The sequence below is a fragment of the Myxine glutinosa genome, chromosome 1 (genome assembly GCF_964187855.1).
Source record: "Myxine glutinosa chromosome 1, kmMyxGlut1.1, whole genome shotgun sequence".
In the NCBI taxonomy this organism is placed as follows: domain Eukaryota; kingdom Metazoa; phylum Chordata; class Myxini; order Myxiniformes; family Myxinidae; genus Myxine; species Myxine glutinosa.
In genome coordinates this window covers 259789906-259861994 of record NC_136261.1, presented here as the reverse complement: position 1 = coordinate 259861994, position 72089 = coordinate 259789906, and positions in this window count along the sequence as shown.

Here is a 72089-nt window from a genome sequence, read left to right as displayed (position 1 = left end):
TGGCTTTGCCAACGCCTCATCAAGGGGCGGGATTGGTGAGCCCTCGCGACCAATCAAGGACGAGGCGAGCTCACCGATGGGCATTTCCAAAAGGCCGGCGGTTTGATCGCCACGCGCCTCAAAAAAGGAGGTTGAGAGGGACTGCTTCAAGAGAGGTGTGAAGGACGAGAGAATTGAAGGAGCCCGAATCGAGAGTCCTGTCAAGAGAGACGCGCAACCTGCAGGAGTACGAGTTTAAGGGAGACGCCGTTCCAACCAGCCTTGCCATGACAAGCTCCGACGCGCTGCTGCGAACATCCCGGCGGTGTGGACCCGGGGGTGGAGAGTCGGCAGCTGCTCGCTCCCGGCCCGGCCGCTCTGCAGTCCCACCTGAACCTTCCTCCCCTTCCAGCCATTCGTTCCTGCCTTCATTCCCCATTCGTGTAAGTCTGCCTGTTGTCTCTCTGTCTGTGTTGTCTGGGGTTTAAGTTAAGCTTGTTATAAGAATTGCACTGTGTCTTCTTCTTCTTCTGTAAGTTACTTTCGTTTCTTTCCTTCTCCCTTGGTTTCTTTGGTTTTGTACAATAATTAGTAATAAATACCTGTGTTCTTCCTACCTTTGCCTTCTTTCCTTCACATCCGTTCGTTTTAGAGGTTTCCACATTGAGTTCCTGTGGTGCGATTTCGGCCAATGCTCAGGATCGGGTTTAGTCTTTGTTAATGGTTCGAACTGCGGGCTGCTAAAACCGCTCGGCAAAATACCATCTTGACCGCGGTTTCGAGCGGAGTTACCCACCTGCCTTGTGGAGGGATTGCCGGAGGTGTACGGGAATCCCTTGACCAATCACTTCGGGCAATCCCGAAGGTAGCTTCAGGATCGGAGACGGCCAGTGCAAATAGAAGGGGGATTAACCCCCCCCCCCCCCCCCCGCTAAGGGGAGCGCCGTACTTCGTTTCTGTAACAATATACATATATATATATATATATATATACCCGTGTATATATATATATATATACACAGACTTGGCATTTAATATGGAATATTTTTTTTGTGGGGGTGAACTTACTTTTCAAGATGACTTAGAACCAAAAGTTCATTGGAATTATGTTGAAATTATTCTAGATTTTGTTAATGTGACCTTTAAAAGAAACAAAAACCACATTTGACATTTCGAAGCAAATAAATTGATCCTTGAAAGTGATGTAAACTGATATCGAACTCAATTCACGGACAGTACTGTGTTAAACTTCTGTTCGTTTTCCAGACGTATCTCTTTATTTTGCACATTGGCCAAAAAAAATTTCAACAAAAACAAAAGCTAAATTATGACTGGGATTACGGACAGTAAAATTACAGTTCAGTACTTCGTGTAACCCCCAAGAGCATTCAGGAGAGCACGTACACGTCGAGGCATGCTGTTCACGAGATTTGCCAAGGTTTGGACAGGAATCGCTTGCCATGCAGTGACAATAGTCTGCTGCAATTCACGCACAGAGGTAGGCTGCTGGTCCAAGTTGTCGATTTGATGCGTTAATTCTGCCCACAAGTTCTCTATCGGATTCATATACGGGGACATGGCAGGCCACTCCATATGCTCTACACCATGGTCAGCAAGAAAGTGTTGGATCATGAGAGCACGATGAGGCCGTGCATTGTCATCTTGGAAGACAAAGTTTCCTCGAAAGGCTGCATGAGCAAATGGAAGCAATGTTTCTTCCAGAATGACCCTGTACTTGAACTGGTTCAGGTTTCCATTCCAAACAACCAGGTCAGTTTTGCCCCCTGCATGAAAAGCAGCCCAAACGCTCACCCCACCACCTCCAGCTTGGACTCTTGGCACTATACAATCTTTGTTGTAGGCTTCATGCACTTGTCTGCACACTCGGACGCGGCCATCTTGACGATAGACCAGAAATCTAGACTCGTCACTGAAGGTCAAGTGATTCCAGTGTCCTGGCTGCCATTGACGGTGCTCTCTGGCCCACTGCAATCGGCGCTGGCTGTGTTGTCTGGTCAGGCGTGGCTTTTTCAGGGGACGCCTAGCACGATAGCCTGCTTGAACCAGTCATTGGTCGACTAACCTTCTGGATACAGGCACATTTGTCAGTTGCTGCTACTCAGCCCTAAGCCGATTAGCTGACTTGGTACGGCCATTGCAGACTAACCGGTGCAGCTGGTGATCATCTCTCCTTGTGGTTCTGCGTGGACGTCCTGGCCTCGGTATTGGAGTAGGGACACCCCTCTGAGCATTTCGTTTCAGGATCTTTGAAACCTGACCTTGAGTGATGCCATACTGCCGAGCAATAGCACGCTGTTTCATGCCGTAGTTTCGTAAAGCCACCACTCCATGACAAACAGCATTGTCAAGTTGACGGACCATCTCCAGAGGAAGCGGCAATAACTTTTGTAGACGTGCAGCAGTTGTTTTCCTCTAATACAGAACGCAACAACCCTTATATACCCGATTGTGAAGCCAATCGTCAAATGTACCTGTCCTTACATTTTGTCACGCCACCTGTGATATAATCCTGTTATTGACTTCTTGCTGCGAAAGACAATCAGTGACATGGTTCTTTCAACAAAGACATCACCGAAGGATAAAATAAACTCACCAGATTGATATACTGAGTTCATAGAGTAAACCCAAGTCAAGAAAAAAAAAATATTCCATATTAAATGCCAAGTCTGTATATATATATATATATACAGTCATGTGAAAAAGTAAGTACACCCCATGTAAAGTTTTGATTTTTCAACATATTTCAACATACAGCTATTTGATCTTCATTTCAACAATATTGATTGATAAAGGTGATATAACAAATACCATGAAACATTTACATTTTGTAGTCCATTGTATAATTTAAATAAACATAAATGCAAATTTCGCATGTGGAAAAAGTAAGTACACCCCTACATTTATCACTACTTCAAATACCTAAAATTAGAATCAGGTGCACCAGCTCAGGTGCAAATGATCAGAACATCTATAGAGAGGATCTTGGAGGAACCTGTCTTATTTAAACCTCAGACATTTCGTTTGGTTTGCTCTTTGTTGTTGAAGTGTGCGGAGTCACCATGCCTAGATCAAAAGAGCTCTCTGAGGCCTTCAGAAAGAAGGTTATAGATGCCTACGAGTCTGGAAAGGGATTTAAAAAGATCTCCAAACAATTTGAAATCAATCGTTTCACTGCCGGAAGATCATCTCCAAGTGGAGACGATTCCAAACAACTGCCAACTTGTTCAGGCCAGGCCGCCCCAGCAAGTTCCGCCCCAGAGCAGACCGCAAGATGCTGGAAGAAGTTTCGAAAAACCCCAGAAAGTCCTCACGGGACCTACAGGTACCTCTTTCCACTGTTGATGTCAAAGTGCACGAGTCTACCATTAGAAAGAGGCTGCACAAATTTGATCTACATGGGAGGTGTGCCAGGAGGAAACCTTTGCTGTCCAGAAAGAACATCAGGGCAAGACTAAAGTTTGCCAATGAACACCTAGGCAAAGACCAGCACTTCTGGAGCAATGTGCTCTGGACAGATGTCAAAGGTAGAGCTATTTGGCCACAGTAGCAGAAGACATGTTTGGTGAAAACCAAAGAAAGTATTTGACCACAAGAACCTGATACCAACTGTAAAGCATGGTGGTGGAAATATTATGGTTTGGGGCAGCTTTGCTGCATCAGGGCCTGGGCAGCTCACCATCATAGAATCCACTATGAATTCTTCATTGTACCAGAGCGTGCTTGAGGATAATGTGAGGCCATCTGTCAGAAAGTTGAAGCTCAACCAAAGGTGGACCTTGCAACATGACAATGACCCTAAACATACCAGTAAATCCACCAAGGAATGGCTGAAAAGAAAGAAATGGATGGTTCTGGAATGGCCAAGTCAAAGCCCGGATCTAAATCCCATCGAGATGTTGTGGGGGGATTTGAAACGAGCTTTCCATGCAAGAAACCCCTCAAACATCGCACAGCTGAAAGAATTCTGCATGGAGGAGAGGGCAAAAATTTCTCCCAGTCGATGTCAGACTGGTAGACAGTTATAAGAAACGCCCACTTGAGGTTGTTTCTGCCAACGGGGGCAATACCACCTATTAGAGTCAAGGGTGTACTTACTTTTTCCACATGCGAAATTTGCATTTATGTTTATTTAAATTATACAATGGACTACAAAATGTAAATGTTTCATGATATTTGTTATATTATATCACCTTATCTTTCAATATTGTTGAAATGAAGATCAAATACCCTCCCTGTATGTTGAAATATGTTGAAAAAGTCAAAACTTTACATGGGGTGTACTTACTTTTTCACTTGACTGTATATATAGCCATGAATGAGAGCTTCCTCCACCTCTCTACTGGCAGTTTGGCCCACTCTTCTTGTGCAAACTGCTCCAGTTCTCCCAGATTTGAAGGGTGCCTTCTCCCAAATGCTGTTTTCAGATCTCCCCACAGGTGTTCAATGGGATTTAGATCTGGACCCATTGCTGGCCACTTCAGAACAGTCCAGCGTTTGGTCTTGAACCATTCCTGGGAGCTTTTTCAAGTGTGATTGGGGTCATTGTCCTGCAGCAAGACCCATGACCTTTGACGGAGACCCAGCTTTCTGATACTGGGTTGAACATTGCGCTCCAAAATGCCTTGGTAATCTCCTGATTTCATGATGCCATGCACATTCAAGGCACCCAGTGCCAGAGGCAGCACAGCAACCCCAAAACATCACTGAACCTCCTCCATGTTTGACTGTAGGGAAGGTGTTCTTTTCTTTGAAGGCTTCATTTTGTTTTCTGTAAACATCGAGATGATGTGCTTTTCAAAAAGCTGTAATTTGGTCTCATCTGTCGAAAGGACATTCTCCCAGAAGGATTTTGATGTCTTGTGAAATTGGTAAAGAGAATGAAAGAGGATAGAAAGGGGGAGAAGAAAAGTCAGTCATCATCTGCTTTGTCGTGCCAGTGTTCGACACAGATCAATTGTGTTTTATCTTTTAAATAAACGCAAGTGTGGACTTGCTTGTCTGCCAATTGGATATAGATCTGTTGATGAACTTTGGGATTTTATTACAGTCATCTCCAGCCTCGGCCTGTGCCCAACTACTAACTTCAGTTTAACATTTGTTTGTTAAATATCTAGATATAAATAATGGTTAGATCTAATAATGTTCTTGAAAATTTGATGCTAGACTTCTTTTATAGGCCTTGACCTCCACCAGTGAGGCAATTATAGGCCTATAAGCCGTTCTAATAAACACATAGTTGTGAAGTTATTGTCTGCATACAGAATACTGCTTATTTCCACACTTGAATGTAATACAAGCATTAAATAAAAGCTTGTTACAGAGCTCAATCACTGTTGTCACTATTTCTGCTAGTTTGAAGATATTTAGCTAATTTGAGATTCAATTATTTTATCAATTGTCACCACCGTACTTAAATGTAAAACACAATAGATTGACATACCACTATTCGTGAGCTCGCTCTGTACTGCAGCATTTGGAACACTTCCATCCACACAAGTTCGAATATAAAACTAGAAATCATCTGAAAATGCAAATCCCATCTGTGTCCGTTTGTATTTAGACGTCTTCGGCTTCTTCCATATGCTCAAAATAACGAAAACAGTTTAAGAAAATACTAAAATGAAAATTGATGATTTTATGCAGCCTTGACCTTTGAGCTTTAGATCTAAAAAATAATCAGCTTGTGGCTTTTGATTGTTGAACCAATTCTGTGACCTGGAAATTATTAAAATTTCAGGTAAATTGGATGGAAACTGGCAATTTTACACAACCTTGACCTTTGACTTGTTGATCTAAAAAGCAATTGGCTTCTCGCATTTGATTGGTGAACCAACTTATAGACCCAATATGCAAATTCTTTAAATTTCAGTTCAATCGGGTGAAAATTGGCAATTTTATGCAACCTTGACCTTTGACCTAAAAAAAACTATGACTTTCTAGATTTTGATTGGTAAACAAATTCAGTGACCCAATATGCAAATTCTAAAAATTCCAGGTCAATCTGATGAAAATTGACGATTTTATGTGACGCTGACATTTTGACCAAATTATTAATTTGCCTTTTCCGTATTATCATGATAAAGCTTTGGTGAATATTTTTAAAAAACAAAATTTTCTTTGGTGAAACAAAAAAAAATTGAGGACAATATCTCAGATGGTAAAAAAAAGTTACTGCCTGCACACACGCGCATGCACGCGCACACAAAACCTCATCTGTGCCGTGCAGGGGATGGACTAACCAGACAAATACAGAAGTAGGCTGGTATGAGTGGCAGATGAATTAGATACCCAATTGATTATGATAATTCTCTCTAACAAGGGGTTGAGTGTCATACCATTAAGATGTTACAAGCAGACATTGACGCAAGGACGGCATTCTGCCTTTGGGTCAGCACAATTGAAACGTGACAACTGGCGTCCTTCCACATAGTTTGGAGGCTTTGATTTCACCTTGGTTCTTTATCAAAGCTGACGGTCGTTATTGTGAAACCACTTTGTCAGTGACCTTGGTTAGTACACCCGATGATGGCATACAACAGCAGCATTTTCAAAAGCACAAAAGAACCTGTGTGTCGTCGAATGTGGATGGGGAACTTGAAGTTTAACGGTCTCATCTGAAAAGCATCTATTTGAAAGAAAGTCGGCCATCTAGTCTGCGATGTCTACTTTTGTTTTATTAGTTGGTAAAGTTTGTATATGGCATCAGTGCAGACATAACTAAAACGGCACTCGGTAGAGCGCATACCTCTGCCAGGCTGAACAGTTTACGTTTTGTATCCCACTGATAGGCCGGATCTGGATCCTGATCTGAACCAAAATCTAATCGGCTTGTTCTTGTCACCTAACCAACTCATCCGGCAAGTTTTGTCATAATCCATCCACAACTTTTTGAAATACCACTTGATATATCGTTTTTGGTCTTATCACTCAATGGTGAAAAAACCACCGAATTTTTTAAAATTTAATCTCGTTACCAGATCCGTATTCAGATATTCACCAAAATCGATTAAATATTCCTTCTCACACACCCAAATTGACCACCAAGTTTCGTCCGAATCCATTCATCACTTTTTGAAATATCGTGCTCTATATATCGGTTTTAGCCCTATCTCTAAATGGTGAAGAATCACTTAAATAATTATACAATCTGGTTCCGGATATGGATCTTCACCAAAACCTAATAATTTCGTCCTTGTCAAATGCCCACCTACTCTGCCAACTTTCGGCCAAATCCATCCACAACTTTTTGAGATATGCTGTTCACAAACAAGACAGACAAACAAACAGGGATGAAAACATAACCTCTGTTCACCATCGTTAGCAGAGGTAATTACAATGTGGACATAATAACATTGCAGACATAATTACTGTCATGTCGCCAGTGATTAAGATCATGGGCGGCAGATAGCCGAACAGTTTGCTTTAACTCCGAGGGGAATAAGCCGAAAATTGGCGGTAAAAATTTTTTGGCACGTGCAGGACGGGACCAAGGTTCTTTCTTACCTGCAAGAACGGCTGCCACCCAGGTTTATTCCTCGAACCCACAAACACAGAAATGAGACAAGGAAAATCAACAATACAACAAATGAAATGCAATAAATAATGGTTTAATGAAAATAAATGCAATACGATAAAAATGGTGAAGTAAAAACTAATATCCTAACTTGAGACGTCTCCATTAGACACAAAAACAGACAGGGGAATGATCAACAACAAAAAAATCCCCCCTTTTAATTTCCGGGACTCAGCTTTGGTCTCAACGAAGTGGTTGAATAACACCGGCAGTCCGATGTGGCCCGCAGCCGCCCACGCCAGAACCGCACAAGATGGCGCGAAGTTCCTCCTCACTGTGCCACAAACGTGAGGCAATTTGTGTGGCTGGTCCTGCCTCACTCTCCACTCCCTCCGAAACGCAACGCGGCTCAAGCTCAAAGGAGAAACACCACAGTTCACCAACACCCCTTCCTTCACGATGAGAGAGCTCCCAAACCTTCGCAGAGTTCTCCTCACGAGCCACCCGAGAGACAAAGGACAAAGCGTGACCGCCTGATCCAACCGCCAGCACCAAAGAGAGAGAGAGAGTGACAGACTCTACTTCCTCCTCTCCACAATTGCACACGAGCCAGGAACACCCAAGCCAGGGACAAAAAGGCGTCCGCCCGCCACAAAGCCAAATCGCACCAGCACGAACAAAGGAAAAATGGCGCCTTCCTTGTTCATGCCAAGAGGCCGAGAGAGAAACCGAGATGGATTCTTCCTCTTTTTCAGCCCAAGCAAGCTTGCTCTGAGGTCACCCCTGGCCAATCGCCTGAGCTCTGTCCCTCACCCCATGTCTCCTCAGCTAATGACGAAGCTCATGATCCATCTCTCCATTACGATCCATCGGGGGGGGTGAAGTTTTGTCTTTTCGAGAATGTTCGCATTATGTCGGCGGTCGTTGGCGGGGTTTAGCCCGATTAGGAATGTGCTGGGTTTCTGTCGGGCTTGTAGGTTTTTTTTGGTTAATGGGGCCAATTGCATGGCTGGCCAAGTGAATGTAAAAACATAAGGGAAAATCACAGAAGGCAATTACATACTGGGAATTATCCTTAAGCCTGGTGTGTGTACCCTGTCCAGTTGTGTACCCTGGTCAGAGTAGGTACACCATATCCCTGCGTGTCGTAAGAGGTGACGAAGAGGGTTGGCGACAGGAAGGGCATCCGGCCATAAAAAACATTGCCTCAAAAAGAGAACCATGACAATTACAACTACATATGGGCAGGGTACAGCCCAAAGTGGAGATCGGTTTCTGAGATTTGGGACATGGAATGTAGGGACAATGACAGGGAGATCAGGAGAAGTGTTGGAAGTTTTGGTCAGAAGAAGAGTGGACATATGTTGTGTGCAAGAGACGAGATGGAAGGGAAGTGGTGTGAGAATGGTGAAGGGTAGGCAGGGACAGAAATACAAGTTTGTGTGGCAAGGGTGCCCGGAGGGCGTGAAGGGTGTTGGTGTCCTGTTTTCTGAGGAGTTTATAGACAGTGTGGTGAGGGTGACTAGAGTGAGTGATAGGTTGATGATGGTGAAAATGATGATTGGAAAGCTCTTGGTGAACGTCATCTCGGGATATGCTCCGCAGGTTGGTCGGAGCGATGAAGAGAAGGACAAGTTCTGGTGTGCGATAGAGAAGCTGATGGAAAACGTGAAAGATGAGGAAGTTGTTATGGTCGGAGGAGTCCGAAATGGACATGTGGGAAGGTGTATGGATGGTTTTGAGGGAGTTCATGGGGGTTACGGATATGGTGTGAGAAATGGAGAAGGTGAAAGGATTTTGGAGTTTGCTGATGGAGCTGATTTGTTGATTTGTAATACTCAGTTCCAGAAAGAGGATAATAAGCTTGTTACATACACATCAGGTGGGTCGACGACAACCGTTGACTACCTGATGGTGCATAGGCGAGATAGGGGCCACCTCCGGGACACAATGGTGATCCCAGGGGAGGAGGCTGTTTCACAGCACCACTTGGTTGTCTGCGACATAAGGGCGAAAGGTGCGAGGAGAGCTCGGCGGGTGAAGTACCAACCAAGAATGAAGGTGTGGAGGTTGAAAGAGGTGACAGTAAGGGAGGCATTAAAAGAGAGACTGAGTAGGGTAGAGGATGATGTGGTTGAGATTGAACGTGGTTGGATGTCAATGAAAGATAGTCTGTTGGGAGCCGTTGGTGAGGTATGTGGATGGACAAAAGGACCACCGAGGCACTTGGAAACATGGTGGTGGGATGATGAAGTTGGAAAGAGGATTGACGAGAACAGGAAGAAGTTCAAGGAGTGGCAGAAGGCGAAGGGTACGGGAGCAGAAAAGGCAGAGCATGAAAGTTATAAGGCAGCCAAGAAGGCTGCAAAGAAAGAGGGAGCAAAGGCGCAGGAGGCATGTAGGAAAATGTTCGGAGAACGCTTGGATTCGGAAGAGGGTCAGAGAGCGGTATTCAGGATTGCAAAGCAGATAGCGAAAGAGAGGTGTGATGTGATGGGGGTGAGTTGCTGGAATGATGAAGTGGGACAAATCGTTGTGGACCCAGATGGAATTAAAGGAAGATGGAAGAGATATGTGGAAATGCTGTTGAATGCAGAGAATGAATGGGATGGCAACATAGAGAGTAACCCAGTTTTAGGACCGGCAGAGAAGATAACTGAGAAGGAAGTTGAGGAAGCGATAAAAGCAATGAAGAGTAGAAAAGCGGGAGGGCCGACGGGAGTTGTGGGAGATATGTTGAAGGCAGCAGGAAGTTGGGGTGTGAAGAGAATGACAGAGATCTGTAATCTGGTGGTGAAAGAGGGCCGCATTCCATTGGATTGGGAACTGAGTACCCTCGTCCCTCTATACAAGGGGAAAGGTGACCCTCTGGAGTGTGGCTCGTACAGAGCGATAAAGTTATTGGAGCATCGAATGAAGGTATTGGAAAGGGTGTTGGAGAGGAGGATAAGGAAGAAGGTGAAGATCGACAAAATGCAGGTTGGATTTATGCCAGGAAGAGGAACGGCAGACGCGCTCTTTATTGTGAGGCAGTTGCAGGAGAAGTACATGGAGAAGAGGAAGAAGTTGTTTCTTGGGTTTGTTGATCTGGAGAAAGCATTCGATAGGGTTCCACGCAAAGTATTGACATGGGCATTGAGGAAGTTAGGAGTGGAGGAATGGTTGATCAGAGTAGTGATGGCAATGTACAAAAGAGCACGCACAGCTGTAAGGACGAAGGGCGGGAACAGTGGTGAGTTTGAGGTGAAGGTGGGAGTGCATCAGTGGTCGGTACTAAGTCCACTACTATTTGTAGCTGTGATGGAGATGCTGGCTCAGAACGTAAAAGAGGGTTTACCGTGGGAGTTGTTGTATGCAGATGATCTGGTGTTAATTGTGGAAAGTATGGATGGACTGAAGGAAAAGATGAACAAGTGGAAGGAATGTATGGTCTGATGGAAAGGTCTGATGGTCTGATGGTGAATATAGGAAAGACGAAGGTGATGGCAAGTGGTAAAGCATGTGGTGAGGTGGAAAGAACTGGGAAGTGGCCATGTGCTGTGTGCAGGAAGGGTGTCGGAGTGAACTCCATTCAATGTACAATGTGCGCTGAGTGGGTTCATCAAAAATGTAGTGGTCTGAGAGGGTCATTAACCAGTGTGGCAGCTACATTCAAATGTAAGGTGTGCCCAGAGGGAGCTGCAGATGGAGGAAATGTTGAGTTGGATCTTGGAGATGGCGTGAAGCTGGAAGGTGTGAAAACATTTTGCTACCTCGGAGACATGCTGAATGGAGAAGGTGGATCAGACTCGGCAACGGTTGCTCGAGTGAGATGTGCATGGAAGAAGTTTCGGGAACTGAGTGGCGTGCTGATGGGGAGGGGAGTGTCGTTGAAGCTGAAGGTAAAGGTGTATGCTGCATGTGTGAGAAGTGTTATGATTTATGGGAGCGAGACATGAGTAATAAACGTAGAGCAGCAACGAAGGCTGGAAAGGGTGGAAATGCAAATGGTTCGGTGGACATGTGGAGTATCGTTGAGAGAGAGGAAGACAAATGATGAATTGCGAAAGATGATGGGAATAGAGCCTGTGATTGACGCTGTGAAGAGGACCAGGTTGAGATTGTTTGGTCATGTGTTGAGGAAGGATGAAAGTGACTGGTTGAGAAGAGTGATGGAAATGAATGTAGAAGGAAGTAGAGGACGGGGAAGATTGAGAAAGACTTGGCTAAAGATGGTGGAAGAAGAAATGCGGGCAAAGGGGTTAACAAGGAGAGATGCAGAAAATAGGGCAAAATGGAAAAGATTGTCATGGGGACCGCAAGGCTAACCCCCGCTCTAGCAGGGAAAATGGCCTTAAAATGCATGTTGTTGTTGTTGTTGTTGTTGAATTATCCTTAAGCTCTATTTAACTAACACAAAGCCACCCTCCGTGTGGTGACACATAAACACTCTTGAGCTCACGGTTTCCCTGCTTATATACATCGAAATGGGCTTCCTACTCACATGCAGTCCATGCTAATACTACACAATCCTATCTGTACTAGGGTACGTTATCACCTTCCCCCACAAATGTAACATTACTAAAATGCAAACTTGAAATGACAAACATTTGGGTTTTTCTCTCGTTATAGGTTAGACCACATTATTTAAGCAAATGCAAATTGAATTGGGATTCACTGACAAACTTGACTCAATGGTGTCATCACCACTAATGTGCAACTATATGGCTGATGGAGTGCCCACAATATCCATGCAGTAATTGAGAATTTTTTAAGGGTATTGCCGCACAATGGCCTATTCTTTATGAGAGTTCCATTGGAATGTCTAACATCCACCTGTGAATGCTTGCATAGCTGATAGTTGGTTTTAATGTACCTCCAAAGGACGGTGCACTCATCGATGAAATGACCTGGCTAAAAAGCACCAATCTCAAAGTTTATAGTCAGGTGGTGAATCAAATCCAGACAAAACATTTCAAAGACGAGTGCAATACCTTGCTATCCTGTCTGCCCAATGGGACTATAACACAGATCGACTGCTTCTGAAGAGTGCTGAAATGTTTTGATTGGGAATTGAAATATACACAGTGGGGAATAAAAGTTGTGGTCCAGGAGCAAATTTATTAAATTAGATGTGATAACAAAATAAATCATTTTAATATGAAACCGAAAGCACTTTCTATGGATTTTTATGAACTCTTAAGGATATGGATCATCCTCGTCATTCCATCAGGCACATAAGGCTGCCGAGGCAATTTATTTGGCCTGTGGGCATAATCCTGGATGGCCACGACTCCGACACCATTACTTATCTGCCTCAATAGTAGCTCACAAGCTAACACTAACTTTTCTGACTTTGGAAGGATGACAGCCTGAGTCGACCAGCCTGGTGTTATTTTGGCATGGCTGGGGTTTGAACTCAGGACCTTAAAATTATATGGCAAGTGCATTAGCCAGTAAGCCACCACCAACCTATTCTTAACCATATAGCAACACTTATAGTAATATCACAGTAAAATATGCAATTCGGTGTCTGTCTGCCTGACGATTTTTGACAATGATACATTTGATTGTCACTTATCCAATCTCAACCAAGCTTGACAGGAGGACTAAGAGTCACACAATGAAGGTCGTAGCGATTTAATTCCCCCTCACCCTCCTCTCTCCCTCCCACACCTCCCCCTCCAAGGAGGTTTTCCCCACCAAGGGAGTTGCATGTTGAGGTGTATATCCGTGTTAAGATAGTTTTATCATGGTGCTTTTCCAAGGCCGCTTCTAATAACAAAAGCAACATCACTAAATATAACAGCATAATATTAATGTTATTACAAAACAATATGAATACCAATAATATCTCTCATCGCCAAGAGGTTTTTCCTCCTTAAACAAATGCCATGTTAACGTGTATAAATAGCTTATCATGGCGTTTTCATGGGAGCACCTCCACCAGAAGTAAAAAATATTATAAACTACAAACACGTTTGATTACCTTTTGAAACAGTAGCTATTGCTGTTTAACTTTAAACAGAAAGGGAGGAATCCCAGGTGTTTTCAGTTACCATGCAGCTAGCTCGTACATGCCAAGCCAGCCGTTCCTTCTCAACAGTTTTCAATGAAGTTCTTCCTCAAATGCTTAAACCACTTGTCGAGCCCTCTACAAGAAACTTGGTAAATGAACACACCCCTGATGTTCTTGAGACCTGACACTAGATCTACTGTAATGTATATACCCCAAAGTGGAATGACCCTTCCTGCCACTCCCGTAGGGAATGGCTGTACTAATATTCTGAAAAATCATAATCTGTCTTTACATATTTTCAATAATCATTATGATCCCCTTTTGCTTTAAGAACTGTCTCAACTCTATATTACATTGACTCAGTTACTTCATGGATTATGCACGATTCAATAATTGTTTCCCAACAGTTTTGTAATGCATTCCTGAGCATAATCAGACTGCTCACATTAATATCAACTCTCTCTAAAATGTATTGACCATTCATTTATTCTGGTAAGACAAAGTTTTAGTCAATAATAACTGTAAAAATGAAAGAATCTCAATAAATATCTTTAATATTATGAGAAATTGCAGTTTCAATTTGTATGACAAAATCTTGGCATTAATTGAAGTGGTCTCAGACTTTTGTACCCTAACATGTGTGTCTATTTATATATTACACTACATGACCAAAAGTATGTGGACACCCGAATATCGAACATCTCACTCCAAAATCATGGGCATTCATATGGAGTTAGTCCCACCTGTGCTGCGATAACAGCCTCCACTCTTCTGGGAAGGCTTTCCATTAGACGTTGGAACATTGCTGCTTGGATTTGCTTCCATTCAGCCACAAGAGAATTAGTGAGGTCGGGCACTAATGTTGGGCGATTAGGCCTGGCTCGCAGTCGGAGTTCCATTGTTCATCAGTTCACCATTGTTCACCATTGTTCATCAGTGGTCTTGAAAAACGATGTTGACAATCTGTATGCACGTTCTGCCCAACGTATTAATGGTGCATTTACCTCGTGTACGCCCCTTGGATACAGCTAGACCCACGAGATTGTTATTAATTGCCTGGTGAACAGCTTTTCCACGTGCATTTTAAAGGTTGCTTGGTCGATGCAACGCTGCAAAATAAACTGCTGGGAGGGCACAAGCCCAATGAAATGATGCATAAAAGTATATATCTGATCCGGTGTTAAAGTGCCATTTCCAAAAGCAGATTAGGTGCTGCTAAAGAAGTTTCTTGAAATACCATTTCCTTCCATGCAATCATGTCTGGCACCAGAATGCAGAATTTGGTTATTGTACCAATACGCAAAATGTTCATTGTTGATGCAAACTAAAAAAAAAAAAGTGAATAATTATAAGGTACTTATCTTGCTGGTGAAGGCTGGGGTTGATATGTGTGGGCAGACAGGTAGAAAGATGGAAAGAATCGCCAGAATGTTCCATGAGAATGCTCATCTGCTCTTTTTCTCCGATAAAGCGGAAACACCCGAATCTTCAGCTTCTCCTTTCTTCCCATGGAGGTTGACATACCTCAATCGACGTTCTGTTAATTCCACCCATTAAAAAAGTGTATTATGCTTTATACAAGCATGGTTTCAAATGTCACCCTTGAGTTTGATTCTTATGGAAAACAAGTGGCATGATCAGTCATGTCATCTTATACATGTAAATAATAATAATTGTATTGAGATTAAGCAAAAGCAATGCAGCATCCTTTTGCTGCCCATCCGTTTTGGCTGACACACCAATACCCAACCATAATATCAACAAGAATGACAACAACCATGCAACAAACCCGGGCAGTGCATAATCAGCAGAGGCCAACAGGCCTGATGTATTCGGCTCATCAGAAAATCAAGATGGCGGCCATATAATTTTGTTTGGGTGTCATGGTGGGTGGAGTCAAGCAAGAAATGTGGATGGGGTCTGGCAGATGTCTGACCAATGCGTGCACATTTTGAAAACAAGAATGACCACACTGTGGTCACAACCAGCGACAAAATCTGGTAATGGTCCGATTGGGAAATGCACATTTAATGCACTCTTAAAAGATGAACAGTGTGAATAGAAAACACATTTAATGCGCTATTAAAGGATTAACCCAGCACCTCTCACCATGTCAGCTTCCTCTCTCCATCAGAACGAGCTGATACGTCACACGGTCACAGATTGTTCAACTACAATATTGGGCCGTTCAAAAATTACGTAATGCTACTTTTTAGGGAGGCATGTACCGTGTGTGCTAACAGGCTTCATTAAACTTTACTAATAATAATTTTCATTCGACATATGATTCGATTATTCAGAGGCCCTCATCATGAGTAACACTCGACCCAAATAAAGCCATTGGAAATCTGACGCAACAAACCCGGGCAGTGCATAATCAGCAGAGGCCAACAGGCCTGATGTATTCGGCTCATCAGAAAATCAAGATGGCGGCCATATTATTTTGTTTGGGTGTCATGGTGGGTGAAGTCAAGCAAGAAATGTGGGTGGGGTCTGGCAGCTGTCTGACCAATGCGGGCACATTTCGAAAAATTTAGCCCCAACAGAAACCACAACAACAACCACGCAGAGCTCTTGTTGACCTGCGACACATTGCAGGTAAAAACCATAACTATTTTGCCATTCTCAAATTATTTGTACACTTTTGGATTTTAATTTTAAAATCGTTATGGTGTAGATTAACGATTCTTTCAAAGTCATGGGACACTGTATTTGAATGAATGCAGGGCCATTTATGTCTCAGCACAACCTGGACCCTCATTCGAACATGTGCCACAAATTTTTGATCGACTACAGGTGGTATTACATACCATACCTCACATTGTGTGTCCCCAAGTCCTTTCAGATTTGGTAGTCATTGTTGTTGGAGTCATTCCAATACATCTCATTGATCCTGAATTTTTGTGGCCAGCTTCAATCCTTCAAACATATCCGACATCAATTTGAACAATATGGGCCTGAATTTGTCACTCAACAAAACCTATTTATACAAAGATTGTTCAAAGTTGGCATTGACTTTCTATATCAACTTGAAAAGAAAAGCTGATGAAACTTCACATATTTCTCCAGGTATTCCCCTGTTACATGAACATATTTGTCCCATCCAAGTGGGTAGAACCTTGACAATCCATTTAGCTCTGGTGTTAAATGATGGATCCAAATCTCGTTACATATCACAAACTTCTTCGAGCAAGAATTTTTCCTCCCCCGGGCAGCCTTTCAGGAACTTTTAAAATAGCAACATAGCTTTTCTTTTGATCAAATGTGAGGTCCTTTGGCACCCTCCCTTTACCAACCTTATTAACTTTCACGTGAGAATGAATGATTGTTTCCACACCTCCAACACTAACTTCGATTTCATGTAATTTCACATATAGTAATTCAGCGATTCTTTTCAATTATCTGTTCAACACATTTAATGTCTGCTTGACTGACAGCAGTTGGTGGCACATGAGAATGCTCAAAATAGATAATCAATTCACTGCCATTCTTGAACTCATTGCACCAATTAAACACACAACAATGTGAAAGACAACCATCACCAAATTGTGCAGAAAGTCTCATATGAATTTCTACTGGGATGATGTTGTCATTCACAGTGCACTTAATGATGAATTCCTTTTCAAAAACAAATGTGGCTATGTTGGGCGCCATCTTGGTTTTATCCCAAATGCTTTGACCGCAGGGTTGGCGTCACTTTCTGTATAACTTGCTCCATCTATAGTGTGGCTTGAAAGTTGCTTTATCCCTCTTCAGTAAACTCTTTTAATACTGTATGCTGGTCTTATTGTTCAGTACCGGTAGTTACAATAATTAATCAGCAATTGTATGTAATTGCAGTGTGTGCATGCACATGATGGGTGATGAAGGTTGTGGTCAAGTTTCATGAAAATTATGCGTGGTTTCAGAGAAGAAAGCAAATATATATATTTTGAGGGGGGGGAGGGTGGGGGGGTCAAGCCTGGACACACTTTGACCCCCGGTAAACCCACTTAGAACCCAATTTTTTTCATGCCGTGAACAAACTTGAGTTGCAACATAGTAAATATCATTTGTGCCAAGCTTGGTCACAATCCCATCAGCAGTTTCGGAGAAGAAGTTGCAAGTGTTTCCGGACTGATGGACGGATGACGCGCCATCCAGGTGAGATAAAAAAAACCTGACTATCTCTCAAAGCATGTAGACCATTGTGTGATGGGACTGGCCAAATTCCCAGAACAAGGCTTGAAATATAAAGAAAAGTCAATTATTATTTACTAGCAACGGTACCCGCCCACGGGCGGGGCTTCAATTGGGAGGCCCAAATGAAAAGGCAAAATATCAGAAATTGAAGGCTTTTTTATTTTAAACGATTTATATAAACATCCTGCATTCTCAATGGATGGAATGGAAACATTCTCAATGGAGTACTGCTCTCCCCTCTGGGCTGGTGCTCCTGCCTCACACCTAGCTCGTCTTCACGCTGTTGAAACCAAAGCGTTCAGAATCATTGGAATCTACCACGATGAAGCTATCTCTGAGGGCCTTTCACTCACTCACCGCAGGCAGGTTGGTGGTCTTTCTGTCTTCTACCGACTCCTCTCCGGCCTTGATCCCCAGCTCTCTCTGGGCTCTGTCCCCCAAATATTCCTACAGGTCGCACAAGATCTGCCTGCAACCCTCTTATGGTTAAACTGCCAAAATCAAGACTCTCTGCTCACCTTCACTCCTTCATACCTCTTTTCTCCTGCCTCTGGAACAAACTCCCTCACTCTCTTCAATCCCACTCCTCCCTCCAGGTCTTTAAAACAGCTGTTCACCACCATCTCTTATCTTCCCCCATCCAAAACCTTGATCTCCTCCACTCCCCGCTAATTTCACCCCAAATCCTCTTTTTTGAAATACCAACTTCTTTCCTGGAAGTCCTTGGTGTCCTTGTGTTTTATACATCTCCCAACCCCCCCCCCCCCCCCACCTCCCTTCCCACGCCTCCTCACCCCCAAGCCCTCTCCCTCCCACACATCTCCCGAAGTCCCTGCTCTCAAATGTTGTTTGTGTGCTTCCCCTTTTCTCCCCATCTTGTCTACCGCTCCCCTTTTTATATACCTTGTTTGTCTGTTTGATTTGTTTGTGTGATAAATGTTAGCTCTTTCACGAGCCTAGATTCTGTATCCAAAAAAAAAACAAAAAAAAAAACATTAAATCATATCACACGCAAATCAAAATCTAAACAGTATTTGTAGAATTTCAATAAAAGCCACATCGCTGTTCATATCGGTAAATATTAATCCATCGTGTTTGGAAAAAGTGGAAAATTGGAAAATTGGAAATTGGGGAAAAAAATTTGGAAAAACAATATAGCCTATTTTACTCCACGGGGACCCAGGATTACCCACCCAAAATTTCGTTACGATCGGTTCAGCCGTTTTTGCGGTACCTGGGAACAGACGGACGGACAGACAGACATTTGGTGAATTATAGAAAGATTATGGGGGTTTGGATGCTCGTTAAAGTTTCTTGGTAAGAAATAGGTTCGTACACGAAGAAAGAAGATAAGATTTGGGTTGGCTGCTTTAGCTTCCCCATCAAAAAATCCAAATAATTGGGGGTGGTAATCCATACCGACGCTTGACTTCAGTTGTGGGAAAGGTGTTGAAGAAATTAATAAAGAATGGATAGAAAACCATTTGAATGATTACAATCTAATTAAGGGTAGTCGACACGGATCTACAGGGTATTCCAAAAAGACCCATACAACTTTAGTTGTTAATATATTTAGGACCACAAATGACACAAAGATACCCTTTGGTTTATATGATACAGAAACTCATAATGTTTTGTATACACCATTAATACACTTCAATGTGACATCCGTTCATCATGCGCAGAATATCAAGTCGCGGTGCACGAGTTCTTTCCATGTTCGGCTCAGCATGTTTGCGTCCACCAGTGCACATGCAGCTGTGACCTGAGAACGAAGATCCTGCAAGTTTGCCACCATGGTGTTGTCGACCATCTTTGACAAACGCCCACAAATACAATCAAGGGGGAGTTATGTCTGGTAATCGTGGGAGCTAGGCGGTTGGTCAATCTCAGCCAATCCAGCAACCTGGAAATTTTTCATTCAGGATGGCTCAATTGAATAAGGCCGAATGAGGGAGAGCACCACCCTGTTGAAAAATGATATCGGGTTGTAGGTCTTCAATCTGTGGGAAGGCGAAACCTTCCAACATGTTCATGTAAATTATTGAGGTCAATATATTCTCCGCAAAGAAAAATGGACCCAATCAGTCATGGAGAAGGCCACACCACACATTGACCGTTGGATTGTCGCGTATGTGTTCAATGACCACGTGGGGGTTTTCAGAACCCCAGATCCTCACGTTGTGCCGGTTGACCTTCCCTAATACATGAACGTCTGTGAACATGACCTTATTCAGGTAATCTTTGTCATCCTCGACTGAGCATTTCCAAGTCATAAGCCATGCATTTGGGTCCGTAATTTGGTTTGAGTTCCTGCAGAATCTGCACCTTATGGTATAAAGCTTCAGTCTGTTATACAAAATCCTGTTTATAGTGGTGGGTAGTAGTCCCAGTTCTCTGGATGCACGTCGGGTTTATTTTCTGGGACTTTATTGAAATGATTCACGCACTCGTTCCAACGTCTGGAACGAGTGCGTGAATGAACTAATGTTTTCATGTTTTCCTGGTCACAACCAAATTTATTTTCATGGTCACAAATAAATGAATGTGTGATATGTCGTCCTTGACGAGCCACAAAAAAGGTGAAACCATGGTCCACGACCACACACACGACCACACACACGACCACACACACGACCACACACACGACCACACACACGACCACACACCCGAACACACACACGAACACACACAAAATCGTCCCTCCCACCCCCCCCCCCAACCCCAACAAGGAAAAATCTGTCCATATGTTTGTGTAGGTCTGAAAATCACAGAAAAAATAAAAGCTGGGCCAATTTCCACCAAATTTTGCACCTTTGCTCGGGATACCCAGGCCCCAGGGTCATGTCGTGGGCACAGCCCACCCCCGGCAAGACAAGCATCTGTATGTGTGTGTGTATACGTATGTATGTATGTATGTATGTATGCATGTATGTATGTCTGAAAATCAAGAAACTGACATCAAACAAGGAAATGAGGCAATTTGGCCCATCGTTGCTGTGGTACACTCTCGGATTAAATTTTGCTACAGCCTAAAATAGTCACGCAACCACGATTAACACCACAGTTGCGGATGGCCGATTGCGAGGCTTTTAACTCCCGAGGTGAAAACTCAATAGCGGATTCCAAATCAGGCACAAACGTGCGGAATGGCGGACACAGCAAAGCTCCGCAGCCTTACCTATGAAAATCCAACAGGAAACTGCGTTCAGATATATTCAGAAAATAATATAAGGATTTATTAACGGTTCCGAGAACAAAGAAATATGATGCTCTAAACCCCCTATATAGAGTACTCCCGCTCAACAGAGTTATTAAACAAACCACAGGGCAGACGACGAAATGAACAAAGAGGGTGTGTGTGTGTGGTGCATTCTTAGCTTTGCTCGCTCGGGAGCGTGGCGTGGAGATAGTGCAGGCCTCGGAAGGCTAGGCCCTGACACGTGGGCGGGAGTGGTCTCCCCGACGCGACTCGCTCGCCGACCCCAGTCCTCTCGCCCCGCAACTCTCAAACGCTCGCCCCGCAACTCTCAAACGCTCGCCCCGTCCGAAGGACCACGGTTTCTGGGGCTGTCGTCTCTGCCCGGCACCTTGGAGATCGTGAGTGGTTGGCGATGGTACGCAAGAGGCCACGAATACGGCCACCAATGGGGCGAACCTCGGCACGACAGCTGCCCACGCAAGCACGCGATCCAATTGCAGGGAAGATGGAGGGAACGAAGGCAGGAAAGAACGAGAGGGGAAAAATGTCCAGTGCACTCTATCACGACTGAATCCTCTCAGCTCCCCCAAATGGCGTCTGCTCTGCCTCGTGTCCAACTCCGAACTCCTCTTCTTCTCCTTCGTGTCGTTACTTCCCTCACGCACCGTCCCGCCCTCTCGTGACGTCCATTCATCCGCCCTTCCCCATGACGTCAAAAGATCCACCCCCTTCTCATCGTGTCTCAGCAGGGTCCGTTTTGGTTGGTGTTGTTCCATTGATGTAAAAGGGAAGGGAATTAATTAATGTAGGTGCGCTAGGGGCATGAATTCCTACTGTCTAGGTGCGATGCCAAAAGGGACATTGGATTTATTTTTATTTTTTTTTTTGTATACAAGATCGAGGCTCGTGAAAGAGCTAACATTAATCACACAAAAAGACAAACCGACACACAAAACACAAAACAAGGGGAGCGGCAGACAAGATGGGGAGAGAGGGGGAAGGACACAAAAGAGAGGGGGAAGAGGGGGAAGAGGGGAAGGACACAAACACAACATTTGAGAGCAGGGACATCGGGAGGACTTGGGGGGAGGTGGGAGAGGAATAAAACATATGAACACTGCAAGGACTCTGGGGTGAATTACCGGGGGTAGAAAAGATCAAGGTTTTCGATGGGGGAAGATAAGAGATGGTGGTGAACAGCTGTTTTAAAGACCTGGAGGGAGGAGTGGGATTGAAGGGAGTGGGGGAGTTTGTTCCAGAGGCAGGAGAAAAGGGGAATGAAAGAGTGAAGGTGAGCAGAGAACCTAGACTTTGGCAGTTTAACCATAAGAGGGTTGCAGGCAGATCCTGTGCGACCTGAAGGAATATTGGGGGGACAGAGCACAGAGAGAGCTGGGGGAGCAAGGCCGGAGAGGAGTCGGTAGAAGACAGAAAGACCACCAACCTGCCTGCGGTGAGTGAGTGAAAGGCCCTCGGTGTTGACTACATCGCAGGAGATTCCAATGATTCTGAAAGCTTTGGCCTCAACAGCGTGAAGCCGAGCAAGGTGTGAGGCAGGAGCACCAGCCCAGAGGGGGGAACAGTATTCGATTGAGCTGCGGATGAAAGCCTTGTATGTGGTGAGGAGCTCAGGTGTGCCAAGGAAGGACTTCGCACGACGGAGGATGCCCAGTCGGCGACTGGCTTTGGAGGCCAGCTTGGAAATGTGGTTTTCCCAAGAAAGATCATGGCAGATAGTGAGACCCAAAAGCTTGAGCGACAGAACTTATTGGAGAGGATTGTTGAGAAAGTAGATGGGAGGGTTGTCCAGTCGGTCCTTTCGGAGAGACATTGTAAGAGTGTGAGATTTGTCAGGATTGAAAGACATGTTCCACCCTGGATTGTTCCAATCCAAGACAATTGTTCCAATCGCGGAAATGTGTCGGAAAGACATTGTTCCAATCCAAGGTGTGGATTGACCACAGGGGTGGGAAAACACACAAAGTTACCCTTATCACCCTAACTACTTAACACTTCCTGTCCCCGTACAGGAAATATATACGCAATTATCCCGGCATACGCCTACACATACTAACTTAAAGGTACATGGTGGGTTCTAGCTATCGCGACATCCCGGAGCATTTTACCTTCTCAGATCTACTCTGCTCTACATATTGCTCTACCAAATTCATAACACAGCCCCCCCCCCCCCCCCTGGAACCGTAGCTCCTGCAAGGTTCACCTCAGGCGCTACCATTCCAGCCTTAACACTTACTGTCACACACTTAATTAACCTATGAAATAAATCAGGAAGGGCTGTGGGAAGTGAGTCGGACTACTTACCTACACTTCCTTAACATGCTAAACCCCTTAACCATCATGCAAGTATGTACATTTTCTTCATTGTTCCTGTGGAGGGAGGAAACAAACAACACACCAAAACTCCTACCTTATCCACAAACTTAACCATCTTTCCAAAAACTCAAAACTCTAACCTTTGTACATACCCCGGTCTACAGACCGCGTCCCCCGGTGGATGCCACAAGACACAACCTTACCTGTGGGGCCATCCCAATGCACCCCCTAAATTTCCACGGGCCCTGTCCAGATGTTGCAGGTGAGTGACATGGCTCGGTGGATTTCACCCACATTCATGCAACACAGACCCCTTAACCGCTCATCCTCATTCCAAAACTCATCATTACATTCCAAAAATCATCAAGGCATTTCGAAAGTCAACAAAGCACTTATTCCAATACATCCCCCCTGCAGGACCATGGCATTGATGTCATTCGCGTGTGTGTGCATTCCTCAACTAGGCAGCGGGGAGGTACCGCACAAAAAGATGGTGGGGGCGCATCAGGCTGTGGTGCCCACAATCCCAAAAACAAGTCAACCGACTTACAAGTTCATTGCCCCCCCCCCCTTTTACCTCTTGGCCCCGTGACAGCCCAACAACCCCTTTCCGCCGTTACCTCGCCGGTGAGGGTCTCCACACACCAGGCTCCTTTGCCTCCTGCTTCCGCGCAGCAACACGGGTCACCGGGGGACTTCCTCACCCCGCGGCGCCCAACCAGACCCTCCACCGACGAGCTCCAATTTCCAGTTACCACCGGCTGCCATGGGTAATTGCCGCAGAGGGGGGCCCGCAGGCATCGCTCCTCAGAGCTTGCTCTGTACCTGCGGACACACACACCTTCCCCACCCACAAGACCCCAAAACACACTTCCTCCCCCGCTGCCATTCCATTCTCCACTCAACTCAGCACAATTCAGCACAATTCCATAGATGATGGTAGTAACAAAAGATGTTTCAAAGTTTGCCATGGCCTGCTACATGTGAAATCCCATTCACAGTTCAAATCATTGAATCATTACACATGTCCAAAAGCACATTTCCAAAAGCACAATTATCACCCCTCATTATCTCCAATAATCATCACTCGCTCTCCAGGTTCCACTCTCACGACCACATCAAAACACATAACCACAACACAAAAACATACACCACCCACAAGACACTGTGTGGCCCCCATTCCATCCCCTCACCGGCCATGTCATCACTCTCACCCACCTCCCAACTCCAAATTACATGTCCCCAATTTCCAAAGCAAGTCCTGAAGCCTGAGACAGTACTCCTCAAAACACTCACCTCAAGTGCAGGTAGTTGCAGGTTGGTCGGGTCCAAAGTGCAATCCACCCTCAAAATCCCAAAATTTCTCATTGAGCCTACCAAATACTTCCAAATTTTTCTTTTGTCCCCACAACACTGGCAGGTATGTGGATCCGCATGCAACAGTGATAATCACTACACAACCACCTGTGGCCACGACAGCTCTGCACCTTACCGTGCAAGGGTCACCGGGACAAGGTGAGCAGTCAAAATGCCAACATGGCCCATGAGTGTCCATAAGGGTGCGACCCCCCATTCATCCTTCGGCCCCCCTGCGAGGAACACAGCTGCACTGGGGCTGGTCAGCCCCACCTGGCCAATGTGGTGAGCACTTGCTGCCACAACACACACTACCGCACACACAACCTCGGCCCTGGGGGGGCACGGTCGCAGTGCGTGGCATCCCTACAGCCACGTCCCCTGCACCTCCCCATCATCCCCCAGTCCGACTACAGAACTGCAGCCCCCACAGTGCTCACCCACACTTGACCACACCAAGGTCCAGTCAACAGCCATGCTCCACCAGGAGACCCACCCAAAAGACATGGTCCACACACCTCGGACACGCACAGCACCATGTTGACCCACAGACCACACAACTGCATCCCCATGTTCCCTCGTCCCAAATATCAGCACAGTTGCCCCCGCAACCAGTTGAAACTGTCCTGCTACCCTATTAATTTCATCACAGCCTCCAACACTTTGGTCTACACACCTGGATCAATAATGGCGTCACTGTACAGTTTCCACCATGACATTTCAAAATCCACCCTTAAATTTGCATCTAACCCACAGATTACCCATGCCAAACATTTTTCACATTTCACTAACCTCACCAAAGAAAGATGCTTTGCCATACACTACACATGCTAGCCGAGCATGGCCCATATGCTCGGCTCGTTCTAGTTTCCCGCACACTCTATTGCTATTGGCCCAGGCGGAGGTGGTGGTCCTCTGTCTGGCGCCTGTGGATCTACTGTGGGCCCCCTCCTTTCCGGGCTGCGAAGCCTGTCAGGAGGTGGGGGCCCATATGGTTGCCGACAATTCCTCTGACTGTGCCCTCTTCTCCCGCATCTAAAACAAGTCCCCAAGAACGGACCCCTCTGGTAGCCAGGCGGAGCACCCCTTTCTCCCGGCCCAGCCCGATAAAAATCAGGCTGTCCCGATGGCCAACCTGGACCAAACTGTCGTGACTCGCTCCCTGCAAATTTTCCCCTGGTCAAATTTGTCAGCTGGCGGCTGATTCCCCTTAACATTCGCCCTATGTCATCCTCTGGCTTTTCCTGATCCCGCACCTCGGCCTGCCGTACCGTCACAGGTGCCCTCTCCGATGCGCGGTTCGACCTTCTCAAAAAGGTCAGTCTCGCCGTGCATTCCGCTGCCCGGTGCACCGTGGGTGGGTCCTGTAACTCCACCAACGTCCGGACCTCGGGATCAGGAAGAGCCGCCATAAATTTTTCTATCGCCAGTTTGTCCCACGCCTGTGCTGGTAGGTCCCTGTATGCTATCCTCACAGATTGGTATATATCCTGGGCCAGCTCCTGCAACGTCTCGTTCGGCTTTTGCCTGCGATGCAGCAGCTGTGCCCTGACCAGGTCGCACCTTGCGCCTGTCCCGTACCTGTTATTCAAGGCCTCACAGATGGCCATGTTGGTCAATATTCCCTCTGGGACTACGTTTAACACATCTGCGGCTGACCCCCGCAGTGTCGCCACCAGATTCCCCATGCGCTCCCGCTCTCCCCAACCATTGAGCTGAGACACGCACTCAAATTGTGTCAGGAAAGCCTTGAGGCTCCCTGATCCGTCAAAATGTACGAGGGGGATTGTTTTTCCAGAGACTCTATTCCCCGATTCCTCTCTGTCCAAATCCAGTCCGGGGCCAAAACACCCCCCCAACTGGGTATTCCGTTTCGGAGCCCCTGGTGTCCAAATGTGGCTCGTGGTGAGGGTCTCCTGGGTCACCTTAATCTGATCCTGAAGATGTTTAACCGACCTACTCACCTCTTCCCTCAGGCTCTCTTGAACCCGACCAACCTCCTCCTTGATGGTATTGTCCCAGGTCTCCAGTCGCTCCTGCATAAAATCACTCACCCTTTCATTATCCATTTGCGGCCCCCACAGGCCTTTCTCAATTAACCCTTGCTCCTGCTCTTTTATGCGGGTTTCCAACCCTCTCACCTCCTCGGCCAATTTGCCCCCCTGTCGGTTGAGCAGTCCCCATTCCTCACTCTGCTGTAGCATTCTGGCATCCACCCGGCCCCGATAGCCTTCCAGGTCCCCATTTGCTTTATCAATTCGACCCTCCAACGCTTCCCCCTTTCGGACAGCCTGGGTCACGCCCTCCTCTATTTTTGACATTAATTCTGTCCGTATCGATTCACTTGCCACCCCTATGGCTTTTTCCATCTCCCCCCCCTCTAGTTTCTACTTTATCCTCCAATTCCCCCAGTCTGCCCGTAATTTGGTTTTTTACACTCCCTTCGATGCCATCAATTCGTTTCCCCAGCTGTTGTGCCATTTCCCCAATTTTTCCTTCCAATTTTTCAATTCCTCTCTTTCATTTGTTCATTCATTCGTTCATTCACTTTTCCCTCCAATCCCTCAATTTTGCTGTCCATCCCTTCGATCTGTTCTTTCAAACCCTCCTTTAATCTATCCATTTGCCCCTCCATGTTTTTTGTTTGGGCATTAATTTTGTTCTCCAATTGCTCGTTCTGAGCATTCATTTCCCCTTTTAATACATTAATTTGGTCACTCATATCCTTCAGTCCTTCCCTCCATTCATTCCCCTGGGACTCTTTTGTTTTTCATTTCTCCCATATCATTACTCATTTTATTTTCCAGCCCATCAATTTTATTACTCTAAGCATCCATTAATTCCTTTAAAAATTTCATTAAAGCCTGGTCGTCTCTGGGGACCGTCCCACTTGTTCCCGGCTCCCCGGTAGGGGAGGGGCATAAGTTGGTGCTCGGGACGGGGGAGGTTCCAAGGCTCACCTCGACATCAAATTCCCCTATTTCCGGCTCACTCCCGACGCTGACGGAGGCCTCACTGCGTACCTCCATTTCGTCCATCTCCGACATCCGCCTTCCGGAAGATTGTTTCCCGCGCACGTAGTTATTTTTATAATTCTAGTAACACAATTTAAATTTGACGAAGACGCGATATAGCGCTCCGTATGTCCAATTGACTATACAAATTTCTCCGCCTCGCCAATAAAAATTTTGCGTTCGAACGTCGGGCGCAATGTACGCCCGACCGTGTCGATGTCTCGCCGCGGACAAAAAAAATTTGTCCGACGGGTTCGAATCCTACACTCCTGACACCAAATGTCACGCAACCGTGATTAACACCACAGTTGCGGAGGCCGATTGCGAGGCTTTTAACTCCTGAGGCGCAAACTCAATAGCGGATTCCAAATCAGGCACAAACGCGCGGAATGGCGGACACAGCAAAGCTCCGCAGCCTTACCTATTAAAATCCAACAGGAAACTGCGTTCAGGTATATTCAGAAAATAATATAAGGATTTATTAACGGTTCCGAGAACAAAGAAATATGATGCTCTAAACCCCCTATATGGAGTACTCCCGCTCAACAGAGTTATTAATTTAAACAAACCACAGGGCAGACGACGAAATGAACAAAGAGGGTGTGTGTGTGGTGTGTTCTTAGCTTTGCTCGCTCGGGAGCGTGGCGTGGAGATAGTGCAGGCCTCGGATGGCTAGGCCCTGACACGTGGGCGGGAAGGTTCTCCCCGACGCGACTCGCTCGCCGACCCCAGTCCTCTCGCCCCGCAACTCTCAAACGCTCGCCCCGTCCGAAGGACCACGGTTTCTGGGGCTGTCGTCTCTGCCCGGCGCCTTGGAGATCGTGAGTGATTGGCGATGGTATGCAAGAGGCCACGAATACGGCCACCAACGAGGCGAACCTCGGCACGACAGCCACCCACGCAAGCACGCGATCCAATCGCAGGGAAGATGGAGGGAACGAAGGCAGGAAAGAACGAGGGGAAAAATGTCCAGTGCACTCTATCACGACTGAATCCTCTCAGCTCCCCCAAATGGCGTCTGCTCTGCCTCGTGTCCAACTCCGAACTCCTCTTCTTCTCCTTCGAGTCGTCACTTCCCTCACGCACCATCCCGCCCTCTCGTGACGTCCATTCGTCCGCCCTTCCCCATGACGTCAAAAGATCCACCCCCTTCTCATCGTGTCTCAGCAGGGTGCGTTTTGGTCGGTGTTATTCCATTGATGTAAAAGGGAAGGGAATTAATTAATGTAGGTGCGCTAGGGGCATGAATTCCTACTGTCTAGGTGCGATGCCAAAAGGGACATTGGATTGACCACAGGGGTGGGAAAACACACAAAGTTACCCTTATCGCCCTAACTACTTAACACTTCCTGTCCCCGTACAGGAAATATATACGCAATTATCCCGGCATACGCCTACACATACTAACTTAAAGGTACATGGTGGGTTCTAGCTATCGCGACATCCCGGAGCATTTTACCTACTCAGATCTACTCTGCTCTACATATTGCTCTACCAAATTCATAACAATATCAATGTGCTTGATGGTTTCCTAAAGTCTAAAGAACCCGATTTTGATTGGGTCACCCAGCTTGGGGGGGATACCCAGCACTGCATGGAAAGATCTACCTAAGGGTTCCAGCACAGGTTGTGCACTGAAAACGTTGAAATCTTGTAAATATATTCAAGTGCTTGTATGTTTGTTTGTGTTTGGTAAAAGTTTATAATTGAAAAAGCTGGACTTACTAGTCAGTAAAGCCCGGACATTTCACATCACCAGGGTGAGTGGATTCTCGCCGAACTGTCGGCTCTACCGAATTGTAAGTCCAGATTTTTCTGTTATAAACTTTTACTGATTTAATTCGACTGGATGAATCATAACAACCTGCATAAATTTGTTTGTGTTTGTACGTTACTCTTTTATGGCTGAACCGTAACACCTAGAGGCCACAACTTTTGGGTGTAGGTACTTCAGAATATGGGCAAGATGGTAAGTGTATATTGGGATGTGGGGTCAGGCAATGCTGCCGCCGGCACGTAGGCAAAAGGTAACCATCATGAGAACAATAATTCCATACCTTTTCAATGTCCAACACATCCTTAAAGCACTTCCGGGAAAAGCACACTCAGCCCAGCAGCTGTTATTCATAATTACGTTTCCAGATATTCATAATTTACATCAATTATTGGGAAAGTGAGGTTAAGAGTTGGTTTCAAATTTTCATATGGCACAAAGCTTGGAGTAATGGTAGATAGCAGAGAGGGTGGTCACCAGATTCAAGAAAGTCTGGATACTTTCACAGATTGGGGAAAATATTGGCCGATGAAGTTGAACATAAAGAAATGTAAGATGCTGAGGTTGGGTAAGAATAATGAAAATGGAGATGACATGATGCAAGGAGCAATGTTGGATCACGTCACACAGGAGATGGATCTGGGGTGGTAAACTCTATAGATAAAGGAGGAGTGTCTGTGTGTGTGTGTGTGTGTGTGTGTGTGTGTGTGTGTGTGTGTGTGTGTGTGTGTATATATATATGTGTGTCTGTCTGGATGTCCGCTTAAAACTCAAGAACTACACATCGGAGAAACGTTTTGGACACAGATTCGGAATCAGCATAAAATCCCGGTGGTTTTAGGCTACGTTTTATTTTAATATCAATGGTTTAAAAAAACCGCACCAGCTGCAATTCCATGGTGTAGTTTGTGGCGGCGCTAGACGTTCGGGGTGTATTGCAATGGTTTGTCGGGTTTGGCTGTGGGTCCAGAATAGCTCCAATTTCCTTTTGTTCTTCTCCGTTTATTTTGAATCTTCTGTTACAACACCTTCCTTATCTACCTTATATCCCCCCAACGAGGCCTCTACATAATTTCATGCGGCAGAATTTCGTGCATTTTGAGTGACAGAAGTGAGACGAAGTTGAAGGAGGAAGAAGAGGCGCGATCATTCTGGAGGCCTTGATCGTGAGTGGAAATGGCGGGAATTGCGTTTGTATCGCAAAGTAAAGGATCTGCATTCATTTCTGAACTTGCAGTGGTGGATTGTTATACATCTGCATTATTTTTCATAAAAAACTTTATGTTGAACTTGAAGGCTCCAAGCACGGACTATATAATTATATAGCCCTCATTGAGGTAAAAATAAAAGTAAAAATCCTGCTATCGCTTGCCAAGCTAGCCGTTCCCCTCTCCCCCTCCCCTCGCCTCCTCCCCCTCCCTCCTCTTCTCCCCTCTCCTCCTCCCCCCTCCCTCCTCTTCTCCCCTCCCTCCTCTTCTCCCCTCCCCCCTCTTCTCCCCTCCCCTCCTCTCCTCCCCTCCCCTCCTCTCCTCCCCTCCCCCCACCCACTCCTCCCCTCCCCCCCACTCCTCCCCTCCCCTCACCCTCTCCTCCCCTCCCCCCACCCTCTCCTCCCCTCCCCCCACCCTCTCCTCCCCTCCCCCCCACCCTCTCCTCCCCCACCCTCTCCTCCCCTCCCTCTCCTCCCCTCCCCCCCACCCTCTCCTCCCCCCCCACCCTCTACTCCCCCCCACCCTCTCCTCCCCTCCCCCCCACCCTCTCCTCCCCTCCCCCCCACCCTCTCCTCCCCGCCACCCTCTCCTCCCCTCCCCCCCACCCTCTCCTCCCCTCCCCCCCACCCTCTCCTCCCCTCCCCCCCACCCTCTCCTCCCCTCCCCCCCACCCTCTCCTCCCCTCCCCCCCACCCACTCCTCCCCTCCCCCCACCCTCTCCTCCCCTCCCCCCCACCCTCTCCTCCCCTCCCTCTGCTCCCCTCCCCCCACCCTCTCCTCCCCTCCCCCCCACCCTCTACTCCCCCCCACCCTCTCCTCCCCTCCCGCCCACCCTCTCCTCCCCTCCCCCCCACCCTCTCCTCCCCTCCCCCCTCCTCTTCTCCCCTCCCCCCCTCCTCTTCTCCCCCCCCCCCTCTTCTCCCCTCCCCCCCTCTTCTCCCCTGCCCCCCTCTTCTCCCATCCCCACCCTCTCCTCCCCTCCTCCCCCGTTCCCCTCCCCTCCCTTCCCCCGCCCGGCAATGCCGGGTACTTCCCATGGCCAGCTGTACGTGGGCTGCTCGAGGGTTGGAAAACCAAGCAATCTTTGTCTTGGCACCAAGTAAGAAAACCAGAAATGTTGTATACCAAGAGGTCTTGAGAAATTGAAAATTGACAAAACGTCATGTAGGAAATGTACTGTGATATTGCTCTAAAATATACATGTTCTTTTCATCATATATTTGTATTATTCTTATTAAACCCGGGTGAAGCCGGGTACCTCAGCTAGTATATATATATATATATATATATATATATATATATATGTATATATATATATATATATATTGTATATATACATTTCGGTTTGTCTTTCTGTGTGATTAATGTTCGCTCTTTCACGAGCCTCGATCTTGTATACAAAAAAAAAATATATATATATATATATATATATATATATATATATATATATATATATATATATATATATATATATATATATATATATATATATATATATATATATATATATATATATATATATATATATATATATATATATATATATATATATATATATATATATATATATATATATATATATATATATATATATATATTGTTGCGGATATGGGATTTGGCCTCCATATCCGCTTGTAAATATTCCCCTATTTCCCCAACTATCCCCAACCCCCCATTCCCTAGTCCCATTGTCTGTAAACAACACTCTGTAGAACCGACCTTCGCCTTTTTCCCCCATTAAATGTCGTGCCCAGGTTCACCGCATCTCACGTAGACAACTATAGGACATCTTGCTAGTTATTCTTAGTCTATGTCAGTTAAGGACTCGTTTCCATTAATTCTGACTCTTCGTTGCACAAGAATGTGATTGTATGGCACCAGTAGTGAGTTTAGGACCTCCCCATACCTCCTCCCATCTTCCTCCTGAAACAACAACAACAACAACAACTACAACAACAGCGCGCGGGGAGTGTGCGTCCTCACTCCGGCTTGGTTAGCCGCCATTGCCCATGTGCGCCGATGGGGTTACCACGAAGGGGCTGACTGTCGGCCCCTCGTCAAGGGCGGAGCCCGGTAACCCCCCGCACCCAATAAGAAGCAACGGGCCGATTCCATCTGGGGCGGAGCTAACGAGCCGAGGGCGTGTCACTCCCCGCTGGATATACGCAGCCACTTACCGGAGGTGACGTGAGAGATGCGCCCCGAGCTTGAAGTGAAGAGAACCAGACGCCACCTCCGAGCGCTGAGAGACCTCCCTGCATCTTTTGGGCCGCGCTATCCTGTCCCTGAGCACAAGGTGCACCTGTGCTGTCCACCGACTACCTGCCCTTCCTTGCCATCAATCCCGGTGTGAGTCAGTCTTGTCCTGTTTATCTGTGGTCTGTCGGGGTTACTATAAGACCGTGATTAAGTGCCTACCTTCCTATGCTGTCCCTCTTGTCCTTGTAATCTCAACGTTCCGAAATATTATAACCTCCTCCGGAGGTCTTGAGAACTGTACCCCTGGTGTCATGTCATTTAACCCAGCCGTTGTGTCCTTTCCTCAATTGATTTAGCGTAGCGCGACTCGGCCAACGTTCGAGTATAATCGGGTAAACTGTGCAGACGCGGTCATACCAAACCGCTCGGTAAACCAACATCCACAACCGCGTCTGTAACATTTGGTGTCGAGGATTTGGATTCGGACCTGGGACTAAATTTGTTAGGCCCAAATTTTGGAACACCAATTGTACCATTAGGGTAACATTTGGTGTCAGGAGTTGCGATTCGATCCGGAGCGCGTTTCACGCGCTCGAAATTATAACAGCGAAATTTGATTTTGTTTTACGAAAATAAAAACCCGAATTTTGAAAGTCGCGCTATGGCAGACCAAGACGGCTGGGTTCCGGTAGTAGGGAGTGAGGCAGGGTCGATCCAGGACCAAAATGAGGGACAAGAGGGGAGCGAAGCAGTGAGGGTAGCAGATTCGCAAAATAGCGTCGTCACGCACGAGGTGGCGGGCGCGCAAAATGGCGCCTCGCACATGGCCACGACGCCCACGCCCGCGACCGTGGTAGCGCCACCGGTGGATTTGAACCTTTTTCTTATGCAAATGAAGGCCCTTATGGACAAGAATAATGAAGAAATGAAAAACAGTATGGGGGTAATGAGGGACGAAATGAGGGCTGATAGTGAGCGATTAGAGGGCCAAATGGGGGTAATGGGAAACCAAATGGGGGTAATGAGGGACGAAGCGAGGGGTACCGGTGAGGGGTTAGACAATAATTTTAAGGGATTAGACAAGAAATTTGGGAAGTTAGACGACAAATTTGAGGGGTTAGACAACGGGATAAAAGAGGTGAAAAATGGGTTAATGGGGGTAGAAAATAGAATGGCTGCCCAGGAGAATCAGATAGAGGGAGTGAAAAATGGGTTAGAGGGGTTAGAAAACAGGATGGAAGGCAAATTGAGGGACATGAGGGACCAAGCGGAAAGGGAAGTTAACCAAATGGGGCAGCAGATAGAGGGGGTCAGAATGGGGATAGAAACCAAACTGGATGCTCACAGGGAGGAAATGGAGCAGATGAGGGTGGCATCTGGGCAGGAGATGCAAGTGATGGGAGAAGAGATCAGAAGAGGTGTGAGTGAGGAGGTCGGAGGAGTGCGCGAGGAGGTGAGGCACTGTAAGGAGCACATGGAGAAGGAGGTGAGAAAGGGGACTGTAAAGTTACAAGGGGGCATAGAGGACCTGACGCAGGAGGTGGAACAGCTGACGGAGGGACAAAAAGGACTAACGGAGCAGGTTCAAAGGAACACTGCGGTATTAGGAGGGTTAAAAGCGACACAGAAAGAACTAAAAGACGACTTGATAGCGACGAAGAGGGAATGTCAGATGGTACGTGAGGGACTGACAACGAGGTTGGACGAGGTGATAGAGGTAATGGAGACGACGGACCGGCAGGTGAGGACGCACATGGAAACGGTCAAGGTAGCCTTAGAGGATGAGCTTGAGGAGACGTACCGGGGAATAAAGGAGGTGAAGCAGAAATTAGAAGAAGTGGAAGAAGGGGTGAGCGAAATTAAGAAGCGACGGAGAGGGGATAAGAAAGAGATAAAAGAGGAGATAAGAGAATTGGTCCGAAGTCTGTGTTCGGATCGTGATGATGTGCTCATTAACCGGATGAGGGATTCGCAGGTGATGGAGGAGAAGCGAAGAGGAAGAGGACCCGGTGTAAGTGGTGACCAATATGGTCGTGCGTATGATGCGCCAGGGGATTTAAGAAGCTTGGGGGTCGAGATTGACCCGGGTGTTCGTGAGAGGCCGTTGGTGAAGTGTGCGACAGGTCTGGTGTGCGAAAAAGGAGGTGTGCGAGAAAGTCCGACTCTGGGGTGTGTGAGGAAAAAGTGCGTGCCAAGGAGTGAGGGTGCTGGCGAGAGTGAGTCGGTCGTAGCGCGTGTGCGAGGGAGCACATGGAAGCGCGGTGTGGTGAGTGTTACAGAGGGTGTGACGGGAGTGTGCGCAAGAGTGTGCGCGAGAAAGGTGTGTGACGGACAGGTGCATGGGGAAAGAGTGCGCTGTCAAAGGCAAGGAAGAATGCACGCCTGTGGTGAGTGTTACAGAGGGTGTGACGGGAGAGTGTGCGCAAGAGTGTGCGCGAGAAAGGTGTGTAACGGACAGGTGCATGAGGAAAGAGTGCGCTGTCGGGAGTAAGGGTGAGTGCGTTGTCAAGAGTGGAGGTGAGAGTAGTAAGAGTGACACGGAGCGTGAGTTGGTTGTGACAGGTGAGAAAGGAAGCACACCTGGAATGGTAGAGCGTGAGTGGGAATGCACGCTGGAATTGGTAGTGAGGCACGTGGTTGGGTGTGTGAATGAGAGCACACCTGTGATTGTCACAGAGGAGGTGACCGAGGAAGGGGCGCGAAGAGGTGTGTTGGTGAGGTGTGCGACCAACGAATGTGTGCCAAAGTGTTCGGTGGTCAGGTGTGTGACCAAGGCTGTGAGTGGAATGAGTGTACCTGGGTGTGTAAGGAAAGGTACGAGGAGCATGGGAACGGCTGGATGTGTGAGCAAGGAACGGGCTGCGGGGTGTAAGCATGCAGGTGAAGCATCGACGTTAAACGGGTTAGCGGTTAGAGCGACTTTTAGCCGAATCGGGCCCTCGGTGCGTGCTGGGCCTCGCTTTGAACGGCCGCGTCCGTGCTCCACTAGGCGGAGCGGGCGGCTGGATAGGAAGGGTCGTCATGGCGACCACTTTTTGTTGAGGCATTCCGGCAGGTCGAGATCGAGCCATGGGATGGCTCCGTGCCGAGAAGGTGCGTGGGATCTCGGCCCGGGTAAACCTCCTTCCCTGCACCGAGTGCCGGACCCATCCAGCCGCTGGCGCAGAACAACCCCCATTCATGGCTTGGCTGTACGCAGCCGAGCTTTAGAAGTAAATTGGCGCACCGAGAGGCATTCGTAAGTAGACTGTAATGACGAGGATAGTGTTTTGGCCCCAAAATTAGAAAAAAACAAAATTTGATGATTGGCAAGGGATTGGCAGATGATGGGTAGTGATTGGCAAATTTTTGATTTGTTGAAATTTGATGTGAAAAATTGGTAGTGAGCGATGGGCCCGGTGGGTAAGGGTGGCATCCCTGCCACCCTTCCCATGGTGGGGCAAAGGAGCTATAGATTATGGGGTGTATGGCAGTGGAAAACTAGCCCGGGTGGGTTAGGATATTGATAGGGCCCTAGAAGATGACATTAGGTGACGATAAGGTTAGTTAGTGACAAGGATACCTGTAGTGGGGACGCAGGTAGATTAGAGTGGATAATAATGACGAGGGAGCGCAATAGTTTAAAGGGACGACTGGGAAGCGCAAGTTTCAGAGGGGAGTAGTTAGATGAGATGATGCTGTGTGAGAACTGGACAGGTGTGTGGAGCACTGGATGAGTAGTGAGTGTTGTGGATCAGCGCGAATGCGCTTGGGGAGAGAAGGGTGCAGGTGGCACCAGGTGTGAGCACAGGTGTGCAAGTAAAGGTGGTGTGGAGAGAGTTGGAGTAAGTGGTACGGAGTGGTGTGCATGGTGCGAAGGTGTGGATGGGGGGAAGAGTGGACCCCTTTCACGAGTACCCGGGGCGGGTAGTTTAAGTGTTAGGTAGAGGGTATAGGTAAATTGTGGTTGGATATTGGCATTTGTGGTGCGGTTGCAGAATGGTATTGCGGATGGGTGCATTAGTGTTGTGGAAATGGCTGGGCGTGTAGCCTGTTAGTGTGTGTAGTTGGTTGGGCACTCCACCACTGTGAGGATGTCGGCCAGGTGAGGCCGCAGGTGGGCTCTGGGAGCCGTTAGTGTCAGTGGGGCCCGAGGATCCGGAGGACGGACCCGGGTAGCCCAGTGCCAGAGAGGGCACCGTGTGGGGAGAGTGCCAGAGGGCCTTCCCCAGGTAGTTAGGTTAGGGTAAGGAGCAGGTAAGCTCGGAGGCAACTGCAGTGGTGGAGGTGTGCAGGTGGGTAGACCCGCTGGGAGAGGTACACGCCACAGCCCAGAAATTGTGCGAGGGCACCGGGAGATGAATCGGGGGAGTGAGACCCCAAATTGAAAAGCACCACAGTTTGGTCAATGGGAATTGGTTTTTAGAACCCATAGTGTAAGTTGGCCAATGGATTGGCAGGGAAAGACCCCGGGTAATGTAAAGTTGTTAAAGTCATTTAGGAAATAGTTAGGATTGATGAACCTGTCGCACCATACGCAGCCACTTACCTGTGGTGATGATGATGACTCCACACCTGTGTTTTCTTTGTTCTGTGTGCAGGAAATGAGAATTGCTGTGTGGATTGGTGAGACGCATCACGACGTGGATGAGACATTGGGGTGATTCCATCTCTCCCTCCTTAGGAGGGACTGATGATGAATTGGTAATGGCAAATTTTGATGTTCAGTTGGAGATGGCAAATTTTGATGAGAGTTGAAAATGGCAAATTTGATTGGTTAGGAGGGAGAGAAGACGAATTTGGTTTATGGGAGGAACGGGGAAGACAGTAGGGACGTTTGTTGATTTGTAAAGTAGATGTTTATGGGTAGTGTTGTGTTTTGTGGATACAGTAAGGGGTAAGGGAGGGGCAATGTAGGTTACCTGGTGGGGGGGGGGGGGCGGGGGCGTACGGTAGGAACGTACCTGTCTCACCTGGTTCCCATGTGCCCCTAGTGTGCATTACCTAATGTTGCGTGCACTTTTGCGCCCTTACCACCTTACTCACTTGTCTTCTTCTTTTGTCTCCCACCTCCGAGGATCTGGCTTTGGGGCAGAGAGAGAGGAGAGAGAGGTGCTGGCTCCGCAGTTGTGGGCCTGCACTTTCGCTGCTTGCTGCCGGGATCGATACACCATATGGACCGCAATGTTTGTGGCCGCCCACCATGGACCGCAGTTCTTTTGCGGGCAAGCACCACCCGTCGATAGACCTATGGGTCAACGTGGCACCTATGCCATACAGGTGAACCACTTTTAGTTGGCCCCCTTGACGGCCACAATTTAGAAATGGACGCGGTTGGCGCCTTTCTTTATTTTTGAAAGAGGCAAGAAGGCCAAGTGCACCACACGAAGGCAAGACCAGCGGCAGAACATCGGCCGGCTGCGCCACCACCGGTGATTTATAAACACTTTATTGGTGCACCGGATGGTGCTGACTGTACATGATGGGGTGGTGCTTTTGGTGCTTGGAAGGGGTGCTCTGCACATTATTAAAGGCCGTAAGGCCACAGAGCACTCGTGGGTTGGTGTATCGATGCTGGCATGCGTGCTCTCTCTATGCATAACATCTGCATGTGTTCCTCCAAAAACAGGTCCTGGATCGTAGTGTAAATATCAGCGTAGTCTTGTAAATAATGCTCCCTACCGGCTGTATGTTTAGTTTGCGAATTCTTTCCGCGATTCGGTTATCCTGTGGGTGTGTTTCTGTGAGGAGAAGGGTGCAACGTCGCAGGGGGACATATTTACTCATTTGTGAATATCTGTAAAACTGTCGCACTCAGGGTTGAGTTAATAGTAGAGGGAACTACATCTGAGTGCCACACTAAAATAGGTAAAAATTTATCGGGTCGGGACGCCCCGAGGGTAGAGAAGGGTGCAATGTTGCGGATATGGGATTTGGCCTCCATATCCGCTTGTAAATATTCCCCTATTTCCCCAATACTCCCCAACTATCCCCAATCCCCCATTCCCTAGTCCCATTGTCTGTAAACAACACTCTGTAGAACCGACCTTCCCCTTTTTCCCCCATTAAATGTCGTGCCCAGGTTCACCGCATCTCACGTAGACAACTATAGGACATCTTGCTAGTTATTCTTAGTCTATGTCAGTTAAGGACTCGTTTCCATTAATTCTGACTCTTCGTTGCACCAGAATGTGATTGTATGGCACCAGTAGTGAGTTTAGGACCTCCCCATACCTCCTCCCATCTTCCTCATGAAACAACAACAACAACAACAACAACTACAACAACAGCGCGCGGGGAGTGTGCGTCCTCACTCCGGCTTGGTTAGCCGCCATTGCCCATGTGCGCCGACGGGGTTACCACGAAGGGGCTGACTGTCGGCCCCTCGTCAAGGGCGGAGCCCGGTAACCCCCCGCACCCAATAAGAAGCAACGGGCCGATTCCATCTGGGGTGGAGCTAATGAGCCGAGGGTGTGTCACTCCCCGCTGGATATACGCAGCCACTTACCGGAGGTGACGTGAGAGATGCGCCCCGAGCTTGAAGTGAAGAGAACCAGACGCCACCTCCGAGCGCTGAGAGACCTCCCTGCATCTTTTGGGCCGCGCTATCCTGTCCCTGAGCACAAGGTGCACCTGTGCTGTCCACCGACTACCTGCCCTTCCTTGCCATCAATCCCGGTGTGAGTCAGTCTTGTCCTGTTTATCTGTGGTCTGTCGGGGTTACTATAAGACCGTGATTAAGTGCCTACCTTCCTATGCTGTCCCTCTTGTCCTTGTAATCTCAACGTTCCGAAATATTATAACCTCCTCCGGAGGTCTTGAGAACTGTACCCCTGGTGTCGTGTCATTTAACCCAGCCGTTGTGTCCTTTCCTCAATTGATTTAGCGTAGCGCGACTCGGCCAACGTTCGAGTATAATCGGGTAAACTGTGCAGACGCGGTCATACCAAACCGCTCGGTAAACCAACATCCACAACCGCGTCTGTAACAATATATATATATATATATATATATATATATATATATATATATATATATATATATATATATATATATATATATATATATGGGGTCAAGCAGACAGCACAGTGCCAGGCAGCTATAGGTAAAGCTAACAAGGTTTAGGTTGTATTGATAGGTCGGTAAACTACAAATCAAAAGAGGTAATGTTAACATTATACAGAAATTTAGTGAAGCTTCATCTCGAATATTGTGTTCAATTTTGGTCACCACCTCTGAGGAAGGAGCATACTGTAGCTGCCATAGAGAAGGTACAGCATAGGACTACAAGAATAATCCCAGGCCTAGCTCGACTATGTTATGAGAAACTGGAGGCGATTCCGAGGGGATTTGATAGAGATGTTTAAGATCATGAAGGGTGTGGACAAGATAGGTGCAGTGGAGTGATTCAGCAGAGTGGGACGTTTTAGGACTGGATGCATTGGAGAAAGAGTAGTATGGGAGTATTGGCAAGACTTGTAGGTATATTGTGTGGCTGGGTGATGGATACTGAGGTTGGTACAGTACAGGCATGATGTGTGTGTGTGTGTGTGTGTGTGTGTGTGTGTGTGTGTGTGTGTGTGTGTGTGTGTGTGTGTGTGTGTGTGTGTGTGTGTGTGTGTGTGTGTGTGTGTGTGTGTGTGTGTGTGTGTGTGTGTGTGTGTGTGTGTGTGTGTGTGTGTGTGTGTGTGATATTGGACTGTTGGATCATCATGGATGATCCATGCAGTCGGGAAACTAGTCAATTGCTTACGGGTTAACGTTCTTGCTTTCGTTGGAGAAACTATGTTTGAGGTTTGCAATTTAAATAAAGTTGAATATGGGATGTTGTGAAATTAACATCATTTATAGCAATCCTTTAAATTATTTATATTTAAGTTTAGGAACAAGCGATACTGTACAATTAATTAAGTGTGTGTGTGTGTGTGTGTGTGTGTGTGTGTGTGTGTGTGTGTGTGTGTGTGTGTGTGTGTGTGTGTGTGTGTGTGTGTGTGTAACAAGTTCCTCAATGAGCCCATGTGGGAATAAATTAATACCTAATAGGCTATGAGCCGAGGGGTCGACCATGCTCAATCAGAGGGAGGATGGCTAACAGTTATTTTTGGCAAGGCCAAGGTCCCTAGTGCTGAAAAAAATGTGATAGCAGTGTGAAACTCTTAGCCGTATCTGTGTTATCATCACATTTGTCAGATCACCCATTTATCGCTTTTCGGGTCATTTTTCCCACTTAAGATTTAGGGGGTGGGGTTAGTTTTTTGGCTCTCAAATAATATCACGTGTATATATCAGCTAGTGTGATATATCAGGTAAAAGGTTATTGAATTACCTTTCAAATGATGTATAGAAAGTGCCTGTGTGATCTATAGTAACCTCTTTATAATGATTATTAAAACATAATTATTTCCACCAACTCTCAAAACTTCATCACAAAATCCCCAATTTTAGGAACAAAAATAGGCAAAAATCAAAAGGTATGTAAAAGGTATGTTTCGATTTGAGACACACATACAGTATGATTAGAGTCAATATCCTCACACATATGATCATGATGTGCTATGAAATTCAAAGCAATATGTGTAGACATGCTAATACGAATGTTGTCATCAATGTCAATATTTTCATTATATTTTAGGTGATTTGCAACCATGACAGCGGTGCACGACATCTAATGTATTTCTCTTTGTAGATTTGTTGGTGCAGAATACATTTTTAAGCAACTATAGCAACTGATGCTAATTTGTAGTAGTGGTGGTGGTGGTGGTGGTCTCATTCGATATTATGTGTCTTTCCAGGTGAGACGGTGGTGGTGATATTGGTGGTGGTGAAACAGAGTGTACCGCAGATAGACAATTGAACAAATACTTGCAATGGAGATTGCGATCACTCAGAAAGTTCCCAAGGACGTTTGTATCATTCATAAGCTATCGTTAGATGTCAAACCAGAAGATCCGCTCATAAGCCCTCAAACATTCGATTCGTGGACTACATTGCTGGATGCGGCCAAAATACGGAACCATGCACCCATTCTCGACCTTGCTCAGTCGCTGCCAGAGAAGGAGATTCCCCGAGTATTCTACCACAGGCAGTGCAGGAGCGTGTTCACCATGAAGCGAGATTTGGAAGCACTGAAACGAAAAGCTGAATCCAATTTAACCGACGATGCTGCTGCAACATGTTCAGCGAGCAAGAGACAAGCCAGAAGGGCATCTTCGGAATCACGCATCTATGAACCGGATTGTATATTCTGTGGAAAGACCAAGTGGTGCAAGGGAACGTCATCCCGTGAAAAGTTGAGCAAGGCTGTTGATCTGAGAGCAGATGAAACACTGCGAAACAGCGCCGTGCGTAAATGTGACACGAAAATCATGGCTGCCACAAGTAGAGACATTGTGGCAGCTGAAGCAAGATACCATTTCTCTTGCTACAGAAGTTACACGAGACCAAGCACTAAAGATGCACATGACAGAAACACGGCCGCCACAAACGAATCTGACTACACTGAAGAAGAAGCATACAATGAGTTGCTAGTATACATCCGGAACCATATAATCCCGAATATGGAAATTGTTAGGATGACAACGCTGGTAGAGCACCTACAATCGATAATGACATCAAGAGGGTTGCATGGGATAAGAACTGCTACAAGAAAAAACCTCGCACGGAAACTGGAAACTGATCTTGGAAATAGCGTTCACATCTTTCAAGACAACAGTGGAAAACTGATTGTCGTACCTGATAATGTAACACTACAAGATGCTGTCAAAGAAATACAAACACTTAAACAACAACTGAGCATTTGGAAAGGGAAATCATCAAACATGTCCAAAGTCATTGATCAGACATCGACACACATCAGATCGATGATAAGGAAGGATAACAAACCAACTCCATGGCCCTATCATCCAGCCGACGTCGACAATGACTCTTTCGTCGTTCCCGTCTATCTCCAGCGCTTTATGCTTGGCCTCTTGACTGGAGATCCGGAAAACGAGCTTCCATCAAACAGGGTCATCATGCTGATGCAATCTTTCAGCCAGGACATTATCTATGCAGTGAGCTGTGGACAACAAAAGCCTCCGAAACACATGTTGCTCCCATATGCAGTTAAGACTCTCACAGGGAACGTAGAACTAATTCGCACATTGAACCATCTTGGACATGCAATATCCTACACTCAACTGGAGGAAAATGACACTGCACTATGTCTTCAAAAACTTGCAGCAAACTTAAATGAGCAAACAGTCCTACCAAGCAGCATCCAGCCGTATGTATTCACAAACTTGGCATGGGATAACATTGATAGACTGGAAGAGACGCTGACCGGGAAAGGAACAACACATCGAGTCAATGGCATTGCAGTGCAGGCCAAAATGTATGGACCACACCTTCCAAAGGAGCCACTTCCGAAGATCGAGAAGCTCAAGCAAAGAACAGTCTGCATAACAGAAGAAACACTGCCTGTCTACATTGCAGGTGAACGTGTTGGGCCTCATCCACTACAAACATTATCAACAGCTGCAGCGGAAAACAAGATGGCTATGGAAGTTGCTCAAATCAAGAATCTTCTTTGGGTCATTGCCCGTCAGGTGGACCCAGTAACACAAAAAACACCAAGTTGGACAGGATTCAACATCACCGTCAGGGCATCTATCAGCGTCTCTCAGGATATTGTTAGATATATGCCTACAATAAATGCACCAGCTACAGAGATGTCCACAGTCGCAGAAATCTTGAAGCAGTCTGAAAGCGTCCGACAGATCCTACACTTGCAGGACATCGTCGTCGTCATGGATCAGGCCCTGTATGCTAAGGCTGCCGAGATCGTCTGGAAACACACAGACACATATGCTAACATCGTACTTCGCCTTGGCACGTTCCACACAATCTGCAATGTGATGTCGATTCTTGGTGCTCGTTTCCAAGATGCTGGTCTTAGAGACTTTTGCATCGAAACAGGAATCGTCGCAGAAGGCTCACTCAATCGGGTTATGGAGGGGAAGATGTACAACCGAGCAGTCCGTGTACATAAGAGCATCTACGAAGCATTCATGAGGCTTGCGTGGATTGAATTTCTCCCTTGGTTGGAAAAGATGCGACCAGAGGCAACACAGACGGTCACTACGTTGTTAGCAGAAGTTGCTGAATTGGGACAAGATGAGAGCCAGTGGAACAACCTGATGGAAGATCAATCGTGTGAAGAAGTTCAGGCTGTTTGGAAGCAATTCCTCAATCACCTTCGTCATGATAATGGTGAATTGTCGTCATTCTGGATGTCGTACGTGGATATCGTTGAAACGGTCTTGTTTGCTCTACTGCGCGCTTCCCGAGAAGGTAATTGGCCATTACATCTATCTGCTATCCAAGCCATGATTCCTTGGTGCTTCGCATATGACAAAATCAACTATGCACGGTATTTATCAGCATACTACGCACAAATGACAAACCTTCCAACGCAGCACCCTGGCATCTTCCAAGCGTTCTCGGATGGGTACTTCTCAGTTCAAATGTCAAAAAGCAATCCGTTTGGACGCATTCCAGTTGACCAAACTACTGAGGTCACTGTCAACAAACACACACAGACACCAGGTGGCACTACCAGGTTCAACTTGAAATCTGGAGCAGTGAAGCGCTACTATGTCACATCCGAACACAGGAGTGCGTTTCTCCGCCAGATGAGGGAAATGGTGAATGTGAGCAACACACACGTACAACACGAGGATCTGCAGCAAACACGGATCAAGAAAGATGACGCTGTATCATCACTGATAACTCTGATCCAGAGTTGGGTGAACCCATTCACTATGGCCAGCTCTCTCATCAGTATTTCCACCGCACGCGCAGCCCCTCCAAATATTGCCAAGGGACTGGAGAAAGCATGGGAAGTCGGACACAAGTGCTACACAAACTTCAAGATTGAGCGACTTGAGAGCAACCCACCAATCAAGAAATTCCATGACCCTTTGCAACTGAACAAGCTGAAGACTTTCAGCAACCTCACTAAGAAGAAGGAATGCAGAAGCAATGGCAGGGCAGTAATTCTTCAAGCAGACAGAGCTCTATTTGGTAGAATTATCGTGATGGCACAGGGCCGAGATCTTCACATGGCAGAGGTGCTATCTCATCCTCTAGGTCCCTTGCCATGGGCCCTGGCGACACCCGAAGGCCTTCTACGGAAAACCAACAAAGCTGCCCTAGCCACGGCCTTGCAAAGGACTGTGACCCCGGCTGAAAGGATACCCGACAATTCGGCAACAATTATTGACGGGATGCTCCTTATACAGAAGGTGGCAGGTGATCAAACTACATTTGCCGAAGTGGCCATGATTGTCCTATCCATGGCCCTGAAGGATGGATGCAGTAGCCAGAGGATCGATGTCGTCTTTGACACCTACAAGGAGACTTCCATCAAAAACAGCGAACGGTTAACCAGGGGGGAAGAACTTGGACTTGAGCTGAAAAACATCACGGCATCTCAAATTGTAAGGCAATGGCGCAAGTTTCTCAGCTATGTTGGGAACAAGTCAAGTCTTATCATGTTCCTGGTCGAAGAGTGGAAGAAACCAGAGTACATCAGACGCCTACAGGGAAAGGTTCTCTTTGTAACATGCGATGACAAGTGTTATCAGATCACATCTGATGCTAGCCAAGAAGTAGTGGCCCTGGAAAGCACACACGAGGAAGCAGATGGTCGTCTGTTCTTGCATGCTGCCCATGCTGCCGCACATGGATACCAGTCTGTGCTTATTAGCTCAGATGACACCGACGTACTTGTCATTGGCTTGGCATTTCATACCAAGATTCATGCCAAGTTGTTTCAGAAATGTGGCACCAAAGCAAGGGCTAAAATCCTAGACATAGGGAAAATAGGAAAGTCAGTCGGCACAAATGTATGTCAGGCCCTAATTGGAATGCATGCCTATACCGGATGCGACAGTCAGCACGTTCGCTGGACGAGGAAAACTGACTGCACTAAAACTCATCAGAACCAACAAAGATGTGCAGGATGCATGTACACATCTGGGAGAGGACTGGGACGTCAGTGAGGAACTGATGGATAAATTGGAGAACTTCACTTGTCTCATGTACGCACCGAAGTCGGGGACAGTGAAGGTGAATGACTTGAGATATCACCTGTTCTGTGCCAAGAGGGGAGAGATCGACAGTCACCAGCTACCTCCGTGCAAAGACTGCTTAACCAAACATGCACAGCGAGCCAACTATCAAGCCGCTATTTGGAAGAGGAGTCTCAAGATGGATCCAGCAGTACCGAGTCCAATCGGGAAAGGATGGCACTGGGATACCCAGGATGGTCGCGTGCAGCTGGCAGTCGACGATGCAAGGACAGCCCGCACCACAGGCGGTTCTGGATTTACTGGCATGCACCTGTTCGAAAAGATGCACACTACCCATGTGTGTCTGCATGGCCAGTGGTTTGAAGTGCACAGACATGTGCAAACTCACCACATGTGACAATCAGAGAGTGTATGGTGAGAGTGATGACAGTTCGGCAGAAGACGATGAAGAAGACGGCGACGATGACGAGGATAACTTCTGAATTGTAGAACTGTATGGAGAAAGATCATGTACATACGTGTAACAAATATGGTGTACGCTGAATTGATAACTCGTGTACTTTATGGTATGATGTCTATAAATATAAGGTTGCTTAAATAGAAAGTACATTGTTTTCCTTTGGTTTACTTTATGTATAGCTGGTAATATAAGAGATACAACACTACAAGACTAAAAACGTTTGCATGAATATGATGTAAATTATCTCGCCAAGTTAGGGTACATCAGGATACATACATATACATGGAGTAGGTTAATCATCACATGCATCATACGTCTGTGGTATATTCAAGAACACCACATACAGTTTGGTCATAATGCCTTCATATTTTTAGAATTAGACATTTCTGACACCAATTTCAGTACTTTTTGGCCTATATATGGCTGACATCCCAATATTATATATACTATTTTTAGACCAATAATGGTATACAAACTATATACATGCTGTCGGTCAAAAATCGTAAAATGTAAATCAATATATCATAAGAGCGGAAAGATATACATTTATGGATTTTAGGTCATGGTTACAGCAACTACTGTATATTGGATTTTCTCATCTTTATCAAGGTGTATGAGATTTAAGGCCCAAATTTGACTTTAATCGTACTGTGTGTTTCTCAAATTCAAAAATTCATTTAATATCCGCCAAACTGAATTTTTGCCTAATTTTGTTTTCATTGGGGATTTTGTGATAAATTTTTGAGGGTTGGCGGAAATATTTATGTTTTAATGATCATAAAGAGGTTACTATATATCACACAGGCACTTTCTATACATCATGTGAAAGATAATTCAATTACCTTTCACCTGGTATACAACACTAACTGATACATATAGGAGATATTATTTGAAAGCCCCAAAACGATCCCTACCCCCTAAATCTTAGGCGGAAAAATTACCGAAAGCGTTATTGGGGTGGTCTGACAAATGTGATGATAACACAGATACGGCTAAGAGTTTCACACTGCTATCACATTTTTTTCAGCACTAGGGTCCCTGGCCTTGCCAAAAATAACTGTTAGCCATCCTCCCTCTGATTGAGCATAATGTCGAAAATTTGAGGGTCTGGCTCATAGCCTATAAGCAGCTCAGAGATAAGTAAGCTACCAAATGTGGTTGGGATACCCAGGAAGCTAGTAAGCAAAAATTTTAGGTTGTAGGTTGTAGACAGCAACTGCCCAGGGTAGTACTACCGTCCTCACTTAGGAGCGATAAAGTGGTGCCCGGAAACATCTTACACTCTCCATGTCAGGATTGCTGGTCTTACTTTCTGTCTCACTCAAACTAGAGCTACCGGGCCAGCTTTAACCTCTTTCTCGCAAACACCATGCACGTTTCATCATAAACGTTTCTTCTCTTTTATTTAAGGCCTGGCCTGATGAGGGCTAGATAGTCCGTGCCTGGAGCCTCCAACATTAATAAAATAAAATAAATTTTTTACCATCCTTCCATTCCTCATGAGCCTATCACATCTCATCTTCCATGGAGGTCTTCACCTACAAGAACTCACGAACTCACTGTGCTTGACTGCTTTGCTTCTTAGCTTTGATGGCATCAAGTGCATTCAGGTCAATAAGTCATAGGTTTATGATGAACATTTTACGCAGCCTACTCTGTAATATCTTATAGCCTAGATAATTATATGATATAGTAAGATTTGTATCAAGTACAGTGAACATGTTCTGTATGTACACACATCAATACTACTACAACAACAACAACAACAACAACAACATGCATTTTAAGGCCATTTTCCCTGCTAGAGCGGGGGTTAGCCTTGCGGTCCCCATGACAATCTTATCCATTTTGCCCTATTTTCTGCATCTCTCCTTGTTAACCCCCTTGCCTGCATTTCTTATTCCACCATCTTTAGCCAAGTCTTTCTCGGTCTTCCCCGTCCTCTACTTCCTTCTACATTCATTTCCATCACTCTTCTCAACCAGTCACTTTCATCCTTCCTCAACACATGACCAAACCATCTCAACCTGTTCCTCTTCACAGCATCAATCACAGACTCTATTCTCAGTATATATATATATATATATATATATATATATATATATATATATATATATATATATATATATATATATATATATATATATATCAGTGCTGTGCCGATTAGGAAATTTGACTATAACAGATAACCGATGAGAAAAAAAAGTCTGCCAATTCCGATTATAAAATAGTTAAATAATGACGTCATTGCACACATGAAGTATTTATCGTGCTTGATCTGTGCCATGCCCGGATTGACGTATTGACGTTATTTAATGGCTGTGAATCGATACATTTAAAATTCGTTCTCTAATCGATTGGTTCATCGAACGGCACAAGCATTCTATTATTTTTTAAACGAACAATGAGGTGCCGTGTGAGGTAATGTTCATTCCGATGAAGGAGCATCAGGAAGGAAGAAAGGAAGAAAAGGCAGAAAAGGAAGAAAAGGAAGAAAAGGAGGCTCATTCGATAAGTTATTGACGGAGATAAAATGAAGCATTTCCTGCTTTTCTAATCGTGTGAAAATCAAGTTTAACACAAAATATGAAAATGCAGGAACAGGGAATCCCCGAGTTACTAAGATATTCTATACCGAACAATTATTAATTAATTAAATGAATTGATCACCTGTTCACTCATTGTTATAAATGGTGTTATCAGCGCACGAGTGGAGACACTCACCTGGTGATTTAACAAGGTTACTGTGAGAAGAACCGAAACAAGGAAAATTCGGCATCCATGGAACTTGTAGTTGTACCATGTCAGTTTGTCAGGGTAACGTGTTCAATATGGGGATCTTTATGGACCCGTTCAAATCACGAATGGAGTTTATGAGAGAGAGAATGAGTAGCGAAATGCAAGTGATGGGCATTAGAATGGACACGATGAGTGGGGAAATGAAACATGAGATTGGCAAAGTGATGCGCAAGAAAATGGCGCCTGTTCGGGAAGAGTTGAAAGAGAGCGAAACCAGACTGGCGGGAGAGATGGGAACGTGAAGGAGTCGGAAGGAATCATACAGTGGGTAGAAGGACTGATATTTGGAGGAAATGAATGAAACAAACAGATTAAGGAAAATACCGACAATAAACTAATTTTTAAAAATACACAGAGGGAAACCAAGGGGAAACTGTGAGCCATAAAGAGGGAGTGAAAAACGCCGGAAGATGAGGTGACAAAGACCATGAAAGAGATGGGTGAAGTAATGGAGGTAAAGGAACGAGCAATGAGTGAACACAACATAATGGAACATAAAATGGAAACGGTTGAGGTGGCGTTTGGATGGGGAACTCGTAGAAGCGCACTGGGAAATAACGAGAGTAACAGAAGACGTAGAAGAGGTTAAAAACGAAGCAATCGTTATTATGGAGGAATAAATCTTGGAGCTCCATGTGTTTGGTTTCATGTTTTGTAAACACCATGTACCTTCGGATCACGTGAGATTGAGCGCACGTCACAGCAAACGGTCCAACGAATGAAGCAGGAATTTTACACACCATGTAAAATGTGCCTCATTTGCTCGGTGAGCCAGAATACTGAGAGTCCAACTTTGAAATGTGAAAAATAAAAAATTTAACAGATACTTTGATGCATGCCGGGAACGTATGACGTCAAGACGTACTCTACTAGGAAGTCAGGAAGAGCGTTTCGTATGGTACAGTAGGAGCCATCGTGGTTTTCTTTGTACCCGTAGCTGTTTCTAAAGCAATAGGTGAAACTTTGTTTTCTTCAATTTGTTTATTGAAATCCGCTCTAAACAAAGGTGAAAGCAACTCAAGGTTTGGGGATTGTATTGAGTACAGTACAACTTGAATCGGTCATCGGAACTGTAGCCTACACTGATGGTAATCAATCTGCCGGTACAGATTACCGAAAAATAGGTGATATGGGCCTGTTCCGATTTCCGGTTCCGATATCGGCACAGCACTAAATATATATATTGTGGCGGACACTGTCAGTGGGCAATAATTCCGCGCACCAGTGGGTGGCACGAGCGTCCGGGCGTGGAAGCGCAGCTCGGGCCACGCCCGGAGCGAAGGCGTCACGAGGTGCAGAGTGGAACTGAGGACATGCCCCGCCTTTCGGGCGACCGGCCACGCCCGGGGGCACGGCGTGGCCTCGGGACATATATGCGGGCTCGATAGTCGAGCCCGCCCAGTGCTTACGTGCGAGCTGTTAATAAAGCATTTCAGTTTGTAGAACGTGTTGTGGCCTACCTTCTTGGCAAACGAATCGTGTGTGCACAGCACCACACTGGTGACCCCAACTGGTTCAGCCGTAGCTGACCCTCGAATGCGCCATGGCTACCAACGCTGTCGCCGTCAAACTCCCAGAGTCCTGGGAAGCGCAAGCCGACGTTTGGTTTGTGCAGGCCGAAGCTCAATTCCAGCTCCGGGGCATCACGACGGACGAGACCATGTACTACCACGTGGTCGCCGCCCTCGGGCCCGGCACTGCCACCCGCGTTGTGTCCATCGTTCGGCGCCCGCCGGGCGACCACAAGTGCGCGGCGCTCAAATGTCTCCTCGCCACGTTCGGGCTCACAAAGGTCGAACGCGCCGACCGCCTCCTGGACCTTCCCGCCCTCGGCGACACACGACCGTCCGTTCGGATGGATTTTATGCTGTCCCTTCTTGGAGAACAGCGCCCGGATTTCCTGTTCCGAGCGCTTTTCCTCCGCCAGCTACCTGTGCAGGTGCGGCTCGCGCTGGCCGGTTCGAAATTAACGGAACCCCGCGCCCTGGCCGGAGATGCCGACAAATTTTTCACGGCCTGCGACACGCGGTCAGTGTACGGTGCTGCTGTAGTGGATCCCGGTGCGGAGGGTACAGCGCACCCTGCTTCCCTCGTGGCCACTGCTACGCCCCGCCCACTACCGCCGCCACCACCACCACCGCCGCCGGCACGGCCGACGCGGCCACCACCACCACAAACCTGGTGCTACTATCATGCCAGGTTCAGCCGCAAGGCTAGAACGTGCCGCCCACCGTGTTCTTTCGACGGGTCGGGAAACGACCGGGCCGGCGCTCACTTGCGGCCATGAGCGTCGGCCATTCCGGCAGCCTCCTGTTCATCACAGACACCTCGTCTGGTCGTCGTTTTCTGTGCGACACGGGAGCGCAGGTAAGCGTCCTCCCTGCCTCCGCGTCCGAAAAGCAAGCCGCGGGCCGGAGCCCCGCCTTGCTCGCCGCCAACGGAACACCCATCCGCACATTCAGGAAGCGTTGCCTCTCACTGCGGTTCAGAGGGCAGCGGTTCCAATGGTCTTTCGTCACCGCCAGCGTGCCAATGGCCCTGCTCGGTGCGGACTTCCTTTGTGCGCATGGTCTGTTGGTGGACGTTAAGCGTCGATGTCTCGTCCAGGCCGAAACCTTCAGCTCGCTCGCTTGTTCGCTGAGCGGCTCATTGAACAGCTCGCTGAGCGGCTCACCGAGCGGCTTGCCAAGTGGCTTACTGAGTGGTTCCGTCCCGGCGAGGTTAGTCTGTACGCTTCCGGCAGCGGACAAGTTTACCTGCCTCCTCGCCAGTTTCCCGGCACTCACGCGGCCCAACTTTTCAGCGGTGGCCGTCAAACATGGGGTGGAGCACCATATTCCCACCGTCGGACCACCACTCTATGCCCGGGCATGCCGCCTCGACCCCACGAACCTCGCCATGGCGAAAGCAGAGTTCGCCACACTGGAGCGGCTGGGCATCGTACGGCGCTCCAACAGCGCATGGGCCTCTCCTCTGCACATTGTGCCCAAGCCCGGCGGCGGATGGCGGCCGTGCAGTGACTACAGCCGGCTCAACGACGCCACCACCCCCGACCGCTACCCGGTCCCGCATATTCAGGACTTTTCTGCCCGGTTGGCAAACACGACCGTTTTCTCCAAGGTGGACCTCATCCGGGGCTACCACCAGGTCCCCGTACAACCGGACGATGTACCAAAGACGGCCGTCATCACCCCTTTCAGCCTCTTTGAGTTCCTGCAGATGCCTTTTGGGTTGAAAAATGCGGCCCAGGCGTTACAGCGGCTCATGGACAGCGTCTTGCACGACTTACCTTTCATCTACGTCTACTTGGACGACATCCTAGTCGCTAGCGCGTCCCGGGAGGAGCACCTGCTCCACCTCCGCACGCTCTTCGAACGCCTGGGCCAGCATGGCCTGATAATCAACTCCGCGAAGTGCCGTTTCGGCGTCACTGCCATCGACTTCTTGGGGCACCGCATCACCAGGCACAGGGCCATCCCTTTACCGGCCAAGGTGGAGGCGGTCAGGAGTTTCCCGCGCCCCCGCACGATCAAGGGGCTCCAGGAATTCCTGGGCATGGTGAATTTTTATCACCGCTTCGTGCCCCGCGTCGCCCAGCTCCTGCGCCCCCTGCACGAGGCCCTCCAGGGGAAGCCGGGCAAAGGTGACATCACCTGGACGGAGCCGATGGCCGTGGCGTTTGCGGGCGCAAAGCTGGCCTTGGCCAACGCCACCATGCTGGCGCACCCGGCGCCCGATGCACCAATCAGCCTCACCACCGACGTGTCAGACTATGCGGTGGGAGCGGTGCATGAGCAGTGGGTGAGTGGTGTTTGGCAGGCGCTGGCGTTTTTTAGCCGGCAGCTTCGCCCGCACGAACGCCGCTACAGCACCTTCGACCGCGAGCTGCTCGGGCTCCACCTGGCGGTCCAACACTTCCGCCATCTGCTCGAGGGCCGCCCGTTCACGGCTTTCGTCGATCACAAGCCCCTTGTTTTCGCAATGGCCAAGGTCGCCGAGCCATGGTCCGCCCGGCAGCAACGTCACCTCTCTGCCGTGTCCGAGTATACGACGGACATCCGTCACGTCACGGGTAAGGACAACCCGGTGGCGGATTGCCTTTCCCGGTCCGTCACACACGCGGTCCACCTCGGGATCGACTATGCCCGGATGGCGGAGGACCAGACCGCTGACCCCGATGTCCAGGCCTTGCGGACCGCCGTCACGGGCCTCCAAGTCACCGAGGTGCCGTTCGACGTCACGGGCACTGCCCTCTTGTGCGACGTCTCCCTCGGCCGGCCTCGCCCCATCGTGCCCGCTGGTTGGCAGCGCCCGGTTTTTGACGCCATCCACGGCCTGTCCCACCCGGGCACGAAGGCCTCCCAGAAGCTCGTCGCGGCGAAGTTCGTCTGGCATGGCCTCAGGAAGAACGTCCGCGACTGGGCCAGGACGTGCCTCGCGTGCCAGCGCGCAAAGGTCCACCGCCACACCCAGGCCCCGTTGGCCCCATTTACGGTGCCCGAGCGTCGGTTCGACCACGTCCACGTCGACTTGGTGGGACCTCTGCCTCCCTCGCGAGGTTTCACCCACCTCCTCACCATGGTGGACCGCACCACCCGGTGGCCAGAGGCTGTGCTATTGGCGGTGACGGCTGCGGCTGACGTCGCGCAAGCCTTCATCGCCACGTGGGTTGCCCGGTTCGGTGCCCCCTCGGACATCTTGTCCGACCGCGGCCCCCAGTTCACCTCGGAGCTCTGGGGAGCGGTGGCGCAAGGGCTCGGCGTCAAGCTGCACCGCACCACGGCCTACCACCCCCAGGCCAACGGCCTGTGCGAGCGCTTTCATCGCTCAATGAAGGCCGTGCTCCGGGCCAGCCTCTGCGACGGCAGCTGGGCCGACAGGCTCCCCTGGGTCCTGCTGGGCCTCAGGACGGCGCCCAAGGACGACCTGTGCGCTTCCTCGGCGGAGCTGGTCTTCGGACAACCACTGCGGGTACCGGGTGAATTTATCCCCGACTCCACGGCTCCTTGGTCCGTGGCGCAACAGCGCTCCACCCTGCAGGAGACCGTCAGGAGGTTTGCCCCGGTGCCGACGGCACACCACGGTTGCCCGTCCTCCCACGTCGCCCCGGAGCTTCGCACGGCGGAGTACGTTTTCGTCTGGCACGACGCCCACTGGGCACCGCTGCGGCCCCCGTACGACGGGCCCTTCCACGTGCTGGAGACCGGGGACAAACATTTCACCGTGGACATCGGTGGTACTCCAGATCGTATCCTCGTGGACCGCCTCAAGCCGGCCCACCTCGATCTGGACCATCCCCCGCAAGCAGCTCTTCCTCCGCGTCGAGGCCGCCCCCCGGCGGTCCGACCCCCGGCACCTCCCAGCCCCGCCGTCCCACAACCCCCCAGCCCTGCACGCATTGCCAGGGGGCATTTCGGCCGGGTCATCCGGCTTACCCGCAAGCTCACCCTTCAGGTGCTCGGGAATTCTGGGGGGGGGGGGGGGGGGCGCGTGTGGCGGACACATTGTCGGTGGGCAATAATTCCGCACACCAGTGGGTGGCGCGAGCGTCCGGGCGTGGAAACGCAGCTCGGGCCACGCCCGGAGCGAAGGCGTCACGAGGCGCAGGGTGGAACTGAGGACATGCCCCGCCTTTCGGCCGACCGGCCACGCCCGGGGGCAAGGCGTGGCCTCGGGACATACATATATGCGGGCTCGATAGTCGAGCCCCCCCAATGCTTACGTGCGAGCTGTTAATAAAGCATTTCAGTTTGTACAACGCGTTGTGGCCTACCTTCTTGGCAAACGAATCGTGTGTGCACAGCACCACAATATATAATAATAGGCTATGGTGATTCTGTCTGTCTGTCTGTCTGTCCGGGGGTGTGGCTTACTCTGTTTGCAGAGTAGCTCCACCCATTCTTGGAGAGGCTTCATGTAAACAAATATCCACCATTTTATTAACACGAATAGCTTTGAGGCCTGTTTAGTTCGGCCCGTGCTGTCTTTCTCTCGCACGCAGGTTTATTTCAACTCAAATTCGATATATCATTTCATTTTTAACAGTCGCTAACATAGTTTTCGACTCGGTTGAAAAAAAACGGGAAGAGAATCCCATGAAAGTTTCCATTCATAGAACGAAATGATTTTTCAAAGGCTTGTAAAATAAAGCCCATTCATTGAGTCACCCTCACGATTTTATCTCGAATTCACCATCTGATTTAATTTTTATCGATGGTTTTAGACTCGGTGTCAGAAATAATTGAGAACATTCACGCACACACGGGAAATTGCCGAGATATATTTTTTAAAAATCGCGGCATGGTCGATCATACACAGCCTAAAATAACAGACGGGAAAATGGCAAGATATATTAAAAATGCAGGGTGGACTTTTCCATTTTATGACAATCGTCACGATTAAATATTTAATTTATACGTCGTCACAATAATGTGGAGGGGCATAGCTTCGTTCACGTATCGCCACAGACGGGAAATTGCCGACAGATATTTCTTCGTTATTATTTCATTCATCATTATTATACGGAAGGAAAGGTAATCCTGTTTAAACTGGCATTCATTCCAGCAAGGGGTTGGAGAGGAGTGAGGGGTTGGAGAGTAGCGAGGGGTTGGAGAGGAGTGAGTGGTTGGAGTGGAGCATGGGGTTGGAGAGGAGTGAGGGGTTGGAGAGGAGTGAGGGGTTGGAGAGGAGTGAGGGGTTGGAGAGGAGTGAGGGGTTGGAGAGGAGTGAGGGGTTGGAGAGGAGCTAGGGGTTGGAGAGGAGCGAGGGGTTGGAGAGTGAGGGACGATTGGAGAGGAGAGTGAGGCGCGATAGGAGGGGAGTATGAGGGATTGGAGAGGAGAGTGAGGAGCGATTGGTGAGGCGAGTGAGGCGCGATAGGAGGGGAGTATGAGGGATTGGAGAGGAGAGTGAGGAGCGATTGGTGAGGCGAGTGAGGCGCGATAGGAGGGGAGTATGAGGGATTGGAGAGGAGTGTGAGGGATTGGAGAGGAGTGTGAGGGATTGGAGAGGAGTGTGAGGGATTGGAGAGGAGTGTGAGGGATTGGAGAGGAGTGTGAGGGATTGGAGAGGAGTGTGAGGGATTGGAGAGGAGTGTGAGGAATTGGAGGGGAGTGTGAGGAATAGGAGATGAGTGTGAGGGATTGTAGAGGAGTGTGAGGGAGGAGGAGAGGGTGAGGGATTGGAGGGGAGGGTGAGGGATTGGAGGGGAGTGTGAGGGATTGGAGAGGAGTGTGAGGTACTATTGGAGAGGAGTGTGAAGAGCTATTGGAGGGAAGTGTGAGGAGGTGTGGGATTGGAGAGGCATGAGGGTGGAGAGAGGAGAGTGTTAGGTGGCGAGGAGTGAGGGGTCACATATTATGTGAAATAAATAAATTGTGTTCATTGCACCATTTCTGGATCTGATGAATTGCCAGTAACTATTTTGTAAAATTCAATGTGCAACATCTAAATCAAGATGTCCAAATGTCACACACGTCCATGCCCGTGGGACTCCCACGGGTGACCCCACTAGTATATATATAATTTCAAAACACACCTGGTCACAAGTGTGCCTCACTGACCGGTTCCTCAGCATAATCCCATTTCGGCCCTTCAACCTCGATACGGTCCGCTAACGTGGGCCAGCAGGGGCACATAAGCCTCCACATGCAGCAGCTACACCCAGATGCGTACACACCCCCACCCCCAGCCATTGAGAATACAGACTACAACAACAAAACTGGCTCCACTCCCAGAATCCACAGCCCCTCATCCACTCACTCACACACCAAAAAAAAACCCCCAAATGACCACCTACCCTTACAACATGCACCACTCAGACAAAAACACATTCATGCAAAACCGCACCCACTCCTGCAAAACACACACACACACGCACACACACCATTCACTCATCTCCATTTCTCTTCCGTGCTCAGTCACTACCCCGAAAGGCTGAAATGAACCACCGCCCATAACCTCAACCTACACCGTTTGACGTGCCTCCATAAACTTCCTCCATATCCAAAGTGAGCCTTTCAAGGCAACCTGGGCCACTTTGTCACACAGCCTCATTCTTTCTGTCCCACACACTCCAAGCCAAGCAAGAAATGCAGAAAAGGAATTGCCAATATACCCTCTACACCCCACCTCAAATGACTGACAAGAAACTCGCCAACCCTTCTCCTGACACTCTGCCTCCAGCTCACTGTACTTTCTTCTCTTCCTCTCGTGCACCTCCTCCATATTCCCTTCCCAAGGTACAGTCAATTCCCCTAAGATGACCTGTCTTGTTACACCTGACCAGATGACAATGTCAGGCCGCAACCTTGTTACACAGACCTCCTCTAGGAATACCAATTGTGGCTTTAGGTCTGCCACCACCTGCCAATCACAAGCATCTGACAGTCCTCTTTCTCTCCACCTCCTCCTCTTTCCACCTCCTCCTCTTTCTACCTCTTACCACTTGGCCCTCTTTGGCAAACAACACCTCTCCCTCATCGGTCTCCTTCTCCACTCTTCTCTCTCTCTCGATCTCAGCATCTCTTGTTGCACCATCTGCACAACCACCGCCAGAACCTGATCATGCCGCCACTTGTATCTTCCTGCTGCAAATGCTACTGAGCATGCACTCCGTGCATGCTGCACCATTCCCAAACCTCCACACAAATAACATCTCTCCTCCTGCAACAACCCCCAAAATCTCAAATTTACTGGTGATGGAAGCACATCATACGTTGCCCGCAACAGGAAACTCAACAATATTGGCTCCATCCTCCAAATCTCTTGCCACTTCAATGTCCTCACCCGCACACATTCCCACTGTGTCCAAGCATCTTGCTGTGCCTGTCCAACTGCTTTCACATATCTGCCCTCCTCCTCCTTTCTTCTCACCTCCCTCTCAACCATCTTCCTCCTCTCTTTCACACATGCCTTTTCCCATGGCTTATGCTTCATCCACCCCAAGCCATGCTTCCCGTGCTATACCATGCCCACGACCTCCTCCTGTTGCATCCGCTCCTCCATCTCATCCACCTCTACTCTTACATTCCACTTCCGACTTCTCTTCTTCTCTGGGAGAGCATTCTTTACCACTGAATCACTTGATTCCCGCAACATCATGAACTCCCGCACCCTCACCACCTTAAACTCCTCGGTTAATTATGTCAAGGGAAACCGGAGTTTTCCACCCTGACCATAAAAGGCAATGTTCTTCAAAGAGCGTGGCACTCCCACCACCTCCTCACAAACCCACTCACCACAACCTCCATCCTCTCTCCATGCCCAATCGCAATATCATACATCATAAATGCCCACAAAACTCGTGGCATCAATCCAAACTTCAAGCACCATACCTTCAACTTACCTGGCAAACCACATCCATAAATCCTCTTCAAACCTCCCAAAAGCTTGTTCCTCACCTCCTCCACCCTTCCCACATCATTCAACTCTACTGTATACCATCTTCCCAAACTCTTCACAGGGGCCTCTGTCAATGATGGAACCACCTCCCCTCCCAGCTCAACCTTGTGCATTTTATCCACCACTCCTCATCTCACTACTGTTACATATTTATGTGAATGTATGTGAATTACCATTCAGGTCTTTGCTTATCCATGTGTAGTAGATTAAGGGTTGTTGTGGTTGGAGGGTCAGGAGCCCTTCTGAAAAGTGTCCGGAAACGGAAGTGACCGGAAACGGAAGAGGAAAAGACACGAGGAAGAAAAGCGACGAGTATTCTTCTTCCTCGCCCCGCTCCGAGGAAAGGTGGGATCGACCTTGCGCCGCGTGGAAAAGCGGCGTTCCGAAGCCCGTCTGGCGAGAGGAGTTACCGGGACGTGTACCTACCCGGTGGAGACGTCAAGTTGACGTGGGGCCGTGCATCGACCCCACGTCTGGCACCGTTCGCGGCACCGTCTAAAAAGACGCGTACGGGTCGCACGTTGGGGCCTAACACGCGTTGCAAGCGGCGTGGGGCTTTTGGGCTTGCTTTACCGTACCCGCTTCGCGTGGCCACGAGGGGCTGCAGCCGGGGTGCCTGATACGATACCTGCCCGGTGGAAACACGTCCACCCGGGGTTCGTTCAACCGCCCGAGTGCGGCGACGCCGACCATCATCTTGGTCAGGAGGGGCCCAGAGACATTGTGAGGGGCAGAGACCAAAAGGGGGTCGTGAGTACCAAAAGGGGACACACATATATAAGATGGCCATCTTAATCATATAGGGAATTGATTGTGGATTGGGAATTGTTGATGGTTGTTTGTTGTTGATTGCTCGGGGAAAATATCCGTGATTGTATCCTTGAAATTGTATGATATCCTTACCCTGGAAATATATCATTGAACATCAGTTTCTCTTGGGTGGAATTCATAGGGATTGCGTTGCGAAAGCGCATATATAATACTACTTTCTGGCGAAGGTCCTCTCACGGTCCGGGGGTCACCGAGACCAGGTAGTCACCGAGGGGACCACGTAACAGAATTGGGGGCTCATCCAAATTACGATTTGCGGATTCGCAATTGGGTCTACGTCCGGGATCTAAAATTGTATAAAATAATAAAATAATATTTTTATTAATTAAAATTTATTAATTAAGTATTAATTGGAAAATTTTTGGGGAAATTGGGGTAAAGTCTTGGGTGAAGGTTAACAGGTGTTAACGATAGTCACCATGGCGTTTGTGGCACAGAACTTTGCGGTAACACCGAGTGAGGCACAGTTCCGAGCATTACTAAAGTCGGACCTCTTGAAATTGGCCAAACATTTTAACTTGGAGGTCCGAACTAATTTGAGGAAGGCAGAGTTGCAGGCCACGGTGATACAATCTATGGTGGGATTAGGAACATGGGACGAGTTAGCCTGGGAGTGGCTACCCGAAGAACCAGAAGACGTTGAGCTCCGGAAACTGGAGTTGCAATTACGGAGCCAGGAACGGATCAAAGAAGAAGAAAGGAAAGCAGAAAAGGAAAGAGCAGAAGAAGAAAGGAAAGCAGAAAAGGAAAGAGCAGAAGAAGAAAGGAAAGCAGAAGAGAGGAGAGAAGAGAAACAAGCAGAGGAAAGGAGAGTGGAACGAGAACTCCAGGAAAGGTTAAAAGAAGAAGAAAGGAAAGCAGAAGAGAGGAGAGAAGAGAAACAAGCAGAGGAAAGGAGAGTGGAACGAGAACTCCAGGAAAGGTTAGCAGCAGAAGAAGAAAGGAAAGCAGAAAAGGAAAGAGCAGAAGAAGAAAGGAGAGTGGAACGAGAACTCCAGGAAAGGTTAGAAAGGATGAAAACAGAGGAAAGGAAAGCAGAAGCAGAGGAGAGGAGAGCTGCAAGGGAACTCGAAGCAGAGGAGAGAAAAGCGGAAAGGGAATTGAAGGAACGTGACATGGCGCTTCAGCAAGAAATTAAATTCAAGGAGCTGGAGTTAATGAGAGAACGGGGAGAGGTACCACCCTTGCTGATGGGGTCGACACCTAACCAGAAAACCTGGGATGTGGGCAGACATGTGAGGCTGGTTCCACCGTTCAGTGAAAAGGAAGTCGCGAAATTTTTTCCACACTTTGAGAAAGTGGCTCGACAATTAAACTGGCCGGAGGAGGCCTGGACCATACTAGTGCAAAGTGTGCTGGTGGGAAAAGCTCAAGAGATTTATTCGGCGCTACCAATGGACCAATGTGCAGATTATGAGGTACTGAAGAAGCACATCCTCAAAGCCTATGAGTTGGTTCCGGAAGCTTACAGGCAAAAATTCAGGAATGCCAGGAAGAGGGAGAGTGAGACCCATGTGGAATTTGCCAGAGTGAAAGAAAACATGTTTGATCGGTGGTGTGAGTCAAAAGGAGTCGGGAAAGACTTCGAAACATTGCGTGACTTGATCCTGGTGGAGGAATTTCAGCAGTGTGTCCACGAGGACATCAAAGTGTACCTGCAGGAAAAGAAAGTACCAAAGTTGTGGGACGCAGCCACCATGGCAGATGATTATGCCTTAACCCACCGAATAGGGGTCCATGAACCTAACTCCTCGCCTAGATCTCCGCAGGGGAGGTGGGGAACAGCAGGTGCGGAGAACGACCATACATGGCGGCGGCCTCGAGAGGATTATGGGGACAACGCGGGTACCCCACCTGTTCGAAATCAGAGGGATGCGGGCCCAAGACAAACTTATAGTTCGGGGGGCCCGAGGCAGACCACGAGTTTTTCCTCCGGGCCTACTTGCGCTTTTTGCAAGAAACCTGGACACTTGATGTCCAGTTGTTACCGCATAAAAAGGGAAGACCCAGAGCGGAGTCCGACTATTACGACTCCAAATGCAATGGCCATTGTGAGAAATCGCCATCAAAAGGGTTACCAACCACTTATTTCAGAGGGGTTTGTGTCACGGGATGGAGCCTCGACTAACCGGAGACCGGTTAGGATATTGAGGGACACAGGGGCACATCAATCTTTAATGCTTGAAGGCATTTTGCCATGGTCCGAGGAGACGGCAACGGGGGATAATGTTTGTTTACAGGGGATCGGGGGCGGTGTTAGTGCTCCACTGCATGTCATCCATTTGGAGTCCGATTTGGTGTCAGGACCGGTCACCGTCGGTTTACAAGCCACGCTTCCTGTAGAGGGTGTATCTGTGGTTATCGGGAATGATTTGGCCGGGGGTCAAGTTTATGGTAACCTGAGGGTTGGTAAAGAGCCCAGCAGGGAAAATAACACCACACCAGCTCGGGATGGCGACAAAAGTGCCAAGTTATTTGTAGGGGGACTGAACTTCAAAACAGAGGAAGAAGTTCTGACCTCTGTCTTCAACAGATATGGGCCGCTGGTGGAAGTGCGGTTGGTAAGAGACAGGGAAACGCAACAGTCAAGAGGGTTCGGCTTTGTCACGTTTGCCAGCACAAAAGACGCCGGAGAGGCAGAGAAGAATTGGAATGGCAAGGATTTGGAGGGTCGGACCATAACAGTAGGGAAGGCATTTCGTAGGCGTCGAGAGGTCTACAGGAGAGGACAACTGGGCGGTAGTTTTGGTGGTGGCCGCAATCAATATTATTATGGAGGCTCCCTGAGTTACGGCAGCTCCCGAAGGAAGGATTGTCAAAGTAGTGGCCGAGAAGGAGACCGCTATTCATGGGACTACAGGGACAAGTGGTCCCACTATAATTATTAGGGAAGTTCTGAGAAGTTGAAGCACTGAATGCGGCGGAGCCGCCGAGCCAAGATTCCTACACGGATTAACCGTGAACGCCGTTCCTAAAGGCGTCCATGTAGTGAACTTTCATGCACGGACTAACCGTGAACTCCACGTTCCTCAAGGCGCCCATGTAGAGAACTTTCCTGCACGGACTAACCGTGAACTCCACGTTCCTAAAGGCATCCATGTAGTGAATACTCGGCTTGGCCGCCCGGAAAAAGTGCTATCGAGTTGCTTAACTTTGGATCTTTGATCAAACCCTTAACCTTCATTCACAAGAAACTGACGGTCAAAGTCAGAGGGTCATGATATGGAGTTTGATTTGGCAGGGACAATGTCGTTGCTGGTGCTTCGTCCAGAGTGAGTAATCTGGAGGGGTTGTGGTAAAATTTTGGTTGCTTTATTGTTAAGTGATAACTGTGCCCGGGGGGAACTGATAATGTGGGGGGGTTGAGTTATCTGGTTTGTTTCTCCAAATTGGCCGGCAAAGAAAGTTTTCGCTGGGTTCAAACTGTCTTTCTTGAAGGGGGGGAGTGTTACATATTTATGTGAATGTATGTGAATTACCATTCAGGTCTTTGCTTATCCATGTGTAGTAGATTAAGGGTTGTTGTGGTTGGAGGGTCAGGAGCCCTTCTGAAAAGTGTCCGGAAACGGAAGTGACCGGAAACGGAAGAGGAAAAGACACGAGGAAGAAAAGCGACGAGTATTCTTCTTCCTCGCCCCGCTCCGAGGAAAGGTGGGATCGACCTTGCGCCGCGTGGAAAAGCGGCGTTCCGAAGCCCGTCTGGCGAGAGGAGTTACCGGGACGTGTACCTACCCGGTGGAGACGTCAAGTTGACGTGGGGCCGTGCATCGACCCCGTGTCTGGCACCGTTCGCGGCACCGTCTAAAAAGACGCGTACGGGTCGCACGTTGGGGCCTAACACGCGTTGCAAGCGGCGTGGGGCTTTTGGGCTTGCTTTACCGTACCCGCTTCGCGTGGCCACGAGGGGCTGCAGCCGGGGTGTCTGATACGATACCTGCCCGGTGGAAACACGTCCACCCGGGGTTCGTTCAACCGCCCGAGTGCGGCGACGCCGACCATCATCTTGGTCAGGAGGGGCCCAGAGACATTGTGAGGGGCAGAGACCAAAAGGGGGTCGTGAGTACCAAAAGGGGACACACATATATAAGATGGCCATCTTAATCATATAGGGAATTGATTGTGGATTGGGAATTGTTGATGGTTGTTTGTTGTTGATTGCTCGGGGAAAATATCCGTGATTGTATCCTTGAAATTGTATGATATCCTTACCCTGGAAATATATCATTGAACATCAGTTTCTCTTGGGTGGAATTCATAGGGATTGCGTTGCGAAAGCGCATATATAATACTACTTTCTGGCGAAGGTCCTCTCACGGTCCGGGGGTCACCGAGACCAGGTAGTCACCGAGGGGACCACGTAACACTACCACACTCCTCGACTTTCTTGCTTTTATAACCCATTCTTACCCACCGCATCAACATTTTCAGTCGTCCCAGTACCTCTACTGCTGCATCAGCCGAATGTTGGACAACTGTCAGGTCATCCATGAATGCAAACATCGCTGGCAAACTCTGACCAGTGGCTACCTCCACTTCTTTCCCATGTCCACTTACCACACGTATCAACAACTCCATAACCAGCGAAACCAAAATAGGGGAGATGGTACATCCCATTGGGATCCCCACTTCCAACTTCTGCCACTCTGTTACATAGGACTGTGTTGTGTGTCAAACCACATCCAAAACTGATATGCCATCAAAAAATCCCTAAATCTCCGAAGCACCCAAAATATATTGTTACGGATACGGAGTATGGCTCTCCCCCTTAGCAAGAGGTGGTTAGCCCCTTGTCTTGTTAAGCTGACCGTCTCCGCTCTTGGTACTTGTAACGCTCTCCCGCGGGATGGAACGGATCAGGGTTATGGGTCCAGGGTTTATCCCGAATACCTTTATCCGTCCCTCCGCAGAACAGGGAGACAAGTACCGCTCGAACCCCGGTTTTTGGATGTTCTCGTTGCCGAGCGGTCTTAGCAACACAACGTTCGAGCCATTAACAAATACTAAACCAGATTCATATGCGTCGGCCAAATCGTGCCACAGGTATTCAATGGGGAAATCACAAAGACGATCGGACAAGCATGAAGAAGAAGACGAAGGTAGGAAATAACAGGATTTATTATTATTTACACAAGACTAAAGGAAGAAAAGCAATTAAAGTAATATACAGAAAATGGAAGGAGCAGAAGGACACAGAGCAATTTCTAGCTTATCTATACAGGCTTAACTTATACCCCAGACAACACAGACAGACAGACGACAGTCAGACTTACACGGGGATGATGACAGGAATGGCAGGAGGTTCGTTCATCTGGCGAGGTTCCGTTCCGACCCACGACTCTCTCTCTCTCTGTCGGTAACACTGGGATTCTCCTCTCCAGTACCTCGAACCCAGCTCCAGCCTCGAACCCAGCTCAGCAGCACGCACCCCGCTCTTGTACCAGTTCAGCAGCATGTACCAGCTTCTCGTACCAGCCCAGTAGCATGTACCCTCCTTGCGCTATTGTCGCACGCATATATCAAGCGGGGGCGTGACATGCCCTCGGCCGTTTGGGTACCGCCCCCCGTGCTCTGTTTTGTGGCCTTATATGGCCATGCCACGGTCTTGTTGCCTTATTTGGGTATGGAGCTGAACAGCCCCGCCCCCTGTGGCGAGGCATGGGCTTGTAGCCTTACTTGGGCATGGAGCTGAACAGCCCCGCCCCCGTGGCGCGCCATGGGCTTTTGGTGGCCTTATATGGCAATGCCACGGTCTTATTACCTTATTTGGGTATTGAGCTGACAGCCCTGCCCCCGTGGCGCGCCATGGGCTTGTCTCTTCTCGGCGACCCCGCCCTTCTTGTCCAAACAGAGCACGGAGCACATATTCACCATGGCAGTGAACGCCGCTTCCAAACCAGGCCAGTTGAGAGGGCGCGCACCCCACGCCTGTCAAGCGGGTTTGCACAGAGAGGGAGAGTTTGGCTGGGAAATGCAATCCTTGAAGGGGACCTATCTTATTTCATTTAGTGTAATGCAGAGTCAACTAGTGGGAAACAGAGCCTTAACTAATACACATAATAAAGAAATAACTATGGAGAGGTTCTATGGTTCTCTACGTGTGTGCGATAGACTAACTAAGGGGACGACCTTTGACCTTTACCACGAATTGAGGTATTTACAAGAACTATTTACTAGAGGGTCATATTTACAACACAGGATTCTCAAATCCACAACAATATGTTATACTAGTGGGGTATGCGTACACAGTGTATTCAAAAACTAACCATGCTTCGTATGTAGTTACATAATAAATAGAAGCTCTATGATTCTAGGCAAGCATCACCGACCTGCTGCTAGATATCAATTGAGGTTTTTTTATCTATTTTTTTTATTTTACCGACGTGCTTACTGTTTTTACGTAAATTTTCATTGAGATTTTTATTTCACAGTTGACAGTTATTGAAATTACAATTTTCAAATGCTAAATAGCGATTGAGGTTGTTTTTTTTAATCGACATGTTTATGGTTTTTACGTAAATTTTCATTTGCAGACGCTATCCGACAGTTCTGGGACTTTTCCTGGTATACTGGTCGCGATGTCTGTCGGCACGCCAAATTTCAGCTTTCAACATCACCTGGAAGGTACTGAACATTAATATCAGTCAGTCAGTGGTTAGAAAGAGCTTTATCTATATGATGATATAAATATATACTGTATGTATATGAATGAATGAATGAATGATCGTTTCAAGGCCATTTTTCCCCGCTACAGCGGGGGTTAGCCTTGCGGGCCCCATGACAATCATGGTTCCCTGTTTGAAGCAATGTTTTTTTATGGCCGGATGCCCTTCCTGACGCCAACCTTTGGTCGCCTCTTACGATGCGCAGGGATACGGTGTACCTATTCTAAACCGGGGTACACACCGTGCATACAACATATATATATATATATATATATATATATATATGTGTGTGTTGTATGCATGTATACACATTGTTCATTGCACATGCACTACATTTCTAAGTTATTTTGGGATGAAGGGGTAAAGCCGTTGCTCCCACTGGTGTGGGTTAGATTATTATAGCTGTTCAAGGGAAATTTCTGCACTTTAAGATGGATTTATGACCTGTTCAGGATTGGGTCTTAGTCCAAAGAAAGGTTCACGGTTTGTCAGTAAATGCTCTGATGTTCAAGAGAATGGGCCTCAACCACCACAACATGTATTGGGTTCATTTTAGATTTGTTACCATTGTGCAGGATCTGTCAGTTGAGAAGGAACAAAAGAACCTTTCCATAGCATGGCAACACCTCTAGCTAACGAGCCATCATGGATCGGTTGCTTGGAGCGAGCTGGGCACACAGAGGCTCATTACCATTTCCAGTGCCAACCCCTCGTGGACAAGCCTTGTATACTGAGCGGGATGAAAGCCTCAAAGGGGAACACTGACATCATGGCCACATCATTGCACACGATCAGGCACTCCCAGAGATCGCACGCTGATGTTTCTCTTGTTTACTCGTTCCTTGTACATCGCTGCATATTTATGGGCCCGAGGGTGCTGTGTTTGCCCAGCAGGGAGGGTCCCTGTCTTGGTAACCCAGCCAGTGAGGTTAGTCACAAGCTGATATTTATGCAGAACAATTCCAGCAAAGCTCACCCACCGGCACCTCAGCTTGAGCCTCTATCATCATTTAGGCAAAGTTCTCATTCCCTGCGACGGATGAAGCCATCATATGCCTGCCCTGGTGACTTTGCACTGATTGCTTAGGCAAGGTCAGGTTCTACCACACATTATATTTCCAATGCAGTATTGTGTTTACATGCAGAACAAGTTCAACAGCAATATTGCTTCCTAAGATTAAAAAAAAAACTTAATCTCGCTGTAAACAGGACATTAAAACCTGTATTATGCAATCACTGCCTTTTCCCACCACCTGTCAAAAATGTCATGCACGGGTAAACGTTTTTGCTACTTGCAGAACTTCATGAGGCAGCCATTTTGCTTAAGCCCAACACAGAAGGAACGGGAGCTGCATGTGACCATTCTGGGGGCACCATGCATAAATAGCAGGAGTGGAGATGTCCAATAGTTGTGTATGTATTCTCCAACCAGGAATATGTGGTCTTACAAATATTGCTTTGGCCAAAAGGCATCACAAAGGTTGTGCTGTCCGATTTTTGCTTTTGCTGCTTTAAAGGTGGTGGCATGATACGAGCACCCTACTGCAAAGCCGCAATGAGCCGGCGAAGCCATAGCCTCTTGCCACTATTTTACCCATCACTATGGCATCAGTAGGTTAGGTAGTTGGTAGTAGGTAGGTGTAGTAGGTACCGTACCGAGTTCAAAATGACACCATTTGCATTCTGGATGAGATTAAAATTTATAAAATTTCCTTCTTGATTAATTTGGTGAATTCTGTCTCAACATCGGATATTTCCGGCTGTGAAAAACTTTCTCCTACGGCCGCGGGATTTCTAAAAAATAATTCTTCGTCAATTTTAGAATATTTGACGCCGTTTTCAGCCTCCGAAACGCATAATAAGTTTTTTTGAAATACTTTTTCAAATGCTCGAATCTCATTGGTTCCGGTGTTTGGTGACGATTTTCGTTGAAGATAACCAGAGCTCATGCGGGCCCGGGGAACGAGGTTGGTCTTAAAGTATTTTAATTACTAATTAGAGGTGCATAAGATTGTGAATCAAAAAAAGACGCGTGAAACAAACTCCTATTGAACTTTTTCGCAATTTTTTATGCATACTTCCGCATCCACAAGATGGCGGCCTCCATGGAGCGATTTGGTTTTTGAAATATTTTTTCAAATGCTCGAATCTCATTGGTTCTGGTGTTTGGTGATGATTTTCGTTGAAGATAACCTGGCCCGTGCGGGCCCGGGGAACGAGGTTGGTCTTAAAGTATTTCAATTACAAATTAGAGGTGCATAAGTTTGCGAATCAAACAAAGACGGGTGAAACAAACTCCTGTTGAACTTTTTCGCAATTGTTCATGCATACTTCCGCATCCGCAAGATGGCGGCTTCCATGGAGCGATTTGGTGCGTCAAAGCTTCGAAATTCTCAAAGGATTCAGCAAAATCTGGCTTTTCAACATAATACGGACGCATTCATTCACAACACAGGCTTCACGACTGGGCCAGTGTATTAGCGACTGAGTCTTTACAAACATTACATCAAGAACGCGGTGGAGGTTTCATGAAACAGTTGACTGGCTGACTCCGAATCTGTAAGCTAGGTCCTCGTCAAAAATGTTCAATCGCAACTTCATGAGGAACATTAGCACTTGACGAAACTTTGTGAGTTTTTTACATGTTGGGAGAGCACATGATGTAAACGTGAAGAGTGGCAAAAAAATTGCCCAAGAAGGAAGTCCCGTGTAAAATCGGAGTTTTGCATCGTTGTTCTGAAAGTGTTCTTCCTGCAAACCTGTTGCTCTTATCTTTTCTACCAGGTCACACACGAGTTCTGAGGGCAATATTGTCCTTCTGTAGTTCCTCCACGTTTTTTTCCAGTGCACGAATGTCTCTGAAAGACAGTTCCGTTTGGGTTTCAGTCCCTCCAACAGGTGGAATCTGCTCATGAATGGGGCACTGCTCAGGATTTGCATTGTGTCGTTCCAGCAGTATTGCTGCAGTAGTATTGCTTGCCCTCTGAGAGGGGGCGCACTTGCATTACTGAGGGTGTGTGACGTCATAAGCATAATGTCCATTTAACTTTTTCACAATTGTTTATGCATACTTACGCATCCGCAAGATGGCGGCCTCCATGGAGCGATTTGGTGCGTCAAAGCTTCGAATTTCTCAAAGGATCCTGCAAAATCTGGCTTTTCAACATAAGATTGTGAATCAAAAAAAGACGGGTGAAACAAACTCCTATTGAACTTTTTCGCAATTGTTTATGCATACTTCCGCATCCGCAAGATGGCGGCCTCCATGGAGCGATTTGGTGCGTCAAAGCTTCGAAATTCTCAAAGGATCCTGCAAAATCTGGCTTTTCAACATAATACGTACACGTTCATTCACAACACCGGCTTCGCCGGCTATAATGGCACCATATCCTGGATTAAGCCTGGTGCTGGCTTCACGGTTTAGTTGCTGGCTTGTGATCCCAGGGTCCTGAGTTCGAATCCCGGTCAGTCGTTGAATTAACATCAGGTGGGGTTGACCCAGGCTGTTCATCCTCCCGAGGTCGGCAAAATGAGTACCAGCTTACTGAGATGAAATCCGGTATGTGTAGGAGTGACTCCCCGACAAGGATTCTTCCCAATAGTCAAGAAACTGCTTCAGCAGCCATATGCATCTGATGTGGGAGTGGACATGATCATGATGATGATGATCATCATCATCATCATCATCATCATTCTGGATTAGCATATTTGAGTGATTATGACAAGGAAATGCCACTTCGTTTACACCTGTATTAGTCCGGCAGATATGTGAAGAATTGTGGTAGAATTGTGCCTTTGATGATACAAGCATGAAACTTGGCACACAGTTAGGGCATACCCTTACAGTGAAATTTGGATGTAGGGGCATTCCAGATTTCTCCTTGGCCCAAAATGGCGGCCATTTTACAAAATGGCGGCTAAGAAGGACGTATTTACCTATTATTTCAGACTTGTCATTTGTGCTGCTATTGAAACACAATGTAATGAGCATATTATAAATTGTCATGTACATGCTATGCAATACCTTCATACTGGGTTCAAAATTGGAATCTACGGTGGCCTATAAGGGGCAGAACAAATGGTTTACCATTGCAATAGACAGGACTGGTCTAGCGGTTTAATTATTTAACTTTGCATGACTATCTGATTTCTCCTGGGTGTAATTTTGGTTCAATACCTTTATATGAACAACTTTGATGTAGCTTTATGAACTTTCCTATCATAGACTAGGTGACTATAAGGAACAATGCAAGGCTAGTGAAAAGTTACGAAAGCGAATTACTATATTTATGATAATAATGTATGTATTTCTTTTTCAGATGATAACTCGACTGCACTGCACCTTCGCTCATTGACTGTAGCAGCTACCTAGATTTGGTTCCCAATTTGTATATTGATTGGATGGTGGTGGTGGATAATGCTTAATTGACAATGGCCAACAAAAATTTCAAGCTATTAGACCCCCAAAGCCCTAGTACATCTGGAACAAACATGCCTTATCTGACAGATTGGGAGAAGTGCGTGTTATGTCAGGAGGTCACCGATGAGGCCCTTGCCTGTCCAGCTGATTCCAAGCGAACCACAGGGTCCGGATACCAAACTCTTGCAGATTATCTCCTCACCTTCAGCCAGATGGGCTGCCTGCCAAAATCTCTAGAACTGTCCCGCCTGGACGATGGTGAAGGTATCCAGTCAACCTTCCAGAGCCACAAGGCTAAGTGGCATGATTCATGCAGACTGAAATACAACAAAACTGAACTGCATCGGGCACAAAAAAGAGAAACGTCTAGTGAAGAAACCGCAAGTGTCTCAAGAAAGTACACCCGTCACAGAGTACATGTAGACCACACACAGCCACAGCCTGAAAAGTGTTTCTTTTGTGACAAACCAGCGGGTACTAATTCTCTGCGAAAAGCTTCCACCTTCGACCTCGATAAACATGTCAGGACAGCTGCCCTGAAACTAGGAGATCAGGCACTTCTTGCTAAACTGAGTGCAGGTGACCTTATAGCACAAGATGCACAGTACCACGTGAAGTGTCTGGTGTCACTTTATAACAAAGCAAGGGCCACAAGCACAACACTGAATGAACAAGATGATATCAATCACGGTATAGCACTTGGAGAGCTAGTGTCCTACATCGATGATGCCCGCACAGATGCTCTTGTGACACCAGTGTTCAAGCTGGTAGACCTAGCAAGACTATACACCACCAGGCTGGAACAGCTTGGAACAGTCTTGACCAGGCGTGTCCACTCCACCAAACTCAAAGATCGAATCATGACATATTTTCCAGACCTAGAGGAGCACATGTCCGGTCGAGATATTCTGCTTGCTTTCAACCAGGATGTTGGCTCAGCCCTTCAGAAGGCATGTGATCACGACACTGACAGTGATGGAGTTTGTCTTGCTAGAGCCGCAAATATAGTTCGTAGAGACATGTTGAAAATGAACTCAACATTTAGTGGTTCATTTGAAGCCCACTGCCAAGAACATTCGGTACCTAATTCGCTTGTATCACTAGTTTCTATGATCTTGAATGGTCCTAACATCCAAGAGCAGTCAAGCCACTCGTCGGTATCAACACCTACTCTCACAATCTCACAACTCCTTATGTTCAACAGTTACTCACGCCGCAGAGAGAGTAGCAGTACTACCACGTCCACGAGGCACAGTCACAATCGGGAGACTCCCCTGCCTGTGTACCTGGGCACCCTTATCCACTCAAAGACTCGAAAAAGAGACCTGGTTGATACTATGTTCAACCTGGGTCTCTCGATCTCCTATGACAGGGTGCTTAGCATCTCCACGGACTTGGGGAACAGAATCTGCCGTTTCTTCCAAAATGAGGGTACAGTTTGCCCCCCTGAGCTAAAAAGTGACCTCTTCACAACTGGGGCAGTGGATAACATTGATCATAACCCCAGTTCAACAAGTGCCCACGACTCCTTCCATGGCACTGGCATTTCACTTTTCCAGCACCCAAATAGCGATAGCCGTGGAGTTCAACGGGTAAACCCAGATGACACATCAACAACAGATGCACACCTGCCACAGTCATACACCATCGTACCTCCTGTTGTTCTGGGTAAATGTGACC